The sequence below is a fragment of the Populus trichocarpa genome, chromosome 18 (genome assembly GCF_000002775.5).
Source record: "Populus trichocarpa isolate Nisqually-1 chromosome 18, P.trichocarpa_v4.1, whole genome shotgun sequence".
In the NCBI taxonomy this organism is placed as follows: Eukaryota; Viridiplantae; Streptophyta; class Magnoliopsida; order Malpighiales; family Salicaceae; genus Populus; species Populus trichocarpa.
In genome coordinates, this window is record NC_037302.2 from 8,336,272 (window position 1) to 8,397,219 (window position 60,948).

A 60,948-nucleotide genomic window follows, 5' to 3' on the forward strand; every position below is an offset into this window, starting at 1 on the left:
GGCTGGGTAAGGGTCTCTCCCCAAAGTACAGACTATTCGCCCCTTGTTCTCTTTTGGTCACTCTGCAGATTTGTTTTGGCTGCCCTTTTCTTGGGCTCTTGTGGAGACTGCTCCCACTATGCTCTCTTTGTTGATGCCATGGATTCCATCAGTTTGGGTGAGGCTCTCTCCCTAATTGCTTGAGCTACTGATGTAGTGTTCTCTGTCGCAGCTCTGCTAGCATGCTAGTTCGATTGAAGGATATTGGGGGATCTTTCTTTCTTCAGCTCCCTTCTAAGTGGAGAGTGTTGGATGGAGACTGTTCTAATATCAATCAAGTTAATGTTGTGGTGTAGCTTTGGTCTTCTGGTGATGATGTGCGGATGGTTCACTACTCTTGAGTTGCTTGGTAAAGAGCTTTGTTTGGGTGAGGGTCTCTCCCCAAATGCTTTGTCCTCTTGCCTGTTCTGTTCTGGCGCAGGTAGTTTTTTCTCCCCTATTGGGTTTGCTTGTTGGTATGCTGGAATGGATTGTGTATTCTGGCACCTTTGTATTGGTTCGTGCAGCTCTTGCGACTTGTGCCTTCTGGGCTTACAGAAGCTGATGTTATGGGTAGACTGTCAAGGTTGCCTCTGTATGTTATTATCTGTTGCTTTGTTGGGCCTTCGTCTGTTTGGGTGAGGTTCTCTCCCTAATGTCCAGACTGTTAGTCTGCTGGAGTTACTGTGTGGCTGGTCCACTACTCTGCTTTGTAATGGAGTAGCTGGCTTACTGGGTTGTTGCAAGTTTTGTTGGCGAGATTACTGCTGGGTTTATGATTGCACTGCAATCCATATTTTGATGGTTTTGATTTGTGGATAGCTGGTTTGTTAATGAGGTGGGTTTGTTGCTGGTTTATGCGGTTTCCAGGCAGATGCGTCTTTGTCTGATAAGTCTGTTTCAGCTGGCCTCTCTAGATAGCTTCTCTGAACCCCAACAGGATGGGTGAGGCTCTCTCCCCACATGCTTGTGTTGTTGGTTCTCTGTTGCTACTCTGCTGCCAACGGTGCAGGTTGGTCTGTTGGAGATGCTGCCCTGCAGATGATTTCTCATGCCTGCTTGGTATAGGGATCCATTTGGGTGAGGTTCTCTCCCCAAAGCATGTTACTGGTTCCCGTGTGGTGGCAGTTACAGGTAGGATCATATTGGAGGTTATACCTATTACTGCTGCCGATCTGCTGGGTTGGAAGGAGATCCACCCTTCTGATACTGCCGATTTTTTGGACTTCTAGGCAGATGCTTCTTTGTCTGCTAGGACGGTTCTAATGTATAATTATTGCCATTTGGCTTTGATGCTTGTTCAAGGGAGCCTGTTCCCTTTGATTTAGGTTGTACAAAGGAGTCTATTCCCTTTGTTTTCTGTTACGCAAGCTTGTCTTGCTCTTTTTGATCTATACAATTCTTACATTTGATAAAAAAAAAAAATAAGTCATTAACCTTAGATTATATTTTCAAAACAACAATCCAAATATAGAAATTGAAGCTGTGCACAATATATCTCAAAACCAAAATGATCCAATAATTACATCTTCCTAGATTGGAATAAAACCAAGTTGACTTGAAAAATGGCGAGCTACTTTTCAAAATGAATAAAAACTTTTCAGAATGATTGTTTCCAATGTTCATCGTCCAGAGTGAAGAAACCATCCAGGCACACCACATATCCAAAACAAAATGTGATCCAACGATGGTAATGAGAGAACATGGCCGGCGACCGAAACTTCCCTATATGGTGTTTTTCCAAAACATTTCTCATGGCGATTTCTCTTAAACAAAAAATGATCTTACAAATCCCTCCAGTAAGATTGTAAACGATGGCGAGAAGAAAAATATATCCAAAACTCAGCCCGATCTAAAGATGGATGCCAGAAATAAAACCATCGGACTGTATTGCCTCATATAGGTTGGCTTTTCCAAATTCTCCATTTCTCTCTCTAGTTAATTTTCTCTCTAGTTTCTCATTTTGTTTTTTTTATTGGATGAACAAGCTAGAAATATCTTAATCTATATAAAACTCTCTTTAATCTTACCCATTTTGTGATTTTTCTTAAAAGTTTGGATGAAAGGACATAAAGCTCTCATATTTTTTTTCTAAGTTAGACCGGTAGGCCTCGAGGCTGTTTTAAAGGCAATTTTACCATTAATTACAAATTTATCCCTCATTTATGTCTTTATGTATTATTTTTTTCCACGTAAACTATCGGTCTTGTTTCATTATTGGATCAACTTCATTTTTCTTAAAGAGGTTTGCCTAGATGTCCTTTTTGTTCTGAACAGTGGAGATTAGATTTCAACAATCTTGGAAAGTTTTTTACCTCTTGGACTAGCTTCTGTCAGTTTTCAGTTGCTGTCAAGACATAATTATCAATCACCCATAAACCGGTTAACCCCACGACCTACCGCTAATCCCGCTACAACCACAAAAAAACCTTTAATACCACCCTAATACCTCAAACACCATAACCACCACTAAAACCATCCCTCAATCTCCTCAAAACACCAAGAATGTCCCTAAACAACCTCATAAAAAAACCCAACTTATGCCCACACAAGTTTCCACCACAGCTCACAAGAACACCACCACCCTAAACTCTATCTCTAACACTTCATAAGTTGATAAAGTAAAGGTCTCAAATGTTATAACCTGTGCCAAGATAACCTTTTTTTTCCATGGCAAGAGATTGACACCATTTTAGACATTCTAGATAATGTCATTAATGAGAGTGCATCAAAATGGAACCAATAATTGGTGGGATTCTTCTATGTTATAAGATGCCTTACCATGCAGCCAATTCTATAACATTCAGAGTATGGAAACATTATGGCCTTATAGGTGTTATGATGACATAAAAAGGTTTCTTGATTTTTTGATTCAAGAGTAAGGATGTTGCTCACTCATTTATAGAGAAGGGGTCATGGATGTTTTGGGGGATATTCATTGTCCTCCAAATTTAGCACCATTATTTTTTTCTTAACTAGAATAAAATTTTAAAGGTGCTTGTATGGGTTTGCCTTCAGGGTTTACCTTATCCTTTTTGGAATGAGATAGGCTTAGGCATGGTCGCAAGTATAGTAGGGAGACCATTGGTTTATGATGAATAAATAGTTAATGGCACTCAGCTTGACTATGCTAGAATTTATGTCGAATTAGATGCTTCGCTACCCATGGTCCATGTTTTTCAACTTCGATGTAGGTTATCTACGGAGCCTATCATAATTATGGTTGATTATGAATGGAAGCCAAGAGCTTGTAAGATTTGTAAAGTTTTTATCCACTTATACAAGACATTGGTTGAGGGTCCAACCTTATCGATAGAAGACATGCTCAAGATAAAAAAGATAAAAAAAAAAAAAATAGGGGTGCTCTATATGCATGTAACTCACCAGTTATTATTGCTGAAGGGGTTGCATCCCTTTTGATTGTTGCAGGTACAGTGAAATCAGTAACCCAAACAAACAGTTTAGTTGGAACCGGTCGACAGGTTCAACCATCCCAAGAACTAGACGACTGGTTAGACATAACAGAGCTCTCGGGAGCTATTGGCCTGAGAAATGGTCAACTAGTTCAAACTTTAAAGAAATTGATTGACTGGTTAAAGATGTAGGCTACTACAAAAGTAGTTGAACCTTATGATCTTGAGAGGATCAAATTTAATGATGATGAAGGGTTAAAAGCTAACTCATATCATGATATATTACCTATCGAGAGGGACTAACCCCAATTAACTTTACTGGCCAAGGGTTCTTTAGTTTCTACCTCGACACCTTCTCAGCCAAGTGAAACAAGTAAGGATGATCCTCCAAGTAATCATGAAACTGAACAGTATGAAAAAGACAAAAAGAGGGGGGGCTAAGGCCCTCTGATTATTTTCTTTTGTTTTGATATCATGTTTTCTATATCCATGTATAATATAGAAAGTTAGAATATTAGGGGTCTTAATGGCTCACCAAAACATAAATTAATAAAGTTTTGGGTTAATAATTATAATCTTAGCGTATTAGATATTCTTGAGACTAAGATTGCATCTAGCTATATGGGGGGTTAAGGCAACTATAAATCCTCCATCATGGCAGTTTCTTTTTAATTCTTGGTTAATTCCAACTGTCGTATTCTAGTTTGATAGGATCTGATGGTATGTATTGTTGTTTGCTTGCCTTTTTCTCAACAGTGGATAACTTGTGAGAGAGTTTGGTTGGTGGGTGCTTCTTTGGTGTCACTTTTGTTTATGGCCTCAATACACCTTTAGGGTGTTAGAACCTATGAGATTGCTTGGTTTCGTGCTACCGTATTTTGGTCAACATCATTGCTTATTTTAGGATACTTTAATGTTATGTTAAGCTCTATTAATAAGTGTGGGGGTGATCTTACTTGACATGATCACCTAGATGATTTTGGCAGATGTATTCAAGTAGTGAAACTAGTTAGAGTTCCTTATTCAGGCCTAAGATACACTTGGCACAATGGTTAACATGGTAAGGGTATTATTCTTGAGAAGCTAAATTGGATATTTGACAACTCGTATTGGTTCTTTACTTGAACAACTATTTATTCTGAATTCTTACCTAGAGACTCCTCATATCACAATGCTATGTTTTCTCAATTGTTTTTCCTCTTCCCAAGCTAAAAGCATTTTTAAGTTTTTGAATCCATGGGCTGATAGGGATAATTTCTTGGGTTTAGTTGTGGATACATGAAAGATTCATGTGGATGGTAACCCTATATACAGGTTTATCAAGAGACTTGGATTATTAAAGCTTAAGTTGAAGTCTTTACATCACCAACACATTAGCCACATCACTAGTCATGTGGTTGAGGCAAAGACTAAATAGGCCACAACATAGACTCTTCTTGATGGTTCTCATCGGATTAATTACTATCAACTAGCAAAGAGAGAGCTTGTTAAGGAGTTCTTTTAATTGAGAAAGGATGAGAAAGCTTTTTACAAACAAATGTATTGGATTCAGTGGTTAAACATGGGAGATAAAAACACCAAGTTCTTTCATATATCATTCCTTTATAGACAGATTAGGAACAAGATCCATTGGTTGACTAATGAGATAAGATCTCAGGTTCAGGATCAGTAGGGTCTGGGTCAGTTAGCAGTCCATTACTTCCAATGACTACTTTTTACACACTCAATTATCATTTCAGAGGATGTATCTAGTACTTCTCTAATATAATTCCTTCTGACATTGTTCCTCTTTTGGAGTCATGCATCACAGTTGATGAGATCAAGAATTTTTCATCCCAGATGATAAAGCTCCCGGTCTAGATGGTTATACCTTTTTGTTCTTCAAAAGAAATTAGAACATTATTGGTAGAGACTTCATTGCTACTGAGGTACTTCTTTAATTCCTCAACTATGCCTAGGTGTGTTAATACTATTAGGATTGCTTTAGTTCCTTAAATTGCAACACCCATAACTATAAATGACTTTAGACCTATCTTACATTGTAACATGATGTATAAATGCATATCTAATTGAAGAGGATTTTTCCAGATGTTATTAGTCCTGCTCAGACTGTTTTTATTCTAGGTAGGCAAATATTAGATGTTATCTTGTTGACTCACTAGCTCATTCATAAATATCACCCAGCTAGTCTTATGCCTAGATATGCTTTGAAAATAGACATAAGAAAAGGTTTTGATATGGTTAGTTAGGAATTTATCCTTATGAATTTAGGGCTATAAGAGTTCCTAGTGCCATAGTTAGATGGATAAAGGTGTGCATGTCTATAACTCATTTCTCCATAGCCATGAATAGAGAGAGATAAGGTTTCTTCCCATCTTTCATGGGTCTTGAGTAAGGTGATCCTTTGACTCCTTACCTATTTATTATGGCTATGGATGGCTTATGAGGCATTCTTAGAAAAGCTTCACATAACCCGAGGTTTTGATATCATTAGCGATGCCAACAAACTGTCATTACTTATTTGTGCTTTGTAGATGAACTTATGATTTTTTTGGGTAGATATAGACTCGGTCAAGATTATAAAAAGGGTTTTAGATTATATTATAGGGCTGTCTGAACTTGTAACAAATCTAGAGAAAAGTCATGTCTTCTTATCAGTAGTTGATGATGAGCTTGTGACCTCTTTGCAAAATCTTTTAGGTTTCAGGCTAGGTTCTCTGTTGATCAAGTACCTAGGTGTCCTATTGATATCTACTAGACTGACACACATTAATTGTATGCCTATGGTAGAGCAAATTCTCTTTAGGATCAAGTTGTGGACCTTAGCTTCTCTTATTTATGTTGGGCATCCTCAACTTATCAAACTAGTTCTCTTCTCCATCCAGGTATAATGGTCCTCTATATTCATTCTTGCTCTATTATTAAAAGGATTGAGGGTATCTTGATCGTCTTTCTTTGGAAAAATCGCTCTCTTTCCCACTTAGGAGATAAGGTCACTTGGGCCTATGTTTGTTATCCCCTGAAAGAGGATGGCCTAGGAATTAAAAGGGTTTAGATTTGGAATAAAGTAGCCATTCTTAACCATATTTGAAGACTTCTTTCAGATAAATCATCAGTTTGGTCTGGATGGGTCAATACTATTTTGCTTAAAGGTAGATCTTTATGGCATGTTAGGCCTCCTTCAGTGTCTTTTTAGTCATGGAGGAAGATTTTTCTCAATAGAGATTAATGTAGAGTGAAGTTTGTCTCCTATATTGGCGATGAGACTACTACTTCTTTATGGTTAAACTATTGGTTGCCAGATGGCCAGTAGTTTTGCAACTTATTGCCTTTCAGGGCACTAACTTCTACTAGGATCCCTTAGGATTTCAAGGTGTCCAACATTATTGAGAAGGGTACTTGGGCTTTTTCATCGGGTAGTCCGGATCTTCAGCCTATTTAGAACTTAGTTAATTTCCACCTTAAGAGTTTCTTACAAGACCATCATAACTAGAAAGGTCATTCTTCAGAGAGGTTCTCTATTAACTCGGCATGGGATGTTCTTGGAAATTCCAAACCCACAAACTCTATGCACCATCTTCTTTGGTGTCTAGGATTTTTCTTGAGGCACTCGTTTATCCTTTAGCTTTCTTCGATATGTATTCCTTGTGGGTCATAGGTTGAGACATATAACCATTTGTTCTTTCAATGTCCTTTTTCTGTTGTAGTTTGGGGTGTTATCACGAGCAAGACCCTTCTGGGTTGGCCTTCTATGACATGGCGACCTCTACTTCAATAGGCATATACGCACTTGAAAAAGAAAAGGGAGTTTATCCATCTACTTGCTCGATTAATTCTCTTAGCCATGGTTTAATTCATCTGGTATGAGAAAAATAACTGAGTTTTTCATCGATTTTACTAATCTTATAAGGATGTTTGGAAGGAGATTTTTTAGCTTATTAGGTCTTGTTTGGTTGAGCTTGAACCAAGGTATCAAATTTCAGCTGCTCTCAAGTCCATCTTATGCCTCCCAGAGTCATGTGGTATCATTGTTCTTATTGCTTTTTGGGTTCTACTTACCACCTATATTGTTTTATAGAATTGGTTAACTGGTTCTGTGATTTTCAAGAATCGATCGACCAATTTCTGGGTATTTGAATTCATGGGTTTCTATATGAACCACTAATGGATCAGTTTTGGGTTTTCTAGAAACTAGTCAACTAGTTAACCAATTGTTTTGTCTAAAGAGTCTACTTTTAAACTTTTAAGCTTCTTTTAGCTTTTGCTTCTTTTTCTTGTTTCTTTCGGTAAGTTTGACCTAGGTAACAAGCTTCTTGAGGTATGCCCCTCGTACTTTTGTATAGTTTTTTTCCCTTTAATACAATTACATTTATCTAAAAAAATCATATGCCTAGATTAGATGATATGTTTGATGAATTACATGGATCTTGTTTGTTTTTCAAAATTGATCTTAAAAGTAGATATCATTAGATTACAATGAAAAAATATGATGAATGGAAAACTACTTATAAAACTAAATATGGTTTGTATAAGTGGTTAGTCATGCCTTTTAAACTTACTAATGTGCCCAGAATTACTAATGTGCCCAGAATTTTTATAAGATTGATAAACTATATATTGCGTTCATTCATTGGTAGGTTTGCAGTTGTATATTTTGATGATATATTGATTTATAGTAAGGGATTAGATGAGTATATAGATCATTTAAGACAAGTACTTGATGTACTTAGAAAGGAAATTTTGTATCATAATCTAAAGAAGTATGATTTTTGCATGGAAAAAATTGTTTATCTTGGATATGTGGTTAGTACAACTAGTATTGAGATGGATGAGGCTAAGATTAAGGTTATGAAAGAGTGGTCTACACCTAAGATGGTAAGTGAGGTAGGAAGTTTTCAAGGATTGGCTAGTTTCTATAGAAGATTTGTGAAAGATTTTAGTATAATAGTTGATTCATTAACTAAAATTATAAAAAAAAATAGACAATAAGTTTTAAATGAAAAATTGTACAAGATAAAAGTTTTAATTTGTTATAAAAAAAAGCTTATTCCAACCCCATTACTTATTTTGCTGAACTTTACAAAACCTTTTGAGATTAAATGTGATGCTTTAGGTATATGTATTGGAGTTGTTTTAATGCAAGATAAAAGGTTTATGGCCTATTTTAGTGAAAAACTTAATGATGCAACTCTAAACTACCCAACATATGATAAAGAGTTATATGCATTAATGAGAATTTTGGAGACTTGACAGCATTATCTTAAGCTTAAGAAGTTTGTGATTCATATCGATCACCAATATTTGAGACACTTGAAAGTCAAGGTAAGTTGAATCGTAGTTATGCGAAGTGGGTGGAATTTATTGAAACATTCTTATATGTTATCAAATACAAGCACGGTAAGGAAAATATAGTTGCATATACATTATCGTGAAAATATTTTCTTAATACTTTGAATACTAGACTTTTAGAATTTGAATGTGTGAAAGAATTATATCATGATGATACTGATTTTGGTGCAATTTATTTCCAATATGAACTTGCAGTAACTAATGGGTTTTGTAGGCATGATGAATTTTTATTTAAAGATAAAGATTATGTTTGCCTAATTATTCAATGCATGAATTTCTTGTAAGGGAAGCTTATGGTGGTGGATTAATGAGATACTTTTGGGTTATTAAGATTTTAGAAGTTTTACATGAATATTTTTTATTGGCCTAACATGAAAAAAAATGTACAAAGAATTTGTGACAGGTGCACAACATATAAACAAACTAATTCTAAAGTGATGTCTCATGGGTTATATACACCTTTACATGTTCCTAAAGAACCTTGGATTGATATTTCTATAGACTTTATTTTGGGTTTACCCATGTCAAGGTAAGGAAGAGACTCTATATTTGTTGTTATAGATAGATTTTCTAAGATGACACATTTCATATCTTGTTATAAAACTGATGATGCAATGAATATAACAGATTTATTCTTTAGGGAGGCACATTTCATATCTTGTTATAAAACTGATGATGCAATGAATATAGCAGATTTATTCTTTAGGGAGGTAGTTTAGTTACATGATGTTCCAAGAAGCATCATATCTGCTCGAGATGTTAAGTTTTTTAGCTACTTTTGAAAGGTTTTGTAGGATAATTTAGGAGCTAAACTTTTATTTTCTTATAATTGTCATCCACAAATAGATGATTAAACTAAAATACTAAACATGATTTTAACTTAATTATTAAGAGGTATCATTCAAAAGAATCTTTAAAATTAGAAAGATTGTTTGTCATTTATTGAATTTACATATAATCATAGTGTGCATTCTACTTTTGATTATTTATTATTTGAGGTTATTTATGGTTATAATCCCTTAACACCATTACATTTTTTTTTTTGATCAAATGTAAAAAGTATATAGATCAAAAATAGCAAGACAAGCTTGCAATACAAGCTGGAATCCAGCAGAACATTACAGACAACAGCAACATATGCCCTTGGAAAACTAAAGCAAGAAGATCTTGCTGAACATAAGAAAACAAAAGGCTTGTGCTGGGGAACAGCCTCCCCTGAACAAGCAACCGGACCATAAAGCAAAGAAACCAAAGCAAGCTTAGCTTGCAAAACAAGTACAACACAAAGGCGTGTGCAGGGGAACAGCCTCCCTAGGACAAGCACACTGAAAATCACTAGGGAACATGCTCCCTTATACAAACAAAAGGTCCGATCCAGCAGACCAGCCAAACATACCAAAAAGGGGGAACAGGCTTCTACAGCAAAAGCAACAAACAGCAAGCCAGCAACCAGCAAGCCACATCCAGTTACAACTAAACAGCAAGCAACAGGCCTGACAAGTAAGGCAGAGAGGAGCAAGCAACAGCCAGCAACTAGCAAGCCACATCCAGCAACAAGCCAAACAGCAAGCAAACTAGGGAACACAATGTATCTCCCAGGAGAACAGGACAAGAAATAGCAACCAACAGTGGGGCAACCCCCAAACAAAACCGAGAGGATCAAACTCCCACAAAGCCAATGCAAGACAAATGTAGCATCAAAAACCAGGGGCAACAAGCCAGCAATAAAGAGCCGGCATGCAGGATCAGCAAATGAGAATTAACATCAATCCAGCAGGATTAAACAAGAAGCCATAATGAAGAGGCTATATACAGTGCCAGAATTGCACCTGCACCAGCAAAACAGGCAAGAACAAAACATAAAACATCACCGCAACAGGCAGGAATATATGACTGCACCAAGAAAACAGGCCGACAAAGGCAACACCAGAAAACAATACTATAATAACCCAAAATAGACACAAGGAGATATTCCTTGACCAATATTCTGCAAGAACATAATATATCAAAGGGAGGAGGATGGAGTTGAAGCTGAGCTGCCCTGGATCCTGAAGTCAGCCGAGGAGGAGCTGTTGGAAGGACCCCTCTTTCCAAACATGCCTGAGCATCCAATGGCAGAGGAGGCAGCGGCTTTGCTCCTTGTCAAGTATTGCCTCCTTGGAGGTAATGTGGTAGCAGAGTCAAAGCGATCTTTAGAGACGTGAACAACCTGAGGAGAGTCAGAAGCAGCATCAGGGGATCTAGGCTGAGAAGCCAGTTTTGCCCGTTTGCGTACAGAACAATCTGCTCTCTCGTCAACAGCTACAGCTGCCTCAGTAGCCATTGGATCAACCTTCGGTTCTCCCTGAGGTTCCTCCTTGATTAGCTGTTTGGCAACAGCCTTTGTATCAGCTGAGGAATTAGAGAAGCCAGAGGGAGCAAGAGCTGTTGGGGGATGTTTTTTGCGCTTATGACTGGAAGATTTGTTGCAAGCAAAATTTGAATGTCCTGGAGTTTTGCACCTCTTGCAAAACCATGGCAGAGATTCATATAACACCACCTGGGGCTTGGAAACACCATTGGGGAGGGTGATGTTGATCGAAGATGGTAAATCAACAAGTAAATCAACCTCAACCAGCACTCGGGCATAAAAGAGCCGAGTCATAGAGGTTGTTGGAGCATCAGCATGCAATGGTTTCCCTATCACACTTGCTAATTTAGAAAGACACAATGGTGACCAGCACTGAAGAGGTAGGTTAGGGAATTTAACCCAAACTGGCAGTCGAATCATATAAAATCAAAATAATCAGGCATAAGTTTCAATATCAAGGGTCAGCCAAACACATGGTAAGGCCCTCCACTGAGCACAGCAAGCATGTCCACTGAGCCCTTAACACCATTACATTTAATTCATTTACTTTCTGATGAAAGGGTTTGTCTTGAAGGTAATCAAAAAGCACAGATGGTGAAAGACTTACATGCAAAGATACAACAACAGATAGAGAAAAAGAATAAGAAATATGCATAGGCTAATAGAGGATTGATCCAGGAGATTAATTTTGCGTGCTTATAAGGAATGAAAGGTTTCTTGAACAAATAAGATAAAAAATGATGCCTCGAGAAATGGTATTTTTCATATCATAGAAAGGATTAATAAAAATACCTATAAATTGAATCTACCAAGTGAGTATGGTGTTAATGTTATATTCAATGTTTTCTTATCTTTTTTTATTTGATGTAGGTGATGATTTGAGAATGAATCCTTTCGAGTTGAGAAGGAATGATACAATCCAAGCAACATTAAGAGATTCGTTAGAGGTTCAAGTTGGTCCAGTGACAAGACTTAGAGTTAAAAGGTTAAAGAGACTTTTAATGGACTTCTTTAAGACACAAAGGTTAAGGTGAACTTTAAGAAGATATTAAATATTAAAGTGATGTCCTTGTTAATTTAATTCATTTTCAAGAAAGGCTTGTAGGTGGATATTTAGACATTACAAAAAAACAAATTAGAATAAAAATATTCAAATTTGTTAATTTTGACCTTCTGGTACTATTTTGGTCATAACTGGAGTTATTGAAGGAATTTTAATGTGAACATAATTTTGTTATGATTTAGAAATCTATAGTTTCACATTGATATATGACATGCCTTATAATTCATTAAATAAGAGAAAACCATAAGTTTGAAGTTGGGCTTCGATTATGCCAACAAATTATGAAAACAACTTTAGTCTTATTTAAAGTAGTTGGGCTATTATTTTATTTATCTTTTAGTTATTATTAGGCATTTTAGAGATATTAGGGCCTTTATTTAAATTTTATTTCATTGTATTATTATTATTATTATTATTATTTATTAGTTTTGTCTATATTCATTAGGGATATAATGTTAGACTTAGAATTCTTTTTAGTATAAATACTCTTTTGTAGAGACCTTTTAGGGGAAAAAAAAAACTTTTTAGTAAAAAATTAGTATTCTTGTTATCTTTTGTGTGATTGAGTGATTCTCATACTAAGTTCTTAATTGAACTTGCAAATTATTTGAATGATTAATAAACTTTGTTGTGATTTTACACTACTCGTTTGTGTCTTTTTATAGACGTGAGGTGGGAGTGATCATTGCGTATAACTTTGGTTCTTCGAAGCAAGTTGCAAACCATTCAAACATGATTTTAGCATATCTTGGGAGGTGTTTGCATCACACTCCATGCTTAAATGTCCAAATCCAAACATTCTTGATGAATGAATAATAATTGCATTGAGAAACTGGTCATTGAAAGGTTTAGTTAAATCACTTATAAATCAAGCAGTTGTTGAATTAGTGAATTATGATATGTTGTTAGACGATGCAATTATCTTCAAATATAAATCAAACAATTGTTGAATTTGTTATAAATTAAATTGTTTAATTTATTCAATTTTATTTAGGTTTATGATTTTTATTTAGATCAAATGGGTTACACACATAAAGAATCAATGATAAGAGATTAAATTAGAATGATTAATCAAGTTGGAATTAGTGATAGGAGATTAAACTCGAATTATTAATCAAGTTGGACTTTATTGTAAAGAAGTTTTACAAATTAAAGATTCGAATGTAATTTATACAAAAGATTACAATTTTAGACCTACAAAAATTAAGTTGGAACTTGATTAAATAAATTTTAAAATTATCTTGATATATATATATATATATATATATATAGGGGACAAAGCGATATTTTACAACTTAAGTACTCGTACGCAAGCCTTATTGAAAAAGTCCCTTACTATAGATAAGGTTATCCTGATATTTGTTTTGTAAAGATGTTACAAAACATACAATGTAAAAAACACCTTAAAATACAAAAGAAAACGCTAGTACTTAAGGCATAGTAATTCATCTCTTCTAAAAAGGTCTTCGAAGATTTTTAATCCAGTAGTGTGTGTAAATTACTATTAGAGACCGAATAATTGAACGATTTATAATTTACAACAACTCAGCCTTGTAGAGTTGATCAAACCTAAAAAATTGATTTTAAAGTAATTTTTGTTCAAATCCTAAAAACTCTAGATTATCCATCAAAATCATTGGACTCTTGAAAAACAATTAAAATTAATGGTTTTAGTCAATATATGTATTTCAAAAACCCATATAGTGTTTTCACTCAGTCAACTTGCAATAACATATTAATCTATTATATGTAATCACCATCAATATATTAGGATTCATTGTGTAAAATCCTTTAAAGTTAGGGTTTTATTATACAATACTTTTAAATAGTGTGGGTGAATCATTGTTCCCCCACATCAAAATCATTGTGGATCACAACAGTAATCCACAATGCATTTCTCATCTTCTTCTTTTTTGCACTTTTTTTTTCCTTTTTTTTATTTGTATTTTTTCCAAAATCATCTTTGTCAATTTTAGTTTTTTAATATTGAGATGATTAAAAATTTTGCTTTGTAATTTGTTTCTTTTAAAATACTGTGAATTGCTACGGTGTTTTTCCACATAATTTTTCTATTTTATTCTTTTATTTTTTCAATATTAAGCTGATTGATAATTTAGTTTTTTCCCATATCAAAATCACTGTGGATTCCAACAGTAATCCACAATCCACAGTGCATTTCTCTTCTTCTTTTTTGCACTTTTTCATTTTTTTACTTTATTTTTTTTGCACTTTTTATTTTTTTTCCCTTTTTTATTTTTTTGTTTGTTTTTTTTCCTAAAATTATCTTCGTCAATTTTAGTTTTTTAATATTGAACTGATTAAAAATTTTGCTTTGTAATTTTTTTCCTTTAAAATACTGTGGATTGCTACGGTGTTTTTCCACATGATTTTTCTATTTTATTCTTTTATTTTTTAAAATTATATTTATCGATTTTATTTTTTCAATATTAAGCTGATTGATAATTTAGTTTTGTAATTTTTTTTATTTAAAACATTGTTGATTGCTACAGTTTTTCTCCACATGGTTTTTTTTGTTTGTTTTTTTTTATGATTTTCTCCAAAATTATCTTTTTTAATTTTATTTTTTAATATTGATCTGGTTAAAAATTACAGTTACAATATGTGAGGGAAGCATTGTAGCTTTCCTCGCAAATTACTGTGGATTGCTACAGTGTTTTTTCCCACATAGTTTTTTTTTTGTTTTTTTCTAAAATTGTCTTTGTTAATTTTATTTTTTTTGATATTAAGCTGGTTATGAATTACAATTAAGTAATAAGCTAAAGGGTGTGAGGAATTCACTATTCACCCTTACCCAATGCATTGTGGATTACAATAGTAATCCACAGTCCATTCCTCTCTTTTTTTTACTTTTTTTTCCATCTTTGTTTTTTCCAAATTTCCCCAGTTTTCTTTTTTCTTTTTCCAAAATTACTTTCCTTTTTTTTCCAACTTTCCCCTTTTTTTGTTTATTTTTTTTTCAAAATTATCTTTGTCGATTTTACTTTTTTAATATTGAGCTGGTTAAAAATTTTGTTTTGTAATTTTTTTTCCTTTAAAATACTGTGAATTTCTACGGCGTTTTCCCATATGGTTTTTCTTTTTTATTTTTTGATTTTTCAAAATTATATTTTTTTTAATATTGATCTGATTGAGAATTTAGTTTTGTAATTTTTTTCTTTAAAACATTGTTGATTGCTTATAGTGTTTCTCCGCATGGTTTTTGTTGTTTTGTTTTTTAATGATTTTCTCTGAAATTAACTTTTTTTATTTTATTTTTTTAATATTGAGCTGGTGAAAAATTATAGTTCCAATAAGTGAGAAAAACACTATAACTTTCCTCGCAAATTACTGTGAATTGTCATAGTGTTTTTTCCTACATAGTTTTTTTCCAATTTCTTTTGTGTTTTCTTTTTTTGTAATATTTTTTCCCAAAATTATTTTTGTCAATTTTATTTTTTTAATATTGATCTGGTTAGAATTTAACTTTGTAATAAAGCTTAATCATGTGGAGAAAACATTGTAGCTTTCCTCACAAAACACTATGGATTGCTAGAGTGTCTCTCAACATGGTTTTTTTTTCTTATGATTTTTTCAAAATTATCTGTCAATTTTATTTTTTTAATATTGAGCTAGTTGAGAATTACAATTACAAGTCATTATAAATAAGGCTAAATCATGTGGGGAAGCACTGTAACTTTCATCACAAAACATTGTGAATTGCTATAATGTTTCCAACATGGTTTTTTTTTCCTGTTTTTTTTTGTTATTTTTTTTCTAAAATTGTATCTGTCGATTTTATTTTTTTAATATTGAGCTTATTGAGAATTTAGCTTTGTAATATTTTTTCTTTAAAACACTGTGAATTGTTGCAGTGTTTTCCCATATGATTTTTTTATGATTTTTTCCAAAATTATATATGTCAATTTTTTTTTTAATATTGAGTTGGTTAAGAATTATAATTACAATAAATCTAAATTATATGGGGAAAGCGTTGTAGCTTTTCTCACAAAACACTGTGAATTGCTATAGTATTTCTCTAAATGGTTTTTTTTATGATTTTTTTCTAAAATTGTCTTTGTCGATTTTATTGAAGAAAGCACTGTAGTTTTCCTTACAAAACATTGTCAATTGCTACAACGTTTTTTCTCATGGGTTTTTTTTTTCCTTCCAAGATTATCTTTGTTGGTTTTTTTTTTTAATGTTAAGTTGGTAGAGAATTTAGCTTTGTAATTTTTAAAAATTATGGCGAAAACAATCATTTTGTTTAGTCTCTAAATTTTTGATCACCAACACAACTTTTTTTCTTATCATGAAATATTGGCTCCATTATATTTTTAGTTTTTATTATTTATTTAATACTGCTTTACAATTATAATACTATTAAATATATTTATTTTATAAATTCGCAAGATCACGATATGCCACCTCGTTTATATAAAAAACAAGTGTGCAATATTCAATATAGAAAAAATACAAAGAAACGGTCTGACATTGAAAGCCACGACTTCTCCATGTTTTCTCTCTCAAACCAGATTTTCCTATTGCTTTATTAGGGGTCAGTCTATCATAATTTTTTTTTTTATTTTATTTGATAGAAAACTCAAAATCAACAATTATAATACTGTAAATTTCGAAAAAAATATTAAACCCTCTGCCATTTCCCTTTGTTAAAATTAACCCATGGTTGTCATGACTCATGCCCAGCATTATATCAGTCTAGTCCACTTCGGCATGCATTTTCTCTAGTATTTATATATATATATAAAAAAAAAAAATAGTCCAATCGACGACCTACTACAGCCTACTTCTACCCTATATTAATGCATGGTAGCATGAATTGATTCCATTACCTGTTCATCAAGCGTTTCTACCTTGATATTGACCTGCAAGTTGGATTTTCTTAAAAGAAAATGAGTCATCGAATATGTTCTGTGCTCCAACTAGATGGGAGCATATTAATTATTTATAATCATTTTAATCCCCAAATTGTGTGATATAGAAATTGATTGTTCGAGAAACGTTATGCCTATAACCAAGACATAAATATACGGGACAAGGGACAAATTAATGAGATGCAGCAGGTTTCATAAATATTAAGGTTGAAGATAGCAAATCTCCAGAAGCAACTCCATCAACTTCATTGGTTAATATCGTTTTTAGTTGGACTTGAGTTGAAGAAATTACACTTAAAAAGTGACGAAATGGCTATCCTGAACTCTTAATTTGTTATGATAAGGGATTTAGGAAGGGGACTCGACCACACAACCTGATGATGGAGATGGCGCAATCTCCATCCATCTTTCAACTTGTCGAACAGAATGCTATTCCCCTAAATATTCTGCTGATCAGAGACGACCCATTTGGCACCTGACAACGGGCTATAAATGTATATATATGCGCAAATAGAAATCGATCAGGAACGCCATAACTTGCTGCAACAAGGATGCTGAGCATGACAGCAACAATCAATGCCTGGCAATGTTCAGGATTTCATTGCAAGCAATATGCAAGGATGCCTGAAATCTCGTTGACATCAAGAGGTGAGTGATTTTGAAGTCGAGTGGGATCAAAATGATTATTCTGTGTACATATATAAATTATACCAGAAATTAAGAATAGGATAATTTCCTGTGACCGATCGCTCATTGATTAATTTTATGGTACTGTATAGGTTTCCTAAAGGTTGGTACGCTTGATTCGAAAACTCCAACTACTGCAGGGCTTAACTCCTCTGCCCTGCCATACGTTGGAGATTATGGTTATGCGAGCAGGAACATGAATAGAGGAGGAATTCATGTTGTGTCGCCGGATATATCATCACCTTCACCAGGATTTGCAGTGGGATTTCTTGAAGCATTTGACGATGAATACGATGGAGTCATTATCGATCCAAACAAATTACCTTCCAGTGCTAATGCTTTTGCCTCTGCCCTCCGAGCTGCTTTGTCCAAATGGAAGTTGAAGGTTTGACGACACAAATCTATGCATGCACACACGTATATATGCTCGAACACAGACACGCTATGTCAAGTAATTGTAACATTATGAAGCTGCTTGATCAAAAAGGCACTCAAATGATCAGAATTTAATCGTAATGCAGGGGAGAAAGGGAATATGGCTCAAAATACTGTCGGAACAAGTTGATCTTGTTCCCATAGCGATTAAGGTAAACAATTAACTGTGAATTTTTAATCCATATGTTATCAGTTCATTTCTTTATTGTAATATTGTATACAAAAACCCCAAAGATCCCATACATCGTAGAGGAATTGATACTCTGTGGGTTGCCTGCCAGGAGGGTTTTCAGTACCACCATGCCGAACCAGGATATGTTATGCTGACTTACTGGATTCCTGATTATCCCTGCATGCTCCCCACCAGCCCTTCGCATCAAATCGGTGTTGGAGGATTTGTGATTAACGACAAAAAGGAGGTATGCTCGCAAGAATCTGATTCCCCAGTATTTCTAATTATTTCCACCTCCAACTCGATTACAGCTTCTCATTAACGTCATTAGGTCCTAGCAGTGAAGGAAAAATGCCCCTGCAGTTGCTCTAACGTGTGGAAGATGCCTACTGGATATATTAACAAGGTGAGTTGTTTTTAGTCACTTCCACCTGAAAAGCCAATAACAACGTCTGGTTTCAATTTCTTAATAAATATATATAAATATCAATGTCTCAGTCAGAAGACATATTCTGTGGAGCAATGAGAGAAGTAAAAGAAGAGACCGGAGTAAGCCAAGATACTTGGTTGTCTTTCTTTCTTATCGTTTTACATCATCAGTAGAGCTTGCTGGTTATTGTTGTCATCTAGTTGCCCTCTGTCTGCAGGTCGACACAAGTTTCCTCAAGATGGTTGCTTTCAGGTACTTCGATTTTTATGTATTTTACACACACGCACACGCACTCTTCACAGTGTTGCTTGTTTCTGTTCAATTAATACGAGGTGAAAACGACCGAGGAAGATACCTCGAATCATCCCTTTCCGTCTTCTTCTTTTTTCTTTTAAGGTTATTTATGACTCTAATGCTACAAAACACAAAAAAATATTAATAACACCTTTAAAACACAAAAATAATTTTTTTAATGATTGCTGATGCTAATTAATTAACCCACAAGAATAATTGCAGGCACGCTCACATGTTGGCGTTCGACAAATCAGATATACTATTTGTATGCATGCTGAGACCATTATCTTATGAAATCGCAATCGATGAGAAAGAAATCCAAGCTGCAATGGTCAGTGGTTAATTATCAGTCACATAAAACAAATTATAATCTGATTTTTTCATTAATAGTGATTATAATATGATTGATTTTACTTGAGAAAACATGTTGAGCTGAAATCCCTTTTTTTTTCCTTCTGGGTTTTCGATTGATCAGTGGATGCCACTAGATGAATTTGTGGGGCAGCCATTCTACGAGGAAGACCATATGTCGAGGAAGGTCATTGAGGCCTGTGTTGCCGCCTATGAAGATCGTTATAGTGGGTTCACTGCTCATCAACTAACCTCGAAACTTGATGGCCAATCATCCCTCTTGTATTACGACTGTTCTTCAGGCTGAACGTGCCTGTGTGCGTCACAAGGCAGGCTCGCCAATCTTGACGGCCAGAAACAACACGTTCTTGGAATAATATTGTTTTATTTATCGAACTGATGATGGCGTGATGCGTTTTGGAGTAAATGCATGAATGCCATTTTGATCTTTATTTATTCCAAAATATCAAAAAATACCCCCTAAAATGTCTACACAAAAAACTGGGAAGACAAGAGGAAAGAATTCAGTGTTCTGTATACTATTTACAGACTTGAAACAACAGGATGGAATTAGAATTATGTTCTTAAGTAAATTAAATGTTGTCCATTCGATTTAATTAATTCCAACAGTCACACCTATAAATAAAATAAATAATCCGATCGATCATTTTAGTTCCCGGTGACGAGTAATATTCCGTCATACTATAAATATCAGACCTATCGGCTGGTGGCCTCTCGTAAAGAGGATCCACCAATCATAGCACCAGCACCACCTTATTAAACTATTATGGATGAAGCCCATCTTTATAAATAATTGCAAGGAGTGCTTTTCCTTGCTTTCTTTCTTTTTCTTTTTTGAACGTGGGACAACCTTCTTTTCTATTATTCTTTACAGAATATTCCAACAATTCCGTACTAATTTTTTAAATTTCATTATATTATGTTCATATGAAGGTGTTTTTAAATTTAGATTTTCAACTAAATACATGCCCGCGCTTTGTCACGAGTATTTTTTTCTCTCATTGCGTTGAACTTGGTTCATGTTTGTGCTAAATATGTAAGATAACATATACTTTAATAGCTAATAATGTAAAAAGAAAGTAATACAAACCACAAGCAATAACATAGACAGAAAGGTTTTAAGATGTGGAGGAGTCAATACACAACCAAGATAGCATGCTTGCCAGACCCAACTAGCTTGGGTCTAGCGTGGTTTCCAGTCCCAAGCTAATTTTTATGAGCAAGACAGAGGTAATGGTTTTGTCAATGACCAAAATACTCATGCAAATGTGTTGAATGGTCTCAGTACATCTAACTAATAATTATTTTGGTATTTAACAATATAAATTTTTCCATCGGTTATTACCAACAGGAATATCGACATGATTTCCGGTCGGTAAATGTCATCGCAATTTACCGATGATTTTTTTTTTCGTCGGTATTTCTATTGGTATTTGACAATTTTCTAGTAGTAACTTTGATGAAAATGATTATATTTGTTGCTAATTTCAATTGCACACAATTATGATGGTGATAATCTTTCCATTCCTAGAAGAAATAATTTTTGGATTCATTGGTATTTAATATATGAATATTCATTTCATTTGACCTAAAATAGAAATTGATTTGATACATATGACTCTTGAAAAGTTCATATTATTTGTTTTAAAGATTGTCATAACTCATTTTTGACTTGTGATTCTATATTTTATTTTATATAAAAGTTACAAAAATTAAAAATATAAAAACAATTCCTTCTAATAATTGATCAATTTTTCAAAGTTAGGTTATCAAAAATCACAAGTAATTCTATTTTTATGTCTTGTTATTCTCTTTAGTGTTAGAAAAATGTTTTCTCCTCCATGTGATAATGGAGGGGCATGTGATCATTGTTGCAACATTGCCAATAACACGCTCTATACCTTACGACTTCTTTAATTTATTTAGACTTTTTAATTGTTGTTGGCGAATAAGTTGATGCAATAGAAAAGGATCGGTAAAATAAAATGAAAATAAAAAAAAGAAACAAGTTATACGTTTCTAAAGCAAGTAAAAGGGTGTAAGCAGGTTGTTTTCCAACCCGGTGATTGAGTTTAGATGTACATGCGTAAATAATGGTTTCCTAACCATAGAAAATCAAAGTTATAACCTTATGGTTATGTTCCATTTCAAGTTTTAGAGAGGATCAATGACAATACTTACAAAGTTGATCTTCTAAGTGAGTATAATATTAGCACTACTTTTAATGTTGCTAATCTTACTATGTTTGACACATGTTTTGATTTGAGGTTGAATACTTTTGAGGAGAAAGGGGATGATGTGGATCAACTCACGAACATCAAGGACCCATTATAAGGTCTAAAGCGAAGGCATTGAAAGAAATATTGAATGGACTAGTTGTGTAAGTTTCGGACAAGGTTGAACTTGGGGATTCTTTAGAGCATCAAGAGGAGGCCTTAACATATTTAATCCATGTGCAAGAGGGATTCAATCCACCCTTATTTGGGTCATGAAGTTTCGATAACAAGGTTGTCAATTTTTTATCAATTTCGGTCAGCCTTGTTCTGTGATGTTTCCATGTACTTTGTGGATTTCTAACTAGTTTTGGATTTTCTATTATGTGCGGGCATATTAATTATTTCCTTTAAATATTCAGATTTATTATTTTTATTATATTTTCCTTGTCATGTAAGGAGAAAACATAATAAAGAAAATAAAGAAATCCAAGCTAACTTAGGAAACACATGTGGCGGTAAAGAGAAGCATTAAAGATAACATCTTTTTCCTTAAAAAAAAAAGATAAATACAAGTCTGATATTAGAATTCTATTTTAACTTTGAAACCAAATGAGCAACAACAACTTCACTTTTATTCATAGGATTATTGAGCAACATTATAGGCTATAAATAAGTCTTGTATCAGATCCATAATGTTTTTTTTTTACTTCTTCTCTTCTCACGATATAACAAGACTTCAACTTATAGGCTTTTTTATTTTATTTTATTTTGGTAGCTATAACCCAATGCTTATTTGGGCTTAATTAATACTTTATTTTCAGTTAGGATCCAAGGCTTGTTTATATTAGGGTTTGAGCTTACTAGTAAAGGTTTTGGGTTAGTTTTTGTAAGTGAATTAATGCAGTCTATAAAGGTAGATCCATTAGGGTTAATTTCTCAGAACTATTTAAACACATGTAAAACCTAAAGTTTGACACCTTTGATTAATAACACTTCTGAACTTTTCAGTTTAACGTGTAAAAGATATTCTTGCATTCTTTGGTTCTTGAATGAACTGAATCTAATTTATCGAAGATTAACTAGTTTCGTGATATTATTCGACTTCATTTCAATAGTGTTGGTGTCTTAGAACATGTTTTCATTGTGTCACACTCCTACCAAATTTTTTTTGGCTTTTCAAAATCAAATCTCAATCTTGATTATAGGTTGTGTGATCACGAGGTCGCATCACAATATTTATTAAATACAAACATATTATATTGATTTCAATGTAATACTACTACATTGTATGAAGTAATGGGTCTTCTTTTACCATAATGTTTTTTTTTTTAATTAAAAGGTATTGTATTATTAGAAAGAAAAAAAGAACAAAAACATGAGCTATTAGAATGACAATTGAAGAGGATTTGTAGATGGATTCAACACCCTTTATGAAATTTTATATGTTTCGGAAATCTCATTCTTATTTCTCAATGCGAAGAAGTATTTATTTAAAAAGAAAAACTATATGTTAAATCTTTTGTTGTTTTAGACCAATTTATTAGATAAAAGACCAGCAATGGCCTGGTCATCCTTTAAAAGAGAATATGTTTAGGAAAAATCAAACAATGATATACAAATAAACAAATTTGATTAAAATGTCATAAAATATGATTTTATTTGTTTGTATAATATGATTATAGGAAAAAAAAAATAAAAAAAACCTTGTTTGGTTTGGTGGCTGAGAGTTGTAGAAGAGTCAGGCAAAATAAAGGTGTTGACCAAGCTTAATTTTGTATAATATGATTATTAATTAATTCTTAAAAAAATAAAATAGTTTGAGTAAATTATAAATTGTTTCTTTTAGTCTTGAAATAATATAATTTAAATAGCCCCGTTATTTTTAAGAATTAATTAATAATCCTTTGACCATGTTGACCAAGCTTAATTTTGTAGTATTTACTCTAAAAATTATTTTTAATTAATTAATTAAAGTGTTCTTTTTTCTCATCGATCTTTCCATGTCATCTTTTTATTGTTTTTTTTTTCTCTCTTTCTTAAAATAAAATCAAAATCACAAAAAAAAAAAAGTGGAAGGAAAGGACAGGGTTAAATTATAAATGAGTTTAAAATATAGGAAATAAATATACAGTCATGAAAAGTTGTCGAGTGATTGATGGATTTTGATCGACAACAGGTGCTGAGTTGTCATTAACTCAAATAATTCTTCGCATTTGGCACACCTCCCACGACATAATTAGTACGGACAGGGGAGCCGAGTCAAGAAAGCATGTGAGGTTCAATCAATTAATTAAAGAGTTTTTATTTATATTTCAAAAATATTTATAAAAAGTTATGAAATTTTTTATTTTTTTAATTTAAATTTAATATTATTTTAGTACTATATCAAAATTAATTTTTAAAAATTAAAAAAATATTATTTTGATATATTTCCAAACAAAAAATACTTTAAAAAATAACCGCTACAACACTTTTAAATACATAATAAGCAATTAAATTCTGAATTTTTGATTGTTTTAATGTATTAATATTAAAAATAATTTTTTAAAAATAAAAATATTATTTTAATATATTTTTAAATAAAAAATATTTTTTAAAATAACCATACCATATTCTTAATTATCTCATTAATTATAAAGCAGGAATCTTTCTAGAACCTAATGCAATAAACTGGACTTTTCCTTGCTTTCCTGGTGTGTGCTATAGCTTTTGAGAATAATCTTCGCACATCAAATATATTTTTTAAAATTAATTTCTTAGCTTTCCGCTGGTCTTCACGGTTTGGTAAGTAACCCAAACGGTTTTCTTGTGAATCCAATCCAATTTCTATATAAATAATTTATTCCCAGAAAAGAAGAATAGTCCGTCGAGAGAGAGGGAGAGAGAGAGACTAAAACCACTGCTGCAAGTGGAAAAGTAATTGGTCGGTTGCCACCTGTTTGTTTTAGTTTTGGTTCAAAAACCAGCAGCACGAAGAGTCCACATAAAAGAAAAGCTTGGTCCTCCTTGTGCGGAGTACACCTTCCTCAGGTATACAAGGGTCAACGTTGTCTGTGTGCTGCAGCGGTGTCTCTCGAACCCTAAACCTCTATATTTGTTAACTGGTTTACTGCTTGGGTTTCTCTGTCTTTATTTGGATTCGATATATACTCTCGCTCCTAAATCATCATCTTTCACTTGAAATTCGCCAGGAAGCCCTCTTCGCTTCGTTTCTACTGCTTCCCTTTCCTTTCGATCTTCATCAACTTGTACATCTTTCGATCTTCATCGCCATGGAATCAAATGGTATCTCCGAGCAGAAGATCATCACCGGTGATTCTGGTTACATTCTTCAAGACGTTCCTCATTTAACCGATTACATTCCTGATCTCCCGGTATGCTTTTTTTTTTTCTCATCAATTGATTGATTGATTATTCTATTAAAAGCAAGAAATGATAAAAAAATAAATTAAATTTATTTGGGTGGGTGGTGCAGACTTATTCCAATCCTCTACAAGACAATCCTGCCTACGCCGTTGTCAAGTAATTTCATTTATCTCTTTTTTTTTTCTCTGGAACTTCCCCTTTTAGAATAGAGGGAGGTTAATGGCCTTGAGCAATAATAATTAATTTCACCTGAGTGATTTTTTTTATATATATATTTTACAGGCAGTATTTTGTCCACGTCGATGACTCTGTTCCACAAAAGGTAAGCAATCCTTCTTTTTGTTTTTTAATTTATCACATTCTAGATAGTCAAGACAAAGACCAAACTAGATTTCATTAATTAGAATGCAAAAATTCAAAGGTTTCTCGAGTTAAATGTATGTTCTGTAGTTGACGATTTTGATACTTTAATGAACATACTTGTAATGTTAATTCTGTCTTCCCATCTCTTATAGATTGTGGTTCACAAGGATAGCCCCAGAGGGATACATTTCCGCCGTGCCGGACCCCGTCAAAAGGTATGTTTTCATAGCCATCAAGCTTGTTGAATGTTTTTTTTTTATAAAAAAAATTACGTGCTTCTGCATTTACACGTTTCTTGGATATATCTCAGATCTATTTTGAGCCAGATGAAGTTCGTGCTTGCATTGTCACATGTGGGGGTCTCTGCCCGGGACTCAATACCGTAATTAGAGAAATAGTGTACAGCTTGTACCATATGTATGGCGTGACTAGAGTGCTGGGGATAGATGTGAGTAATTGTTAAAGATCTGCTCCACTGTATTCCTTTTCTGCCCGTGTCTTCTTATCTCTCTTCTTCTTGTTTGTCGTTCTAGAAATGTTTTTTTCCTGTTTTTTACTTGTGAAACTGCAATTTTAGTTTTAGTGATTTCACATGAACATATGTTAAACTTAATTTTGCACCCTGAAAAAAAAAATGTCGAGCATATCTGGACTGGAAACGGAAAAGAATATACTGTCTAACCTAAACCTACATGCTGCCTTTCCCTGGTTCATTAGACTGGCTAAACTATAGTGCCTTAATCTCATTGTAATTTTAAGGTTTTGGGATTTTGTTTTCCTCTATTTTTTTAGTTTTATCTTTATTGTTTGTGAACAACAGTATTGCAGTTCCATCGAGTGAGTAGGCTGATTAAATGCTATTTTCTCCCTACATAACCACTGGATAATAACTGACAAGGTAATGGAATCTACAGGGTGGTTACAAGGGTTTTTATGCTCGAAACACGATTCCTCTGACACCTAAGGTTGTGAATGACATTCATAAACGTGGTGGAACTATCCTTGGGACGTCACGAGGTGGCCATGATACTTCAAAAATTGTCCACAGCATTCAGGATCGGGGCATTAATCAAGTGAGTGGAAGATATAACTTGCTAGCCAGTTTCTCTTAAGTCAGAAGTTATTCACCATTCCAAAGAGCAAATATTTATCTGTATTTTTCTTGGCAACCAGGTTTACATTATTGGAGGAGATGGAACTCAGAAAGGGGCATCGGTGATTTTTGAGGTAACATGCTTTTTTACGAATTGAGAACTGGGCTTTAGTTGCATCTGGACATTGATGCATAAAAGTGCTCTATAGTCTACAGCTTTGTTTCTTTTACGGATCTTGTTGATCATAATTTGGAGTGAAATAAAAGAGAAAAGAGAGGAATGAAAGGCATGTGCAGAGTTATAAAAGACAAATTTTAACGAAACAAAATATGCAATGGTATCTAAATAAGGAAAATTTGGTAGGGGACTATCATCGTCCATGTTTAAAATTGCTTGATAGAAACTATAGTTGATTCCCTCTTCTTTTCTTTCCATAAATATTAACTCTTCAATCTTGCAGGAAATTAGAAGGCGGGGTCTTAAAGTCGTAGTTGCTGGAATTCCCAAAACCATTGATAATGACATTCCGGTACTTTTTATGGATATTCTTATTTATATGATGTATCATATACCACAAAGCTGCAATACAACACCCATTATAATTCAACATTAACACATTTTAATATTGTTTTACATGAGGTAGGTTATTGACAGGTCCTTTGGCTTTGACACTGCTGTTGAGGAGGCTCAACGTGCTATTAATGCAGCACATGTTGAGGCTGAAAGTGTCGAGAATGGTATTGGTCTTGTGAAGTTGATGGGTCGTTACAGTGGTATGCTTCAAATCGTATCCTGAAATCTTATTTAATATTACTTCCAGTCTTAATTTAATGTGTATAATCAATCTCGAATTACTTAGTAGATTACAAAGAGGTCTACAACACTGCATTATTGACTCAATTTCTTGCAGGAAATGAAAAGGGGAAATTCTAGCTCTTATGATTGGATTTATAATTTTTTTCAACATTAAGCTCATTAAATATCTGAGCCAAACAATAAAGGAAACAGACACATAAAAACATAGAGAAGCTATCTCATAAAAATTGATCTATTAAAATCGATAGATATATATTACTTGACTTGGAATGTTCGACAAGGGTAAGTAGGCACCAAAATCACAAAAAAGATTTTTTTTTAGTGATAAAACAAAAAAGAAAACTTAAAAATCAAACGGGAATAGGAAAACATGCTAAAATAGTTAATAGTGTAAATAACAAACATTATTAACATTATGACAAACTGTCCACCAGGTTGAAGAAAATATTATAGAAACACCCTTTCTACCAGAAACTCTTCATTTATACCCAAATTATCCATAGAAGATTTAAATTTATCTTTTGCATATACATAGCTATTTTATTACTCTAATATTATGATTTCAGGATTAGTTAACAAGAAAGATTGTGTTGAAAAATTAAATAGTCTATTGAGGTAAAATCCAATGATTTCTTTTCAACTAAATAATTCATTATTTTTCTTATGTATGTATATTCAATGTGTTTAAAGAAAACCCATTAAGCCTCACACATATATTTGCAAAACATTTGGGGTAGCAAACGATCTGAAAAGTTATATTTGCAGGACTTAATTAACTTCCTAATGTTACCCTTCTAGTTTTCAAAAAGCTCCAATGTTATCCCAATCCATTGAAAAGCCTATTTTTTAAATTTGATTTTTGAGATTTTGAAGTGTTTTAACTGTTTTGGTGAGATACTATGACATGTATGGTATTGTGAGGAAAGTATGAGAGAATAGTAAGGAAAAAAAAAGTGAAACAGTGAGCCTTATGTTAGTTATCTAGGAGCAAAGGGCAAAACTGAAACTTAAAAAAATTATAGGGTTAATGTTGGCAAATTTTAAAATTATGGGGTGAAAATGAATTTTCATAAATCTATTAGGCAAAAATATAGTTTACTCAAAAATTAATTAAGCCCATGTACTGGATATGCATTTTCTTGTCAATGCAGAGTATCATTTTTTATTATTATTATTATTTCAATACATTAATGCAGGTTATCATGGCTCTTAAAGTACTCTCCTAGATACTACCTCTAGTGAGTGTTATGACCATTTTGTTGCTTTGCTGCATTTGAAATGCGTATTTGTCCTACTGTTGGACTTCCCATTCTATTATTTGTGTTTCAAGCTTCTGCTTTAGCTTTACCTTGTCCTTTCTTTCATTGAAGCAAGGCTGTTATGGTTTTTCATATTTTTTTTCCATTTATTAATCAAATTGAATTTGACGTGCAGGGTTTATTGCTATGTATGCTACTCTTGCAAGCCGGGATGTGGATTGTTGCTTGATTCCAGAGTCCCCTTTTTATTTAGATGGGAAAGGTGGACTATATGAATACATAGAGAAACAACTGAAAGAAAATGGGCACATGGTTATTGTGATAGCTGAAGGTGCAGGCCAGGAGCTGCTTTCTGAAAGCATGCAACAAGATGCTTCAGGAAATAAGCTTCTTCAAGATGTTGGGCTGTGGATATCACAGGGGATCAAGGTTCTGAATCTAACTCAAACTGTTCTCCCTCGAGAATTATATATTATCCCAGGAACATGTCATACCATACAGGGAATCAAACTCCCTTTTTCAATCAATTCCTATTCAATATCAAAAGAGAGTTATATTCTGCTAAATTATTTCTTTTCTTTTCTTTACTGCAGGACTATTTTTCGAAGCAGAAGAAGATGACTATAAACCTCAAATATATAGGTTAGAATTACACATTTTAAGAGATGTTTTTGTTTTATAATTAAGCTTTGTGGCTTACAAAGCTTGTTATTGACTATCATAATGAAATCCTGTAATTTGTTTCTCCTGGCAGATCCTACATATATGATCCGTGCCGTACCAGGCAATGCAGCTGACAATGTTTACTGCACACTTCTGGCTCAAAGTGTTGTGCATGGAGCAATGGCTGGTTATACAGGCTTCACTAGTGGTCTTGTTAATGGCAGACAAACATACATACCCTTCTATGTGAGTTATTCTCTTGCTTATGATAGAACTGCTGCTTCTTTTTTTCCCTTCAGAATAGTAGCACTTGAATTGACAGGATCATTCTTGTTTGTCTAGAGAGAATCAAAGGCATTATCTTAGAGAGTTAATATAAAACAAATTACACCTAATGGCTTAAGTTTTTTAGTTGAGATGGTTTTTTAACACTTAAATTGAGGGGATCATTCTTGTTTGTCTAGAGAGTATCAAAGCCAATATGGTCAAATGGTCACTAGTTTAATTCTTACCATTTCCATTCTTCTAATCAGATGAGAAAATTTCACTTAAACTTTTAAGTTGAGATGGTTCTTGGACACATTAAAATTATGAAATTTTGTGAGTTCTTTCTTATATGGCACTGATGTCCTTTTGGTGCTCACATTTTACATCTGCTCTTTGTGACCGCTCCCTCTCCCTCTCCCTCACCCTCTCCCTATGTCTTTACCTTCGTTTTCTTCTTCTGTATGTATGTGTTTATTGTTGTATCCTTTTTAGTTATCTTCTACCTACATTTACAAGCTGGGAATTTTACTTTGTACTCTTCTTTCTTTCTCTTACTTTTTTCTAGAGAAAACAAGCATTTTAAACATATCTAATTTGTTCCATGCGATCTCTCATCAAATAACTATTGTAATGTGGTATCTTTTCAAGTTTACTGTGCTTATTACCATATCTATTTTGGTTGAGATACGCAAGGTTGTAGGGCTCAATAACATACGATTCATTTCACAATCCACATCACATGTAGATAATGTTGAGCGTTAAAATTGTGTTACTTTCGTATGTGAGATGTGCAAGTTCCATGACACTGGGAATAATGCATGTTTGGTGTTGTCCTGCAGCGTATCAATGAAAAACAGCACAAGGTGGTTATAACAGATAGGATGTGGGCTAGGCTCTTATCGTCAACAAATCAGCCCAGCTTTATTAGTAATAAAGAGGTCATCGAAGATAGAAAGGAGCATATCTCTGGAGAAGAGAAAAACGAAGAAACCCAGTTGTTGGATGATGAAAATTGTGCTGATGTAGTTCCAGAGAATGTAGACAACAGCCAACCGTGATCCCTTTTAAAACCCTAATGATCAATATCATTGCCTAGCCTACAGTTGTGTCCTCTCCTTGTGTTCCTACACGCTTTTAGTTCTGTTGCATAAGTCGTATTCCAAGGTCAATTTCTGCCCTCGTTTTATATAAGTGTATTAGGAAAAGGTAGTCATTCTGCCCGTAGAAAAATAATTTATACCTGTGAGTGACACGGGAAAAGTTAGCTCGTGCTGAACTGCGGATTGCATGTCTGGCATGTATTTAAAGCATTTATTCACTGTAGTTTATGCCCTCCATTCTTTTTATGGATGGATATGAGCATCATTGATTTCCATTAATTTGAATTCCCTTGTGAATTTTATGAAGTTAAATCCCCACAACCCCCAGAAAATGGGAAGCAAAATAATGCTGGAAGGCCTTACTGAATGTTTTGGTGCCTGTGTGATGGATATGGTCCTACCCACAAAGTAAGAAATCGAAAGACATCTATAATAGTCGTCGCTGCCTTAGATGCATAAAAAAGAGGGGAAAATTCTCCGGTTTTGTTAACAATGACGCTATGAAAATAGAGGATTAGCTTTAGAACTTGCGGGTGATGGTGATGGACCAGTGCAATAACATCGACCACCGGATATTTAAGCCGATGACAAGGTGTATTTTCCGATAGAGAAGAGTCATGGCCTCCCCCTTCACGTTCTTTTATCGTCGCAACGAGGTCTACGAAGACAGCTCTCTCCTTTCACAGTTTGTTGATGAAATCCTGGTCAGGTTCCTTACTCTTTTACAGGGGGTGCGGTGCTCACGCACCAGAGAAACGCCGGTCATTGACTCGGATGGCTCGGCCAAGCTGTATGCTGCCACCCGCCGAACAAAGTTTATGATTATTAGCATTCTAGAAACGACGGTTCCATGGTTGTTTTATAAAACGGAATAAATATTGACTAACCTGTAGCATCAACCAACTTTGAATTCAATATCTGTGGAAAGATTCATTAAATAAATAAATAAATAAAAACACTCGGTCATTTTCTCCACGCCTTTTATTTAATAGTTTTTTACATCCACGTGCTCTTTGACGTTAAAAGACTCTCCTGTTTCTTGTTTTATATCATCTCTGTGAATTATATTTTTCTCATGTTATATCTGTTTGCCCTAACCCGTTGAATAATGCCATCTCCTCAGAATATGGAATGTTTCCTTGATGTATTTTTTATTTTTTTTCCAAGTCCTCATATTTCACAATAATTACAATCCAGTCCTTGATTATTTTTTTCCTGTAGATGTTACTGTAAACTTAGTCAAAATTGGTCAAACAATTTAAATGTGTTAATAGACAATGATAAGAGTTGAGCAGACTTAAATGGGTATTTACTCATTTAAAAAATAAAATTTTTATTTCCTGAAATTATCATATATCTACTATCATTAATTTCTTTATAAAATAATTAAGAATCAACATAAAAAATTTGAGACAAATTACAAGAAAATAAAGAAAAAATATTCTCATAATAGTTACATGATTAGAGCGCTATCACGGGGAACTTCTTAGCAATGTTATTAAACACTGTCAAACCTGTCGGGTGAACATGGTAACGCATCAACCAGGCTTTTAGACAAGATTCAGTTTTTGATTGATCCGAATTAACATGTGACCTAAATCATAGCCCTAGCCTTGAATAACTTTGCTTTTTGAAATCTATTTTTATTTAATTAAATAATTATAAAAATAGACATTTGTTGTTCCTTTTTAAAGCATACATTTTAAATAAAAAAATATTTTTTTTCTTATTCATGTACTTTTTTTTGTTTTGACAAAAACATGTTTTCTTTGGTAGCATTGTTTTTTTTTTCTTAAACAAAAGCTTATTATAATCCTGTAAGCAAGCTTTAATTAAAAAATTAAAAAAATCATGAATTGATTATCTTTCTAAAAGTATCTTAAAAAAACAAGTACAATAAATTTCAAAAACATTATATATAAAACAAATTACAATTAAAAAAATAATATTTTATTCTCATTCAATATTAGTGAGAAAATTATTTAAAAATTCTGCATATCAAGCTAATACATAATTATCCATAAAAAAATAACATCATCATAAAAAAAAATCCTAATCTTCTTAAAAATAACATCTTATTTTTTTTGGTTAGGAACACATTTTTTGAATTAAAGGCAATGATAATTAAAATAAAATTATGTTAAAAATTTCTTCAATCTAAACTCTATTTTTTTTTATTAATTCATCTATTGATTGTTTTAACAAAAGCATGTTGCTTAATTGTAAGCACTGTTTTTTTAAATATAAACCTTTAATGTTCTCAAAACCATGTTTAAAAAAATTAAAATCAAGTAAAAATCTATTAAATATTTAAAAACAAATATTTTATTTTCATCAAATATTAGGTGCATAATAATTGAAAAAGAAGTTGTTAACATTCCCATGAAGATCTACAATTTCATTTAGGAACCATGGTAAAAATAAATAATAATTTAAATATCATGTTAAGCATTTATTTTATAGTTTATTTCAATCAAATAAAAAAAAATGAAAAAAAGGCATAGGAAAGAGTCAAATGTCTAGGCCAAAGAGATGGGATATGTGCGCTTAGCCAAATAAAAAGAAGGCTCGTGGTGAGTGCACCTCCAAGGTCATTCTTTTTCTTTTTCTTTTTTATCATCAGGCCAGGCAAAAGTTTTTTCAACGTACAAAGGAATGCCAAGAAAAAACAATTTGAGATCCGAGTCATTTGTTCAATTAATAATTCAAATAATATAATTAAAAAAATATAATAACAATAAATAAATAAATAAAATAATAATAAAAGTTTTTTAAAGAACTCAATCTGAGCCAACTCGGATTATGAAACAACTCAATGATGAAAGGTAAAATTAAAAAAATTAAAAAAAAACAAAAAAAAAACCCAATTAAACTGGGTTAACTCTCAAACTTTGCAACCATGGACATAGGATTGAGATAATCTGATAAAAAACACAGCAAAAAAAGGTTAAATACCAATTTCTAATAAATCAAATGAGAACATGATAACTCCAAAAAAAAATTAAAAAGAAAAAAAAGGTGAAGCTCAATCTCTAACAAATAAAATATTGAATGATCAAAATGTAAGGAAAAAAATATAATTTAAAAAGGTTAAAAAACTCGATTCGAGCCCACTCGGGTCAAGATGTAAAATTTATGATCTAGTCATGATACCCATGTGAATGCATTCAAAAGCAAATTGAATAATATCTTGAAATTCAATTATAAAAAAAACTTAATGTTGAAGGACAAAAAAGAAAAAATATATGAGTCAACCCGGGTTAACTCACAAACCCTGCGACCATGAAAATCATGAAATACTTGAATTTGGTTCAATCAAGAAGCATAATTCTCAATCAATTTAATCTTAAAGGATGAAATCGTGAAAAAATATCAACTTAGAAAACATGCCAAAGGAAAAAAGATAGCAATAAAAAGAATAAAGATCAAATTTGATTAAAAAAAAATCCAAGAAGGATAAAATTGTAAAACAAAATAATTGGGATAACCCAATTGATAGCAATAAAAAAGAATAAGGATCAAATTTAATACGAAAAAACCCTTGGAGGATGAAATTGTAAAAACAATTATCAGGATAACCCAATAAAAAAGAAAATGAAAAATAAAAGTACAAAAGCTAATTTCCAATAAATCAAATGTTAAATGATGAAATTAAAATAATTAAAGTTTAAAAAAAGGTATAAAAAAATCAATCCACATTAACCTTTGAAACCAATAATGTTGTTCTTAAAATTGAGATTAATCCTATAGAACCAAAAAATAAAATCTTAGTTAACCCGGGTTAATTTGCATACCTCGTGATCATGAGCATAAGATCAGGATAACCCAATAGAAAAGAAATGAGAAAAAAGGTAGGAAGGTCAATTTCAAATAAATTAAATGTTAAAAGATGAATTGAAATAATTTAATTTGAAAAAAGAACCCAAAAAAAACCTAATGATCATGGGCAAAAAATCAGGATAACCCAATAGAAAGTCAACTTATGGTAACCTTTAAAACTAGTGACTCTGGTCAAGAACCCAAGACTAATTTCATAGAAGGCAAACCGTAAAAAAATTAATAAAGCAAATCTAAAAAATGGCCAAATATATATAAATAAACATTAGCTTAAAAAAGAAAAAAAAACAAGTCAGACAAACTTTCTAAACCTGGTCTAATTTCTAAAACTCATAACCCATGAAATCCTTGAATCAAGTGGGTTCAATCAAGAAGCTTAATTTCTAATTAATTTAATTTTGAAGCATGAAATTGAAAAGAAAAAAATCAATTTGAAAATCTTGCCAAAGAAAAATAAAAGATAGCAACAAAAAAATGGCGATGAAATTTTTTTTTTAAAAAAAAAAAGCTTAAAAATGATCTCAAATAAAAATAAATAATCAAAATAATAGGGATCAAATTTGAAAGATTTAAAAAAATAAAAGGGAGGTGAAATTAAAAAATAATTATAATTTTATAGCTTATAAAAAATAAAATAATAAATAATAAATTTGAAAGATTAAAAATTAAAAAGAAATGAAATTGAAAAATATTTATGATTTCATAGCTTATTCAAAAAAATATATATAGATAAATATAAAGTGAAAATAAATTATAGGAGCTATACTGATTTTTTTTGTAAGAGATTGACATGAAATTGAAGAGTGGGGAAGAGAAAGAAAAAGAAAAAAAACCTCTTTTAGCCCAAAACTACGAATGGTTCACCCTGGAAGAATACCGTGCCCTTCCTTGAAGGAGAAATTGTCCGCAAATGCCTCGCTCGCATCGCCCAACAGGTTTTTATTTTCTTCCAAAAGGAGAACCCCAAACATTGGATTTCATTTTAAATTTGAATGGATTTCTTCAGATCTGAGAGTTAATGTTATTGTTGCAGGAATATTTGAAATGGATCTGACTCATGTTTTCCTTCATCTGCCCTTGATATAGAAGTGTTCGTTTGTAGCGCATCGCAGGTACAAAATCATATACAGTCGCTACGCATCATTGTTTTCTTGGTGGGAGTTGACAATATAATGAAGTTCTTATCTTTTTAACTACACAATGCTTCTTTTCTTTTAAGATCATAGCATGCTACTTATTACTATAACCTTCAGGTGCTTGAGTCTGGTAATCACTCAACGATTAAATTCTATGCCGTGACATGAATATCTTCTTCCTTTTCATGTTTATGGAGGGTAAAAAATAATGTCAATACTGGAGGAAATGGATTACTGGATTTACAAACGAACACTCTCAGGCTTGCAGATGTGTGTGATTCACAATTACAAACCCTGCGGGGTATTTATACTTAATCCACTGTCTTCACCATAGTCTCCTTTCATTCAATGTTCTTTGTTTCTGGCTATTACAGAACGAGCTTGCAATTTTGGAATTCATACAACTTGTAGTTGAGACCAAGGACCGCCATTTCGGCAATGTGGCAAGTCCTCTAATGCCAAGGATGATGTCTTTTTACCCCATGTTGATGGACTAATACTTGGCTTGTCATCTTTGTCGCCAAGGTTGTCTCCTGGTTTTCCTTTGTTACCCTCAGATAGAAGGTCACCTTTTCTCTTTGTTTTAATTTGTTTCTCTTATCTACAATGCGAGCTAGAAATCATGTTCCATTTAGAAAAAGCTCATGTCATCCTGGAAGAGATTGTCATGAATGGTTTGCATTGATGAGACAAGCAACTCTAACATTCTGAGCCCGATAATTACACGGATGGACAAAACATCTTTAATGACTGGTCAGGTGCTATCGTTCTTTCTTGGATTCTTGATGAGTTAGCATTTTAGTTTATTCTGTTGTGTATAAATAAGCTTGAACACAGACATTTCCCCTGATACATGAAAAACGTTGTGTTGATTTTATTGTTGTACCGGTAAAATACTCTGCTGTCTTCAACACAATTTGGTTTTCATACCTTAATCATTCTGTCCATGTGTAAAGTTCAACTCTTAAGCTCAAGTTCTCTGTGTAATGGCTGCACTATAGTGTCCTTTGCTCTATTCTGGAGGCATCCAATTCCAAGGTGAAGAAGGATTTTTAAGTTGCAGTATCATCAGCCAACATCAAATTTGCTAACAAAATATACATTTTTTTTAGAGTTACGCATAAATTGCCTAATCTTCTACAGAATAATAATGTTTCACAGCTGTATTTCCTGCCAATTGGCTACATTTCTCTAGGAAATTTCAATTTGAAAAAACTGACAGATCAAATTGCTGCAGGCCTGCCATCTTTTCTTGGATCGCTCACTGCCGTAAGCGTTCCATGGAGTATTTGGGAATTTACAGAATCTCTCGAATTTTCGCTGTCCACGTGGATAGGGCTTTGGAGGGTCTGAACAACAAGCTGGACAATAGCTCCTCCTGCCTGAGCCAGCAACTGATGACCCCTTTCCTCCAAGAAAGCTTTTCTGTCCCCTGCAAGTTCTATGTGCTTGCCATCTATTACTGTCCAGTTTTCGTACAATACAGTATTGGGTATTAACTGCTCAAAATAAGATCACATGAAATGTCCAAGTATTAGACGGCATATCATATTTTACCCAGAGAGAAGATAAACATGAATTGACTGTTGAGGCAAGTTTCCTACCTTGTGATAGACCCTTGGACTCTCGACTGCAGTTAAAGGTTCCATCCTCAAGACAAAATGATTAAGAAAGACTTGTATCACCGCTGGAATGATGAAAAGTCCGCCACTACCACCCATGACCCCAGCTAGCTGATTGTCCTGTGGAGTTTACAAAAGTGAGATTACTCGAAGTTAGAGAGGATTTATGAAATTGATGACGATACATCTGATTCAAGACCAATGAGGTCGAAACTATTGCTGTTGAGCTGCAAGAATTTTTAGCTTGATAGAGAGTAATATATATATAAAGCCAAACCTTGGTGACAATAATAGGAGTCATGGAAGATAAAGGTCTCTTGTTGGGTTCGATAAAATTTGCTGGAGCAGGAGGGAGCATGTCAGGAGTTATCTCTGTGGGTGCTGAGAAATCACCCATCTCATTGTTGAGCAGAATTCCAGTAGAGGGCGAGAGAACTCCAGCTCCAAAACCATAATTTATTGTTGTTGTCATTGATACAGCATTTCGCTCTGCATCCACAATGCAAAAGTGGCTGGTTCCATGATCTCTAAGCTGACTCCACCTACTAATTAAGGTCTGGAATCTTTAGAATCATGACACAGTGACAATGATACCAGTAAAGCTTTATTTATAATCAGTAGCAAGTAGACATACCTTTCCATATTCATGTAATATTCTGGAGGGAATGTGGTATTGTCCACTATCATTTTCTGTATTTTATCAGCGTAAGATTGGGAAAGCATTTCAGACATATATTTGGCTGTGTTTATGAAAGCAGGGTCCCCCAAGTTCATTCGAACGGCAAACATGTGCTTCATCGCTTCAATCAAGCGATGAAGACCAAGATTTCCCTCTGCAGCTTTTGAACTTCCATAACTATTTAGGATGTTTAAGACCTGTTTTGCATCAGAATTTAGAGAAATCCAATCCACATAATTCAAAAGCTTCACAACCATGAACAGTATTGTAGTCAGAGTAAAATGAAATATCCATATCCTGAAGTCAGCTCACTAATTAGCCCTAGTTTTGTTGGACATCAGTCCTTCAAAGCCAGAGCAGAACAGCCAAAAGATCACTTGATTTTACATAACAAAATGCTTGATTGACACAATATGCATTCATAAGTGAAAAAATATAACCCACCAGAGACATTCCAAGTGTTCCACTTGAAGGTGGTGGCATTCCATATATAGTGTAGCCCGTAACGTTAGCAGCTAAGGCATCCATTATATCCACCTTGTAATTCTTTAGATCTTCCATCGTTAGAATCCCACCAGCATCTCTGACATCTTTTACAAATTTCTCACCGACAGTGCCATTATAAAAGGCTTGTGGACCTTGTTCTGCGACTGCTTCCAGGCTTTGGGCTAGCTCCAGATTAGAGCATTTATCACCAGCTTGTAACAACCTCCCATTCGGAGCGAACACTTGCTGCAACCCAGGATCATTCATGATTTTTTTGGCACTTTTAGCAATGGAAGATGCAAGATAGGGAGCAACAACAAAACCATCCCTGGCAAGTTTTATGGCAGGTTGGAATAGAGTCCTCCAATTCAAACGCCCATGTTGCAGCCAAGCTTCATGGAGGCCAGCAATCTCACCGGGAACTCCCATGGACAGGGCACCTGAATACTTGTTATTCAAGTTGTTTGCATACATATTCTATTCATGGACAAATACACCATAAAAGATGAATAAGCAGACCTTCAAAATGGGCAATGAACATGCAATCCTGGTAAACAAAATTAAAAAAAAAAAAAAAAAACATAGAAGAAAATTCTAGTTGATTTTCTTTCTTTTTTTCCCTGATGGATAGGATCTAGCGGATTTACTGGGACAAAGTGTGATGTAGAAAAGCTAGCAAGTACTGATATTTTAGGTGAAAGAGAAGACTTTGAACCTGTGAAGCTGCCCCGGGAGCAGTTTCTCTCATGTCAAAAGCTTGAGTTTTAGAAGTAGATGAAGACCTGACAATCATGAAAGCTCCACCTCCTATTCCACTTCCCACTGGATTAACAACACCAACGCACAAAGCAGTTGACACTGCAGCATCAACAGCATGCCCACCTTGTCTAAGCATTGATGCACCGATTTCAGAACACCGGGCATCATCAGCAGCAACAACACCTTGTTCTGACTCGACAATCTCAGCATTGTTAACTTCAATCCTCTCACTGTAGTTTTTTCCTCCTCTCAGTACCCAACAAGTGAAGTGGGCTCCAAAAGTTAGCAGGCCTACAGCTGAAGTGCAAACAGTATGCTTAGGTAGCATTAACTTGGATAATTATAGCATTTTCATGAACACTAGAAATGATAATCTGAACGTTTTGCATCTTATAGGAAAGGCATGCAGTCGTGCTCCAACAAATAATTAAAATATGAGATAAAAATTAACAGATCTCGACAGCAACTGATAAGGAAATGGTGAGAACAAAAACATAGCACTTGCAATATTTGCCCAAATGAATGATTCTTTATAATTAAACGAGGATAATAACTTATCCTGTGAATCCCAGAACAACTATCTTGTTTTGGCTCTGCTAATCTGATTAAACATGCTGTTAGATGGCGGATTGTACTTGGCACAAATTATTGGATGGAGTGGGTTCCAATGATCCTGGAAACCCCACAGAACATGGAAGGAATTCTGAACGACTGTATATATATATATATATATATATATATATATATATATAGAAGGAACAAAAACCAAACATACAAACATAAAGAGAGAGAGAGAGAGAGAGTGGTTAGTACTTGTAATAATGGTTACGGAGGCAAGAAAGAAGCACAAAGCTTTGCGACTCCAATTCTTCTTGCCATAAATATGATAATTTGTTGATGAGACATCAGTGCCCAAGAGCGGAGCTACGGTGCTCTGTCGCCCCATGATCCCTCCCTTCAACCTTCAACAACAAAGACAGAGTCTAAGAGAAAGAGATGGTATTATTACCTGATAAGCTGTCAGTGTTGGTTAGGTGTCTTGATGGACTCTTACTGGTTGAACAAGAGACCTTTCTTTATTCATGTGTTAGGCTGTGAGGAATCTTTTGTTGATAGGTGAATATATTTTTTCATTTTTTTTCTCTTTTTTATTTCGTGGTTTGACATTCTAATTCATGACTAATAATAAAATATTTTTTAATTTTTAGTTCGATGTCTTTGGTAAAGTGAAGCAAAAGGGAGAAAAAAGAAATGAATTGGGTTGGTATTTGATGTAGATTCATGTGTGTACAAGATTAAATAAGATTTTCATAGGAATTCAGTTTGGTCCTTCAAACTTTTTCATGATATGACTAATCTGAATAGAATCTGCATTATCATTTTCTAGGATTTTTAATTTTGTCTTTTTTCGAGTTCTTCAATGTTTTATTAAGTTTTTTGGGTTTTTTTCTTGGATTTTCAAGTAGTTTTAGATTTTTAAAAAATTTAAAATGCATAGATCAATTAATTCCATAAAACAAATTAAGTGATTTTTTTAAAGACACATTTAATTGACAATAATTGAAAAAATTGGTAGATTATAATAATAATAAAAAATCATAATTCAAACGGTAAATTATTAAAAATTAAAAAAGTTTGGCAAATGAATAATACAACTATCCACAACATTAACTATTTAATGCCTGTTAGATAACACTCTAAAAAATACATAAAAAAAATTAATTTAATATTATTTTTATATAAAAATTAATTTTAAAAATACTTTAAAAATAGATTTTATCAACATAGCGTTTAAATCATCGGAGCAAATCCTAAGGGGTGTAGCTCAACTGGTTAGACTCTAAGTTTGCTCTCTAGAGGTCACTAGTTCGAGTCTCACAAACCTTAAGGTCATTGGAGGCTTACATGATCGTTAATTTCAGAACCCGTGGAATTAGTTGAAATATATATAAATTGATCCAGATACTCCGTATTAATAATTAAAAAAAAAACATCAGAGCAACGTTTGTTTTTTTTATTTTTTAATGATGATAAGAGCTTTCCAATTTAGCCACGGCAAGCGAATTACAAAACGGTCAATTTTGCATTTTGGGAGTAAAAGGTAGAAACCGGCTAATTCTAAATCCACACGGAAGAGCAAGTATTATTATTATTATTTTGTTACATCATCCTAATCGATAATTGCTTTGAAAAATGAACATAATTGTACCAAAACAATTAAACAATGTCGTACAAGGTGACGCCAAATAAATAGACCTCCACAAGTTCAAAGTAGAATAATGCACACAAAATAATTGAAAAGTATAAGGATGATTTAGTATTATTTGTAGTTTCCGAAGTTTCTTTTTCCAATTTTTTTTTTAAAAAACCAATTATCACTATTGTTTTTTTTTTTAACATGGGTGTCCGGGTCAGCTTTCGCGCACCTCGACTAATTCCACGGTTCCTGAAGTTAACGACCATGTAAGTCTCCAGTGGCCATCATATGAGCAGCCACAGAGCTCGAACCTAACTATTTTTAAAATTTATAATTGTGTGTGTATGTAATCCTTAATGAAACTCATTCTTCAGAAAATTACACTATCAAGTGATGCAATTTATATATTTCTTTTAAAAATCAAATGCAATAATTATATTCCTTAAAGTTTTTTTGTTACTTTTTTTTCTGGTTTAGGATACAAATTTTAATTAAATACCAACCAATAATTTATAAAAAAATAATTAATCTGGTTAAATATGATTTTATGCCTAGGTGTAAAAACTTTCTTACGACTTCAGTATTTTAAAATAACTAAGAAAGATTTAAAAGATTTAAGATTTAGATAATTGAAAGAGATACTACATGCTATAAGAGAAACGACCCAAAAAACAAACAAAACAAAAACAAAAACAAAACACTATAAAATGAACATTTCATACTTATACTTAATCAATTAATTTAATTTAACTCAAAAACAAAAAAATCTTTTTAAAAAGCTAAATTCAACAAAGGTCTAAAAAAACAAACTCAAGGTACCCATGTTATTTTCATAACAACTAAAAAATCTCATAAAAAGAAAACAATATTGGAGGAAGAAATAAAACAAAAAGCTTAAAAAAAAAAGCCCAAATGAACCTCTTAAACCCAAACTAATCTCTCAAACCTACAATCCGTTAAATTCTAAACCGGAGTTGAAATAAGAAGCTCAACACTTGACCAATTTAGTATTGAAGGATAAAATCAATTAATTTACTTTAATTAAAAAACAAAATTCCTTTTAAAAAAGCTAAATTTAATAATGACCGGAAAAATAAAGTCAATCTATGTTATTTTCAAAACAACTAAAAAATCCCATAGAAAGCAGAAAAAAAATGTTGGACAATGAAACCAAAAACAATAAACTGAAAAAAAAGAAGGAAAAAACCAAGCAAATTTGGGTGAACCTTGTAAACCCAGATTAATCTTTCAAACTCACAACTTGTTAAACTATAAACTCAAGCCCAACAAATAAGCTAAATACCCGAGCAAATAAATATTGAAGAATGAAATCATAAAAATATCAATTTTCAATGTAAAAAAATAGCAAAAAAAAGAATCAAATTTGATAAGCAAAAGAACTCAAGAAGGATGAAATTTCAAAACAAAATAAATTAAAAACCATCATAAATAAAACAAATCATAAGTAAAATAATAAAAACTAAATTTGACAGATGAAAAAAGTTCATGGAGGATAGAATTGAAAAAAAAATTCTAATTTCATAAATCATCCCAAATAAAAAAAAATAGTAATCAAACGAATAAGGATATAAAATAAAATAAAATTGAAAGGTTGTTTTGAAAGTTTGGAAAACTAACATGAAAATCAATATGAGAGGGAAAAAAAAGCCACACACACTAAACCATAAACAATTAGACAACACAAGCCACTTAGGCATGGAGGGGTCACTAAGACGCTTCGGTCGCTTCCCCAGTAGTAGGCTTTTGGCCACCAGATGGCGCTGCATGCGCCGTCCAAAGCCTATGGCTACTATTCACACCCCTAATGAAATGTGAGAATGAAAAAATAATTAAATTTAAAAGACTAAAGTGTACCCCTATACCGAAGGATAAAGTTTTAAAATTTGAAGGGCAATGAAGTAATTTAATTTTTAAAAATTATTCATTTTTTTTCTTGTAACCAAGGTTAGATTAGTAATTTTACAATTTAAAAAGAAGAAAAAAACTATAAAGCCCCTAGAGCCATTCTAAACAAATGTGTAAAGACCTTCTTTCCTCATCTAATTCATTAATGACTTTTTGAACATTACAAAAAGATTATTCTACCCCTCATACAAGGCTTAATGATTTTGGAGTGAAGATCAAAATCATCATTTCACTATTATAATCCATAATAAACTTGCTTACATGCTACAATAAAAAATCAAGACTAAATGATTTGTGAGTTGAGATACTTTTTTAAAAAGGATTTTAGGTTTCTTTAATAAACCAAGACTAAATAATCCACAATGATTTTTACTTCTTTTTGTGTTGTTTGGTCCCTAATTCTTATCTCTTTCTATAACTCAGTCCCTACATTTTTTTTTTGGTAATTAAACCCCTAATCTTTTTGTTTTAATTCTTTACTTATATTTTTGTGAATGGCATTGATCAATCTTGTGATTTGTTTTTTTTATTATGTTGATGTGAAGTGCATGGAATTTATGTGATTTATCAAATCAATTAAAATACTCTTAATTGACAAAATTTAGTTGAAGATACTTAATCTTGCTTGACATGTCAAAAAGGCTCTATGATCTTTATATACATTGTATATGATATGTGGGATATGTGATTTTTAAGGTTTATAAGAGTGATATAAAATATATTAATTTTACTTTCAAATAAAAAGCTCCCAAGGAATTGTTTCGTTAATGATGAAGCTAGCAATCTACTAGCCTTTTGTATTTGTTAAAATTAAAATAACTAGCAAAATTGATATGTTATTTGCTAAAATAATAATAACTAGCAATTTTATTTTATTATTTTTCCAAGCACCCGTGCTCATTTATTTATGATTATTTTTGTTTTATTTTTACCGGTGTCACTTATTATTCCTTCTTACAAATTTAACTATAAAGTTGAGATTGTGCTTTGGGCTCAATTTTGTTATTTTGTTGACAACTCACAAAATAGGATATAAAAATGAATAAAAAGATTTGACATGCCTAAAAATTCCCATATATTATAAATGAGCAGTAATTTCTTAGAATCTCTTAGGTCGCCTAAAAATTCTCATATATTATAAATGAACAGTAATTGTTTAGAATCTCTTAGGTCCAAGGTTATTTTTTTTAGTTTTCATTCTGCTTTCAACGAATTATAACTTCATGATCGCTTAAATGTTGTGTAGGGTAAATATTTTGAAGCATATCTCTACAATCCAATTTTCTCTATATTTTTGGTGTTATCCTAATTGTTTGAGAAAAAAGAGAGATAATGCTATAAAATAAAGCCCAAGGGAAGATAATAAATGAAAGAAGAAATGATTAGGTCATGCTCAGATATAAGATTAAACAAACTATCTTTTGTAGAAGATTTGGTCGGTCTCACTTGTGTCGAATTAGATATTGATGTCTCAGTTGTTGTATTAATATGGAGAGAGTGCAAGATTCAATTTAATTTCCATTAATAAAATATAATAAATAAAAACAAAAAAAAAAGTTTAATTATCGTGTCATTTTCTTTCCAAAACATATATAATTCAGGGGATAAAATTAAATATTTTTTAAAATTCAAAGTCATTATAAAATCTCAATAAATAATACAATAAATATCCTTCTATAATTTTCTAGAAATCAATCTAGAAAAAAACAAAAAACAAAATAAATAAATCTACAAACACACACACACACACACAAAGATATATATATATATATATATATATAAAGACGCATAACTTTCTTCTAGTATTACCTTAATATTGAACCATATGTGTGTTAAGTTTCCTGAAACATATATATCTAGTGAAAATGGAGAATTAAAAAAAAAATTGGATGTCCCAAGATTATGTTAGATAATCTAGGATTTTTTAGTATTTATACAAAAATAACCTAAAGATTATATGTTTTATTTTTATTTTTTTTGAATAATTGCTTCAATGTTGGATTGTTACAAACCACAAGTCACCCAAGTGTTTGACCCCTAACGGTAATCCACTCAAGCTACCAGTGAGAAATCTCTTAAACCCTTTTAGGATAAAAGGACTACTATGCCTTTTAGTACTAGTTCTTTTCTTTTCTGTTTTTCAGGTGTTCTGTACTATTTACTGTTGTACTGTTCATAAAATAAAAGATATAATATTCTATTTATAGGGAAATATGGAAACCTTATAAATAGAAAAATATCAATTTTTTCATTGAATAATATCACATATATCATTTCATGATAATTTTATAAATTTATTCAATCAAGTCCCTCCTTGATTTTTCTAGGTCTATAATTGTAATTTCCAATATAAATGATATTCTAGTCCTTAATTTTTAAAACTTATTTACAATCAAGTCACACTTGATTAATCATCTCATTTTAATTTCTGACCAATGATTCTTATATATGTAACTCATTAGGTTCCTTAATAAATTGACCCTAATATAAATCACAATCCTAAATAAAATAAGATTAAATAAATTAAACAAATTAATTTATTATCAATTCAATAATTGATTGATTTATATTTGAAGATCAAGTACAATGTTTTTCAACTTTCCATGATCCCCTTAAATATTAGAAAAGTCATTAGTGGTTTAACTTAATATTTCAGTGACTAGTTTTTTAGTGTAATTATTATCTCTTCATCAATAATGTTCCAATTTAAACATTATAGCATAGAGTGTGTCTATCCTGTCAAATCATGTTTGTTCTTAACACCATAATAATTGATTATTTGAATAAAATTTGAAACTCTTTTCAAATTTCATTCCATTTTGCGCAGGGATTTAAAATCAATACTATTTGAGAACAAATATAATATTTTCTCTAATTCACCTAGTGTGAAAAATTTTCTTTTGATTACTCAAATACCTTCATATAGTTTATGTTATACCCAATATATGTTTATTTGTTACTCTTGATCAAGACAACGTGTAACATGATCAAAGCATAACATTCCTTATATAAGATAACTTAGTGATCTTAAGTATAAGGATCACTCACGTAATCATCATGTAAGCCTTTTCATAGACACATGTGATCTTTCCATATGAAATTCTCATGCGAGTTAGTTTAGTGTACATGTCATCTATCAAGCACCTATATATTAGTTATAAGTATTCCTAATACCTCACCTTATGAGAATAGTTCCTTGCTTTTATAAAGAAAAAACATAAGATGTATATGTCTTAATAACTCTAATTAACGTCCACTTTTAATAGAGCATTGACCAAGAATATTTATGAATAATGCTTTGATGCAATAACAATCCTATAATTATAACAACTTTATAATTTTCTTTGCAAGACATTTTTGTCCCTAAAACTTTATCTTTACTCTAGATTCATTAATAAAATTTTAGATGAATATAAAAGATAAATAAAGCTTTTATTATGAATTAAATATGTTTACATGAATAAAATCAATGTCACGTGTAACCAACTAGTAGGTTAAAGGACATATACACTAGCAATCTTCCATTTGCACTAAAGTTAATCATGCATGTATCAAATACCATATCGCTTTCTTTGATGATAATGTTTCTACTAGAGTAGTGGTTAGTAAGAGGGTCTATAAGATTCTTTTTAGATGGTACTAACTCTATCTTTACATCTTTCATTTTTATGATTCCCTAATCAAATGGAATTGTCTAAGTATATTTTTAGATTATTGATGAGACCTTAGTTCCTTTGCTTGTGCAATGACTTTATTATTATCACATTATAAGGCTATTGGATCAACAATGCTAGGAACCACACCTAATTCAGTGATGAATATTTTGATCCAAACAATGTCTTTTCTCTCCTCACGTAAGGTTAATATTTAAAAAAAAAAACCCACCCATTTGGGTTAGTATCCATCAAGTTTAGATTAAATTGTCATCCTTAGCACCAATAGCAATGTGACATAAGATGCAACATGGTGTGTTATAAGCTCTATTTGAGACATGAATGTGTGTCTTGCTTACACTAATTAATGTATGTAAAAGTGTGTTATTTTATATTGAAGTATATATAGTATGATTTCAAGTAATATGTATAATTATAGAATATATAAAATTTTAAGAATTGACTAAGACATAAAACATGTAGAGAAAGAAAGAGAGGGAAAAGGAAAGAGTGAGAAATAAAAGAGAAAGAATAGAGAATAAAAGTGGGATAAAAAGAGCAAGAGAGACATTCACTATTTAGTTTTATGAAAAGGAAAACAAAGTAAAGAGAATGGGTAGAGAATTAACCATGTTATTGCTAGATTATTAGTTATCCACTTGTTAAAAGATTGGTGATCATAAATTCTAAAAAACAAGACTAGAAATTGAGATGGAATCATGGAAATCATTCAACTATAAATGAAAAGAAACCATAATGCTAAGAAAGCTAGTTTTTTAAAACAAGAAATATAGATGCCTTATTGTATTTTTATTTGACATAGTGCAAAGCAAGTGATATAGGTGATTATAATTAGTCAGTTATGGATTTACCATAACTGGGCTACATGGATAACCTGGCAAGGGTATTTATAAACCGATAGGATGGGGCTAAGCCCAAGAAAAGGCCTAGGTTATGTTAAGTCTTGAGCCTAATAAAAAAAGCTGATAACTTTTGATCCGTTATTGGATCATACTTTAATTTTACTAAAAGATTCTACAGGTTTAGTTTTATAAGGGAGTTGGCTCAACATAATCAATCGAGTTTTGAAGACCTTCAAATTAAGCATAAAAGGTGTTGTTCGAGCTAGTTTTATTATTTTACCTCTTATTTTTTTTCCCTAAATTTCCTAGTTTGTTTAGAATTTTAATACCTTTTCATTTTATTTTTGAATTTCCTAGTTTGTTTAGGTTAGTTATTAGATTTATTTAATGAGTTATAGACCTCTTAGATAAATTGACTACTTGAAGAGGGGTTGGCTCGCTATAACCAGTTGAGGTCTACAAAACCTCAAAATTAGGCCTCGATTGTGATGTTCAAGCTAGTTTTATAATTTTTTCTCTTATTTTTTCATGATTTTCTAGTTTATTATGGATTTTTATTGCTTTTTTTCCTTTGTTTTTAGATTTTCTAGTTTGTTTAGGTTGATTTTTAGGTTTATTTAAAAAGTTGTAAACCTTTTAGAGAGGCACTCTTTAAAGAAAAATTTCAAATAATAAGATTTTGAATTAGGATTTTTTAGCGGTGACCCTATTTAATATAATTATACTATGCTTGTTTTTGTTGTCTTTCTTCTGTTGTTTTTATCTATATTAGTTGATATCAATATGACATAAATATCTTTCATGATAGACAACATAACATGTACATCCTCAATATAAAAAGAAATCGCGTGGTGTTAGCACATTAAAAATAAAAGGAAAGTTGTCGAGGTTGAACCAAGAAAGGGTAATAATTTATAGTTTTTAACCTAGTTTATAAGGAGGAAGAGAAGGAGCATGTGGAGAATCAAAATAATATCAAAAAGGATATGGTGTGGAACAAGCCATTTGTGACTATAAATGGTTCTGTAAAGATTGAGATTGTTTTTAAAATTGATTATTGACCTATTTTATTTGAGTTTTCTAACTATTTAATGTTAATGTGTTTGAGGTAATGAAGGACAAGGGCGCTAACACCATTTTTAATGGTCAACAATAATGATAGCATAATCAATTAGATGGCCAGAACTCGAGAATGAGTTCTTTTCAACATAAAAGGCTGATGCATGTGGTTATGCTAAGTTAGTTATGGATCTGCCATAACTGGACTATGTTGATAGTCTTTAAAGAAAATTGATGGACTGGTGGGATAGGGCTAAGCCCAAGAAAAAGTCTGGGTTATGTAGCATGATTGGCTTAATAAAAGCTTCCATAATTTTCAATTCAACTATTAAATGGTGCTTAAATTTTGCCAGGAGACTTTACAAGACTAGTTTAAATAGGGGGTCAACTTATTGTAACCAATTGAGGTTTGAGAGACCTCCAAATTAGGGCTATATGGTGTTATTCAAGCTAGTTTTGTTATTTTTCATCTTTATTTTTCAATTTCCTAGTTTGATTAGGAATTTTATTGATTTTTGCTGTATTTTCAAATTTCTTAGTTTTTTTGGTCGCTTTTTAGATTTATTCAAGAAGTTTTAAGCTTCTTAAAAATATAGACTACTTGAAAAAATCAGTAATAAAATTTTTAATTAAAGTTTTTGAGTGATGTCGTATTTAATATAATTATAAATTAGTTGTTTATATTATCTTTCTTGGGTTGTTTCTATTTATATCAGCAAGTTTATACAGTTAGGCTTTAAAGTAACTTGGTAATATAAAAAAAAAATAGGCTATTAAAGTTTTATTAAATTGAAAAGTATGGATCTTTAGTTAATTTGGGTTGGATTGAAGACTCCAATAGGAGTTGTTAAATATTATAAAATAATAATATTAATTTTAAATTTTAAATTATTAAGTGAAGTTGATTGAATAATTACAATATTATATTTTATTACCTTGTGTTTAACTTAGATAGGGTGATAAGATATGAATTCCTCATTTGATCTTTAAATATTTAATATTATCTTAAAAAACCATTCCAATCTCAAAAATTAAACCATTGGTTGATTAAAATCTAATGAATTATTGTATATTCTCGAACACAAATATGCATGGAACTCAAGACATGATGTGTGTGTGTGTGTGTGTGTGTGTGTGTGTAACATTCAGTAATGGATAGACGAGCTGGATCTGCATGGCTACGAGGCTTCGTATCTCTGGTTCTCTACATGCAGTTCACATCATGTGATAGGGGTATATTGTGTATGGACCCTTCATCTATATAAGATCGAAAATCGAACGGCTGCTAATTGTACATCTTAACTACATTGCTGATGCAGAACGCCCGACGAGATTTTCTATTGGAAAGTGAACCATACGCCATGCATATAGAGTGACCACTATTCGGTGCTTTGCTTATAACATTTACCGCGAGATTGATTGGCCACGGTCCACCAACAAAAAGCTACATTTTTGTTTTAATTTTTTATTTGTTACATCTTCTTTACTACTGGATGCTTGCGGGTGCTGGTACTTTGTGCGGTGTGCGCAGACCTATGAGAATATTGCTCATCAATTGCATGCAATCGTCATCCATGCTTGTGAATTGTGATTTTAACTTTTAAGGCCGTTTTCCCTTTAATTGGCCACTTTCAAGAATTAAAGTCGGTATGGTGACATGCAAGCTGTACAGATTTCGAATTTATTATTATGATTTGAACGTGTTGACGCAATCGCACATGTCCTTCCTAATAAATTCCGTGCTTCATATGCTATAAAATAAATAATCCTTAATCTCAGGGGTCATTCAATTTTAATTTTGTTTTTTTAATGGTTATGAGTTGAAGTAATATTAAATGTTTATATAATCATTAATTTTAAAACCTGTAAAATTAATTAAGATAGGTATAAATTAGTGTGCATATCTATATTAATAAAATAAATAAATAAATAGTGAAGGCAAAATGTGGATATCACTTAGTTACCCAGCCGACTGCTATATTTTATGACAGATATATATGCCGGGCTGGCTCCCTCTAAGGTTAGCAACTTGCATATTCCATCCAACGAGACAATTCCAAGAAAAAGTTACCGCTGCGTTACATCCAAACAAATGGCTTGATGACGTGGCTCAATCCGCAACTCCTCTACTGCGCGTCGAGGGGTGGTTCGATCCGGGTTGCTCGCAGGTCAGCCGTTGATCTCAAGCAACATCCACCAGAACAATTATAAAAAAACCGGGGTATTTTTTAAAGTCAAAGGGCTCTAGTTGTGGCATGACTAGATGCTGCGTCAGTGGGCCCTGAAACCGAGCTGTGCATAGCGAAATAAGATATGATATCCACGCAAAGCTGACTCAGGGATTAGCCACCAAATTGCCCCTATTATTATATAGTTTTAGGTTTCGAGCCCTCGTTGTATTTACTACAAACTCTTATCCTTGCATGCAAATAAGAAAAGTTTGAGAGGAAACATGGAGGCATGCACAGCCAGATTCAGAAGATTTATCAAAAGAGATATTTACAGCTCAGAACACGGGTCTTAATTAGCTATTTTTAGCTATTTTCTTCGCTTGCAACTATATTAAGATAAATTTTTTTTTATGTATTTTTATATTATATTTGTTTTTTATTTTATTTTTAATTGTTTTTATTCTTAATAATTGTATGAATGTTATTGTAGGATTTTTTTTTATATGAGATCAATTTTTAGTTGATTTATTTATAGGATTTTTAAATTTTTTTCATATGAATTTTTTTAGTTGAATTTATTTTTTCATGTTATTTATTTGTTGCAAATGTTTTTGAGTTGATTTTATTCTTCTTTTTTCCAAGCATTTTGAGTATTATAGAGTGTTGATTAATATTAATTTAATTATTTTATAGTTTTGTAAAATATATTTTTTAAAAAATATTTTTAAATAATTACTGACGGAATTACATACGGTTTGTTTCCGAGGGAATTACCGACGGAATGAAAAAAAATTTGCTCGTTTTTTCCGTCAGTAAATCCATCGGTAATAATATTTTTTATTATCAACAGATTTACCGACGGAAAAAAAATTACCGATAAAAGATTCACCGACGAAGACTTGTCGTCGGTGATTTCGTCGGTAATTTTTTTACCAACGGAATGGTAGTGCAAATACCAACAAAAAATTTTATCGGTAAAGCTAAAGATTGTGGTAGTGTTTGTTTACAAAATTAAAAACAATATACGAAAATTAGAAGAAAATAAAGAAAAGTCAAGAAGATTCATGGAATTTATTATTAGATATAAACTTGATAATTAGAGGTATGAAAAAAATATGGTCTTAGAAAATTCACAAACATAAACCAATATACCTCATTCATATTAAACAAGAAACATCATCAGTTTAACCCTGAGGAGTGTAATTCAACTAGGCAGACCCTAGATTTACTCCTTAGAGGTCATCAGTTCGAGTCCCACAAACCTCGGTGCCACTGGAGACTTATATGGTCGTTAACTTCAAGGCTCATGGGATTAGTCGAGGTGCGCGCAAGCTGGCCCCGAACACCCACATTAATAAAAACAAAAAAGAAACATCATCAGTTTGATACATCACATTGAATTCAACCAACATATGCTCACTATGTTACCATATAAGGTACTTTCATATCACTATCGCAAAAAAAAAAAAAAAAAAAAAACTCATATTAAATTATAATATTAAATTACTATTTATAAATTTTATGATAGAATTAGTATTTAAACACCAACAAAATATTTTATGAGTGTTATACAACATTCTAGTTGTGATAAAAGACTATAGCAAAACAATAGACAATGAGAAAACAAAAAAGAAGAAGCACTTGAGGTCTTGGCTTAACGGTGGTAGGGGCTTGTTCCCTTCCTCTGCACCTGGGTTCGAACTTCATTGTGTATGTCTGTCATCCCCGCGGTGTCTTACATGCTCACTGGGTTTGCAGGATGTTCAGTGGGCCGTGAGATTAGTCGTGGTGCGAGCAAACTGACCCAGACACCCACGTAAATAAATAAATAAAAAAAAATCACCACAAATACCTCATTAACAACAAATATATTTGATAAAGCCATGATGATGTTGTTATTGTTAAAATACACGCGCACGAAGGGGATGTGAAATTCATTTGTGATAGGCTTGAACTATCTTGGACCGCTTCTATCGGATTTAAGAAGACTGAGTTAGGTAGATTTTCAATTGAGGACTCCAAATCTTCCAATTCTCAGGCAAGGACACCTGGTGGTGCTATAAAAGCCCCTCCAGCAGCAATCACCTGTGTCACATTCAATTCCAATTCCTTGAGTTCAGGCATATCCTTCTTCCTTCTATTCTCTGCTTTTCATTTCCATTCAATTTGTTTTTTCCTTTCTTCTTTCTGGTTCTTTGGTAATCATTCGGCGGCAACATGACTATCCTCATTCCCCAACCTGAGCTAAGCGGTACCAAACAATTCTTGCTTCTTCTTCTTCTTTTCCTTGAATTTATTGTTGGCTTGCATGAATTTAGAAGTGTTTCAGAAATATTTATTTATATTATCGTGGTGTGATTACAAGCAGAGGGCCATATAGACGATTATGATGCCAAGGAGTTGGTATTAGATGGTGGGTTTGTGGTTCCAAATAAAACTGAAGCATTCGATGCGCCAGTGATCAATTCATTTGGCAACTCCTTCAGGTTTCTCCTATTTTTCTCAATCTTGTTAAAAGAAATGAAGTGCTCTCTTTCTCTAATTATATATGCAATTAATGGTGACGACAAATATGCTGCAGGGATTATAATGCAGAGAGTGAAAGGCAAAAGACCGTGGAGGAATTCTACCGACAGCAACACATTAACCAATCATACGATTATGTAAGGAGATTTTTAAAAACATGGAGTGCTAGTGGTAAAAGGTGTAACATACAAGGTTTGGATTTGACGTCATGCAAATGAATTAATTGATCCAGGTGATGAAGATGCGAGAAGAGTATGGGAAGCTTGACAAGGCTGTTATGAGCATCTGGGAATGCTGTGAGCTCCTGAATGATGTAGTAGATGATAGCGATCCGGACCTGGATGAACCTCAAATTCAACACTTGCTGCAATCAGCTGAAGCCATCAGGAAAGACTATCCCAATGAGGATTGGTTGCACTTGACTGCTCTTATCCACGGTATATATACCCTTCCCAAAATCCCTGATCTGTGCTAATCGAAGTGATTTTTGATCTTTAATCATTCTTTCTTGGAGTGGTCTCAGATCTTGGAAAGGTTCTTCTTCTTCCTCAGTTTGGACAGCTTCCTCAATGGGCTGTTGTTGGTGAGCATCGTGTTTTGGCCATATATATGAACAACTGGTTTTATTTTTTAATTAACACTTCCTTGAATACTCAATTTAAGTTTTATGTTTCAGGAGATACATTCCCTCTTGGCTGTGCATTCGACGAATCCAACGTTCATCACAAGGTATTTCTGCTTCTGAACATTTCCGGAAATCTTAGCGCATATAGTAATTGTAGCTGTAAACAATCCAGTTAGACACTGCTCAACTTTTTAATTTCTTGGTGCAGTATTTCACGGACAACCCTGATTTCAAGAATCCTGCCTACAGCACAAAGAATGGAATTTACAAGGAAGGCTGCGGGCTGGACAATGTGGTGATCTCATGGGGGCACGATGACTACATGTACTTGGTATGTGTTTTTCCCTTTCAAACGCCTACAAAACCTTAAGTATTATGAGACGTTTTCAAGTACCAAAACAATGGCGGCTGCCTTTGTTCCTGATCTCTCTTCTAATTATTAATATTTAAACATTAGGTGGCCAAGGAAAATGGAACCACTTTACCACACGCTGCATTGTTCATTATCCGATATCACTCCCTCTATCGTAAGTGCTATGATCTTCCTTCCCTGTTTATGTTTCATGCAACCAGTATACTGATCTGATGAATCCATTAATTAACATAAGGATTTCTTGCGCGATGTAGCTTTACACAAGGCAGGAGCATATAAGCATCTGATGAACAAGGAAGATGAGGAGGATTTGAAGTGGCTCAACATATTCAAGTATATATGCTTGATTTGATTCACCGCTTTGCATTGATTCTCGTTTCTTTCCTTGCAATATATATATCCGCTTATGGCGTTATCCAATCTTAACTTCTCGGACGTTGTGAATGATTTGCAGCAAATATGACCTTTACAGCAAGAGCAAAGTTCTTGTCGATGTTGATGAAGTCAAGCCATACTATCAATCTCTGATCAAGAAGGTGAGTTTTTTTTTCCTTCTCGAGCTAGTTTTCTAAATTTCTTAACTTTGTTGGTAGCGTTAATCTTATATATTTAAATAATTTCGTTGCAGTATTTCACGGAAAAGCTTAGATGGTGAACAATGACGTGGATTAATTGTACATCATGGAAAAGGCAGGCTGATATTGATAATGATGGGCATAATGCATCGGGATTGTTTGCTGCACTTTACATTTGAGTATATTATTGAAGCGAAAAGTTGTTTGAGAATGGAAATAAATAAAGAGATGATTTTGATTGTGTGGAAATATTTTTTTTTAATGTGTTTATTTGTTTTATAGAGAAATAATATTTCTAGAATATAACTAAATTATTTAAATTTAAAAAAGAATAAGAAAAAAAAAAGAATTCCTAAATACAATTAAATTCTCTAAATCTTAAAAAAATAAATAAGAAGAGAGAACAAAGAGAAAATATGTTTTTTTATATTTTTTTTTAATGAAAAGTTTATATAAATTTGAAATATTATAACTGTTAATTAAATAATTATATTTTAAATTAAAATTCATCCTTTTCTTCTTTACAATATATATATATATATATATATAACCACTGATTTTAGAAGAGCACGTACGCAAGGATATTGTCATTTTATTTCCGAATCCCCTCCAAATTGTTATGGCAGAGTTATGTCCTGCGTTTTTTTTTTTTTTGGATTTCTTTATTTGTATGCAAGTAATTTCACATCAAATAAAATCACCATGGTACTAAGTAAATCAGTAGGAAGTTAAGAGGATGCCTCTGAGTTAATTAAATAAAATTTTACATAATTATTAATTTTAAAATTTATAAAATTAGTTACAGTTTCCCCTGGTGGCCTGTCAATGACCTAGAAGTGTGGAGATAGTGTATATATATATAGTGGTGGGGCCTGGGAAGGGGGGGACAGATGTTTTTGAGATCTAAGCCTCTATATTTGAACAAGTGTGGAATATAATTTGTTAGCTGAGCAAGGGGCCAAAGAATAACTTAACAGTGAATCAGTCATGCTCGCTTTTTCACCGTAAACAAAGCAAGAGATATTGAAAAGGGGAAACACCTCCAAATATTTGCTTGATTAAATTAAATGTTTGGTATTTGAAATTTAAATAATTTTATATAAGTTTGATAATCCCTCATTCAAATATTCGATTTTTCCTATTCTCAAAAGGTAAGATTTCATTAAAATAAAAATAACGGATACAATCAGCAGTGAAAACTCTCTGTCGCTAATTGCAGATGGATTGGCTATGGAAAGGATAGTATCACTAATGAGCTCAGGAGAAATGTATGCCTCCCAATTCCTTGAAAGAAGCTCCCTAATATCAACAAGAATGGCTCTATCACTAATTACTCGTGGACTTGTAGATGAAGATTAAAAAATAATTTTTATCTGTAATTTTATCTAATATATTTTAAAATTTTATTTTTAATTTTGAAAATCAATAAAATTCCCTCCAATTTTGTTTTTTAATATCTTTATGTTAATAGATATTGTAGTTAATTATATTGTTTTTATATTGTGAGTGGTATGTTTATGTTTTCGCTGATTGTTTTCAAATTTTGTTATTGCTTTTAGGACATGTAAGATTATATATTTATTTATTAAGGATTGTGATGGATTTGTTGTTTTGTTTATAATATTGATGGGCTCCTGTAGTTTTTGGAATTAATTTTCTTTCTTCATTTAACATAAGTACAAAAAAATTAATTTTATTTTTATTTTATTTTGAATTTTATTTAATTCAAATTTTATTTTTAATTGCTAATAGAATTTTTAATTTTTAAAAAAAATCCATCAGGAAAATTGTACTTTCACGCTAACTAAATCATCATTTTGACCCGTCAACCCCATATGCAAGTTCTCTACACATCACGATGATTAGTCAAATGGGCTATCAATGTAGGAGAACACAGTCATCAATGTTGACAAAGATCAGTCATAAAGACTCTGAAAAATAATATATTTTTAAATAAAAAATAATAATTATTACACTTTCAAACGTATGGTTCACCAGGCACCCAAAACCTACCAATCTACGTGGAAGTTGTATATTGGTGGGTCTTCCAGCATAGCAGATAGAGACGTGGGGCTGAAATTATTATGGTGAGCCAAGTAACTGATTTTTGAGTATGCGTTTTGGTTTTAATTATTCTCCTTTTAAATTCCGTCCGACTCGGTAGATTGATCTACAATCTGTTTATTTCAGGACTAGAATCGAGCCGGATTGAAAAAAAAACAAGGGAAAAAAAAACCCGGTATAACCCGACTGATTCGGCTAGACCCAGTCAAAAACATAGTTGCATCCTGTTGATTTTTATTTTTTTTCTAAAACGATGTCGTTTTAATTTTTTAAAAAATTAATCTGAGCAACCCGGTGATCCGGTCAAAACTCGGAACCCAGACCTTGAACCAGGCTGGGTCTAAAAAACTATTCCTCCTACATTGTAATGGAGCATGAAGCTCTCCCAGCCAAATGTCTCAATGTTTATCCCCTTAAGATACACAATGGCTCTCAGTTTATTATGGGATAATACGAAGGCAAATGAGCTCTCTATGATTAAATCCCAGCGAAGAACACTCTTTCACCTTGTCACTAAAAGGAAGAAGGAAAAGTGGTTTCAATCGTAAAGATTCCTCGAAAAGAAAATGGCAAGGCTGGTATCTTATCAGCCAATAAAAATTCATGTTCGAGAGTAAGTTATTATTCATCCATGCATTTTGTTTTTATTAGCTTCGCATTAATATTATTTTTATTTTATAAAATTATGTTTTTATCTTTGTACATATATATGCATGCGTAAATGCTTATTTTAAGAAAAAAAACAAAAAAAATGTCGACAAGTTTTCATCGTGCTATGTTTTTTTAATTTATAAAGATGGGGTTTTAGCTGTCAGGTTGACGTGTCACCTATTAGAAATAAAATTGAAAATAAAATCTAATTATAAACAATTAATATAAATAAAACAATTGCAATTAAGAGAAAAATGACTGCATCAAAAGAAAAAAGAAATTAAAGGGCTTGTATAAGTTTTTGCATGACCAGTACACAATCCGATGAAAAAGAAAAAAAAAAAGACAATTGGTATCATACCAGACCTCACTACTATATACACACCACCCAGGGAGGAAGAGAATGTCAAGACCATCAAATGATATGGCAAAAGCTTAATTTCAACTATTGTTGTCAACTGCACGCACTGCCTGAAGACAATGGAGTTGCTGACTGCCTTTTTTTATGTACACAAAACTAAAAATACCTCTATGACTAAACAACAATAACAAAAAAAAAATTTATGAAATTACATTTAAGCCCTTAAAGCCAAGGTTAAAAAAATTTAAATGGCAAGGCAATGGAGTAATTTAACTGTTCATATATATATATATATATATATATATATATATATATATATATATAATGCTCCTAGGGCTAAATAACAATAACAAAAAACCCATTAGAAAATAACAATCAAGCCCTTGAAACCAAGGCTAATAAATTTGCATAGTAAGGATACTTACATAATTCAACCGTTCATGATAAAATTAAAATTACCATATGGTCCCTGAACCAAAGGTTCTAATTGTTTACTCTCTAAGGGCAATACAGTAATTGCACTATTATTAAAAAAATAAAAAGACAGTGCTACCCTAAAACAAATAAAAAATGACAACTTGATCATGTACAAAGACTATCTTACTTCTCAAGTAAAGCTTTAGAAATTAAAGGATGAAAGGTAAAAGAATAATTTCACTGTAGTTCTAAACACATTGCACTATGAATGAGCTACAATGAAAAACCCAAGCGGTTTAATATTTTACTTAATATTGTTTAAATTGTTTGTTTGTAGGAAATTACTTCTTTATATTGTTTATATTAAAAAAAATTGATATTCTAACAATTATAACTTGTTACAAACTATTTTACATTTACTAGTTATGTTGTAGTAATTTATTTATAATTTAAATAATTGATCTGATTTTGAGGAAATATTTGCATTTGATTCAATATAGATTAAGAAACAAAATATGCTCATTACAACTACTACAACAGTAGTTACAGTGAAATTTGGACAACACTATTTCTTTAACAATACCTCGAAATTTTAGTGTGAAGTTGTCAAAAAATAATAGAAGAAAAGAGATAAAAGGAGTCGTTCGACAATATTCTAACCACATAAAAAGCTAATCATAGTATTAATAAGTTAGTCTTAAAGAATAGAATTCTATGAAAGTGGTTTGAAATTTTCATCTTGTCATAAAAAAGTAGATCAAAACTCAATTTTTTTTTATTTGGTATTTTTTTTGGTATTCATACTTGTTTTTTTTACTATGTTTTAAGGTTAAAACAAGTTTAATTAGGTTATTATGATTTGTTTTATATGTTTTTAAGTGAAAATAAGTTGAAATATATATTTTAATAATAATAAAAAAATAAAACAAAACAAGGTGGCCAAAATTGGAATTAGATGATGTCTCATCATCTACCATGACAAACCAAGTGTCATCTATTTAAATAAATAAAAAGTAAAAATAAAAGGGTAAAGTATGAGGGCTTGACATTGCAGGCTCGGACATGCCTATGTTTTTTTTAGTGCAGGTTTAACGCTTGATCTCTTTTAGTATTACTTTTTATTTTTTTAATCAATTTTAAATAAAATTCATTATAAGTAAAATATTGAATTATATTAACTAATTTTATCATAGTTGTCATATAAGATTATAGTTTTTTATGATAATATTAATAATTAGTTTTTGAATGATTTGATATGAACCTGATATAAAATATAATATGTTGATGAATATTAAATGAAAGAAGTAATTTTTTCATATTAATTGTTATTTTATTTCTTTTGAATTATGATTTTTTTGTTTTTAATTAAAACTTGCTTTTACAATCAAGATATTGTTTTTATATTAAAAAACATTATTCTCATAAAAAAACATGTGTTTTGTCAAGATGAAAAAGAAATAAATGAACAAGAGAGTTTCACATATTTTTCCTTGTTAATGAAAATAATTGAATTTTTTATAAATATTCATTTCAATGACTTTTAGTTTTTTATTAAAACAAATACATTACTAATAAAAAAGAATCACACTAATATAATATATTTTTTAAAAAAATTAAGTATTTATATATGTTGGATCTCAAAATAAATTTACAAGTTTAGGCTAAATAAATCATTTTATTGAATTGTAAAAACAATGGCTTTATACAAGCCTGTTACAAGGAAATCAACTGAAAAATAAACTCCACATTCACAACTCCTAAGAACGTGTAAGTGGGTCTAAGACCAATTCAAACAAAAACAGATTACCCTACAAACTAGGACATTATTAACAGAGTGAGTAACCAACTAAGCAATAAACACGGATAAGTCCTAACAATTTAAATGCTTCAACATCCTCCCTTAAACTGAACTGTACCAGTGCATTCAGTTTACTCAAGACATTACACACATGTCAAGTTTATCTCCCAGCTTCAGAAAGACCTCCAGTTTGAGAGGTTTAGTCATGATATTAGACACATGCTCTTGTGTACTGCAGTGTACTAACTCTACTATCCCATCTCTTGTAAGCTCAAGTAAAAAATAAAACCTCACGTTGATATGCTTACTTCGACCATGTAAAATTGGATTCTTTGAAAGTTTAATAGTAGAACTACTGTCACAATAGATAGTAGTGCACATACCTTGAACATGACCAAGCTTTTCAAGAATCCTTCTAACCAGACCCCTTGACATACACACAAGGCTGCTGCTATGAACTCCGCCTCTGTTGTAGATAAGGTCACCACTGGTTGCTTTATTGAGGACTATAAAATAGCCCATGTTCCTAGCATAAACACATACCCAGAGGT

The 60,948-nt window shown here is 32.2% G+C and overlaps 4 protein-coding genes and 1 long non-coding RNA gene across 9 annotated transcripts; 4 read left to right on the top strand and 1 right to left on the bottom strand.

Moving 5' to 3' along the window:
* The first annotated feature begins 17,571 nt into the window (after positions 1-17,571).
* On the top strand, positions 17,572-19,906 carry LOC18107668 (nudix hydrolase 8). 2 transcript variants are annotated; one of them, XM_006371904.3, is made up of 9 exons: positions 17,572-17,733; positions 17,865-18,157; positions 18,294-18,359; positions 18,489-18,626; positions 18,711-18,785; positions 18,878-18,928; positions 19,027-19,061; positions 19,326-19,434; positions 19,579-19,906. In XM_006371904.3, the coding sequence occupies exons 1-9, from the start codon at positions 17,637-17,639 to the stop codon at positions 19,759-19,761; spliced, it is 1,047 nt and encodes a 348-aa protein (XP_006371966.3). In that variant the 5' UTR covers positions 17,572-17,636; the 3' UTR covers positions 19,762-19,906. The 2 variants fall into 2 exon arrangements, with proteins under 2 accessions (XP_006371966.3, XP_024445919.2); XM_024590151.2 differs by lacking the exon at positions 18,878-18,928.
* A 4,538-nt stretch (positions 19,907-24,444) lies between these two features.
* LOC18107666 (ATP-dependent 6-phosphofructokinase 3) lies at positions 24,445-30,925 on the top strand. Of its 3 annotated transcripts, none has more exons than XM_024590311.2 (14): positions 24,445-24,757; positions 24,883-25,065; positions 25,167-25,213; positions 25,340-25,379; positions 25,573-25,635; positions 25,731-25,868; positions 26,335-26,493; positions 26,594-26,647; positions 26,975-27,043; positions 27,158-27,287; positions 28,765-29,018; positions 29,183-29,231; positions 29,344-29,498; positions 30,359-30,925. In XM_024590311.2, the coding sequence occupies exons 2-14, from the start codon at positions 24,964-24,966 to the stop codon at positions 30,575-30,577; spliced, it is 1,479 nt and encodes a 492-aa protein (XP_024446079.2). In that variant the 5' UTR covers positions 24,445-24,757; positions 24,883-24,963; the 3' UTR covers positions 30,578-30,925. The 3 variants fall into 3 exon arrangements, with proteins under 3 accessions (XP_024446079.2, XP_052304970.1, XP_006371963.2); XM_006371901.3 differs by having other exon boundaries at positions 24,446-24,721; XM_052449010.1 differs by having other exon boundaries at positions 24,445-25,065.
* Positions 30,926-35,243: 4,318 nt separating this feature from the next.
* Positions 35,244-36,339, top strand: LOC18107665 (uncharacterized). Its single transcript, XR_002979076.2, has 3 exons — positions 35,244-35,391; positions 35,490-35,568; positions 35,967-36,339. It is a non-coding gene; the product is annotated as an uncharacterized LOC18107665 (long non-coding RNA).
* Positions 36,340-36,641: 302 nt separating this feature from the next.
* On the bottom strand, positions 36,642-40,254 carry LOC18107664 (glutathione hydrolase 3). 2 transcript variants are annotated; one of them, XM_052449041.1, is made up of 7 exons: positions 39,952-40,254; positions 39,095-39,435; positions 38,338-38,856; positions 37,849-38,090; positions 37,492-37,756; positions 37,197-37,334; positions 36,642-37,091 (listed from the first exon to the last, which is right to left on the bottom strand). In XM_052449041.1, exons 1-7 carry the CDS (start codon positions 40,082-40,084, stop codon positions 36,816-36,818), a joined length of 1,914 nt encoding a protein of 637 aa, XP_052305001.1. In that variant the 5' UTR covers positions 40,085-40,254; the 3' UTR covers positions 36,642-36,815. The 2 variants fall into 2 exon arrangements, with proteins under 2 accessions (XP_052305001.1, XP_052305000.1); XM_052449040.1 differs by having other exon boundaries at positions 37,492-37,759; positions 39,952-40,252.
* A 12,786-nt stretch (positions 40,255-53,040) lies between these two features.
* Positions 53,041-55,355, top strand: LOC18107663 (inositol oxygenase 2). The gene is made up of 11 exons (XM_006371898.3): positions 53,041-53,258; positions 53,376-53,493; positions 53,589-53,670; positions 53,766-53,970; positions 54,057-54,116; positions 54,210-54,262; positions 54,367-54,489; positions 54,616-54,685; positions 54,786-54,864; positions 54,986-55,067; positions 55,160-55,355. Exons 1-11 carry the CDS (start codon positions 53,225-53,227, stop codon positions 55,184-55,186), a joined length of 933 nt encoding a protein of 310 aa, XP_006371960.1. The 5' UTR covers positions 53,041-53,224; the 3' UTR covers positions 55,187-55,355.
* Positions 55,356-60,948: the final 5,593 nt, after the last annotated feature.

Coding starts and splice junctions, on each gene's coding strand:
- LOC18107668 (XM_006371904.3), top strand. CDS start 17,637: ATGCTGAGCATGACAGCAACAATCAATGCCTGGCAATGTTCAGGATTT. Junction 18,360..18,488: donor TTGTTCCCATAGCGATTAAG/GTAAACAATTAA, acceptor GTTGCCTGCCAG/GAGGGTTTTCAGTACCACCA. Junction 18,929..19,026: donor AAGTAAAAGAAGAGACCGGA/GTAAGCCAAGAT, acceptor CTCTGTCTGCAG/GTCGACACAAGTTTCCTCAA.
- LOC18107666 (XM_052449010.1), top strand. CDS start 24,964: ATGGAATCAAATGGTATCTCCGAGCAGAAGATCATCACCGGTGATTCT. Junction 25,869..26,334: donor CTAGAGTGCTGGGGATAGAT/GTGAGTAATTGT, acceptor TGGAATCTACAG/GGTGGTTACAAGGGTTTTTA. Junction 29,499..30,358: donor AAACATACATACCCTTCTAT/GTGAGTTATTCT, acceptor GTTGTCCTGCAG/CGTATCAATGAAAAACAGCA.
- LOC18107664 (XM_052449040.1), bottom strand. CDS start 40,084: ATGGGGCGACAGAGCACCGTAGCTCCGCTCTTGGGCACTGATGTCTCA. Junction 39,436..39,951: donor CTCCGTAACCATTATTACAA/GTACTAACCACT, acceptor TTTGCACTTCAG/CTGTAGGCCTGCTAACTTTT. Junction 37,092..37,196: donor GTCCAAGGGTCTATCACAAG/GTAGGAAACTTG, acceptor TATTTTGAGCAG/TTAATACCCAATACTGTATT.
- LOC18107663 (XM_006371898.3), top strand. CDS start 53,225: ATGACTATCCTCATTCCCCAACCTGAGCTAAGCG. Junction 53,494..53,588: donor TCATTTGGCAACTCCTTCAG/GTTTCTCCTATT, acceptor AATATGCTGCAG/GGATTATAATGCAGAGAGTG. Junction 53,971..54,056: donor CTTGACTGCTCTTATCCACG/GTATATATACCC, acceptor GAGTGGTCTCAG/ATCTTGGAAAGGTTCTTCTT.